At 49.3% G+C, this 69,770-nt stretch overlaps 3 protein-coding genes across 4 annotated transcripts; 1 reads left to right on the forward strand and 2 right to left on the reverse strand.

Annotated features, from left to right (window-relative positions):
• Window positions 1-2,614: 2,614 nt before the first annotated feature.
• FOXC2 (forkhead box C2) lies at window positions 2,615-5,010 on the reverse strand. The gene has a single exon (XM_059481435.1). It carries the CDS (start codon window positions 5,001-5,003, stop codon window positions 3,513-3,515), a length of 1,491 nt encoding a protein of 496 aa, XP_059337418.1. The 5' UTR covers window positions 5,004-5,010; the 3' UTR covers window positions 2,615-3,512.
• A 4,971-nt stretch (window positions 5,011-9,981) lies between these two features.
• On the forward strand, window positions 9,982-26,299 carry MTHFSD (methenyltetrahydrofolate synthetase domain containing). Its single transcript, XM_059481221.1, has 8 exons — window positions 9,982-10,110; window positions 11,422-11,535; window positions 12,713-12,826; window positions 15,285-15,375; window positions 16,131-16,243; window positions 16,454-16,579; window positions 25,034-25,174; window positions 25,274-26,299. Exons 1-8 carry the CDS (start codon window positions 9,982-9,984, stop codon window positions 25,550-25,552), a joined length of 1,107 nt encoding a protein of 368 aa, XP_059337204.1. The 3' UTR covers window positions 25,553-26,299.
• Window positions 26,300-33,653: 7,354 nt separating this feature from the next.
• On the reverse strand, window positions 33,654-44,418 carry FOXF1 (forkhead box F1). 2 transcript variants are annotated; one of them, XR_009419346.1, is made up of 3 exons: window positions 43,329-44,418; window positions 41,089-41,736; window positions 33,654-33,718 (listed from the first exon to the last, which is right to left on the reverse strand). XR_009419346.1 is itself a non-coding variant. In XM_059481528.1 (2 exons), the coding sequence occupies exons 1-2, from the start codon at window positions 44,386-44,388 to the stop codon at window positions 41,576-41,578; spliced, it is 1,221 nt and encodes a 406-aa protein (XP_059337511.1). In that variant the 5' UTR covers window positions 44,389-44,418; the 3' UTR covers window positions 40,272-41,575. The 2 variants fall into 2 exon arrangements, 1 of the variants encoding a protein (XP_059337511.1); XM_059481528.1 differs by lacking the exon at window positions 33,654-33,718 and having other exon boundaries at window positions 40,272-41,736.
• Between the last annotated feature and the right edge of the window lie 25,352 nt (window positions 44,419-69,770).

The following is a 69,770-nucleotide window of genomic DNA, read 5'->3' on the forward strand; positions in this document are numbered from 1 at the left end:
GGTTTGGGACAGGTTTGCAAACCCGGTGGTGGATGGCAATACAATAAAAAAAAATTAGGAGACGAATCCACCATCCTCATCCTGTTCCCTGAGCCCCACGCAGCATCAGCCAGTCCCGGGGCCGAACCTGCCCCCTGAGCTGCGGGAGAGGGGCTGTGGGGGGCTTGTGCTGCTCCTTCGGGGACCGCAAGACAAATCTGGTCATGGCTGCCTTCAAAAGGTACCCTGGGCCTTCCTCCTTCCTTCACTTCTTCATTCCATCCCCTCTGCTCCGGCCAGGCTGCAGTCACCTGTCGCGACAGATTCTGATCGCGGTACCGAGATCCCTATCGCAGCTTTTAAACAGTCAGCAAAGGATCCTCTCGCCTCTCCTGCGACACCAGCCTGCCCCAAAGGGCTGTCATGAGACAGCAACCCACCCTAAAAGTCTCTCCTGTGAAACCAGCCCACCCCAAAAAGCTCTCATGGGACACCAGCCCACCCTAAAAGTCTCTCCTGTGAAACCAGCCCGCCCCACTGCGGCACCAGCCCACCCCAAAGGGCTCTCCAGAAACACCAACCCGCCCCAAAGGGCTCTTCTGAGACATGAGCCCACCCCAAAAGGCTCTCATGAGACACAATCCCACCCCAAAGGGCTCTCCTGAGACATGAGCCCACCCCAAAGGGTTCTTCTGTGACACCAGCCCACCCCAAAAGGCTCTCATGAGACATAAGCCCACCCCAAAAAGCTCTCATGAGACACCAGCCCACCCCCAAAAGCTCTCCAGAAACACCAACCCAACCCAAAAGGCTCTCCTGTGAAACTTGCCCACCCCACTGCGACACCAGCCCACCCCCAAAGGCTCTCATGAGACACCAGCCCACCCCAAAAGGCTCCCCGTGGGGTGTTTGGGGTGACAGGGGACGGAGCCCAGGGACAGGAGGGGACACAGTGAGGGGACACAGCGAGGGGACACAGCGAGGGGACACAGCGAGGGGACACAGCGAGGGGACGATGCTCGCAGCCCCGCAGGAGCTCTCCAGAGGGGACAGGAGCGGGAGCGTCCTGCGGGGCGAGGTGGGGAAAGAAACACCAAAAAAAGGAGTTTGGGGGAAAAAGGACACGCCAGGAACTGTCCAGCAGCAGCACGGGGGTGTCCCCGATCCCGGAGCCACATCTCATCCCTGAGGAGAAGGGTCCCCAAATTCCCATCTTCCCAAGGAGCAATGCTGGGATTGTTCCACGCGGGTGGGAAAAGCCACAGCAGGCACCCGACCTCGGCCATCCCCCCCAGAGCCACCCCGGGACCCACGCAGGAAAAAAATCCCACGGGAAGGTGGTCTGGAGCAGGGAAGAATTCTTTCCCAATTCGTATTTCCCCCCTTTTTTTCTCCTATTTATTTTCTTTTCATCATTTTTCCCCCTTTATTCCCCTATTTTTTAATCCTTTACACTCTCTATTTTCTCTTATTAAGAGAGCACTTTGACTTTTATTTCATTAAAAATAATAAAAAATAAGAGAAATATAAAATTAGATAAAAAACTCCCTCCGACAGCCAGGAAAAACGGCAGGGAGGATTTTTTACAAGAATGTTCCTTAAAATACAGATCAGCTGAGGTTCAGACATTTTTTTCTCATTTAAATCGAGACTTTCGCTGCTTTTTGCCAGCTTTCAAGCGCAGGCGAAATTTAACCGGTCAAAACCAATTTAGATCATCGATTTTAACAGCCTGACGTGGGTATGACCCAAAAAATAAAGGATTTGAGGGGCACTGGGGGGTTGAGGGGGTGGGATGGGGCACGGTTGGGAAATTTTGCTGCATGGACGTGATTTTACAGCTGGGAAAGGAGCCTGGCTCCAGAAATCTGCGCTTGAAAAGTTCCAAAGATCTCCTAAACTCGGCTTTAGGCTTTGCCGGCATTCCCAGGCTCTCGGGATTGCTAAATCCGGCGCTTTGCCCTGGATTAAAAAGCTTGAACAGGTTCAAATAAAATTTGGGAAAAGCCAGAATATCTGACAGAGCCCGGCCTTGCGAACCTGAGCATCAATAAATGAAAATAAAAAGTTAAAATCAGCCAATTCTTCTGCCAAGAGAGGATTTCAAACCCGAAACGATTCCCGAGTGAACTTTGCACCTTTCTAAGACTCCGCGGCGAGGCCGGGTTGAAATGATCGCTCTCACTCCCAGGCACTCGGGATTCCTTTCAAGAAAACCAAATAAATAAATAAATGAAATGGATTTTTTTTTAGGGGTGGGTGGGTGTTTTCTGCCCTGGGAAGAGGCGGCTCCGGGCGTGCAAGGAGGGGGCGAGAGGAGCAGAAATTCCCCTCCCTGCGCCTCCTGTTTTCCTGTTTTCCCCATGGCAGGCCTGGGAAAAATCCCGAAATTTCACCCTGGCAGGGATTTGGGATTGAGCCCCGCTGTTTTTCCTTCCCCACCCTCCCCAGTTGTACAATTCCAGCTCTTCACGTGAATTCAACCTCGTCTCCAAGAAAGAAACCTCCAGGAAAATAATTTTTTTGTTTTAAAAACAATCGCTGCCACGTTTTCTGCGTGAAGGAAGGAAAAAATAAAAAGAACTGTTAAAAAATCCCCAGTTTATACACAGAGAAGCGGCAGACTTGGAGCAGAAAAAACCAGCATGGATTTATTTTAAGGTAAGTACAACAATTAGGACCACATAAGACAAACGAACTTTGAAGCAGGTTAAAGCAAATAAGTCCTTAGGAATTGTAAAGGTGAAATCTATTATACAAAACATCACACGTCGTAAATAATAATAAAAAAGTATCAGATACTTTGTCTATTTTTTTTTCCTTAAAAAACAAAATCCACCAGCAAAAAATAAATTATTTCCTCGTCTTGAGAAAAGAACAGCTCTAAAACGAAAGAAAAATCTATTGCATAATTGTACAGAGAAGAAGAAGAAGAAGAAATCACTTGTCATGAATTTGGAAGTTAGGAACCGTTGGGCGAGACAAAAATAATCCAGTGAACTCAACTTTAAATATTATATTAATGGCTCTGAAAATCAGCCTGATTAGAAATCCACATATTTTTTACAGCACAACAGAGAACTCAAAAAATACCCAGGACATATATTTATATATATATTTATAAACTTTTTTTTTTCCTTTTAAAACGTATAAATGGTCGTTGTGATATTGGTCCATAACTTATTTTTCTGAGACCCCCCTATACTTTAGCATATAAAATTTGCCACTTTTAGATAAACATATATATAATTTTTAAAAGTTTTTTTATTTTCTTTCTCTTTTTTTTTTTTTTTTTGTTTTTTTTTTCTTTTTTAAATGAGAGATCCCCCATTTGTTTCAAGTAAAATCTACTTGTCCGCAATTTAAGGAAGGCTTTTTGGGATCTTCAAACTCTGTGGCCGCAGAGTCCACGGGGAAGCTGCGTCAGATTTATTGTTATTGCCGTGGGTTTATTTCTCCCGATTTTTAAAAAATAATTATTATTAATAATTTTTTTTTTTAAATGGGTCTTAGCGGGGGTTACTGGCGGCTACTCAGTACTTAGTGCAGTCGTAGGAGTAGGGGGCGGCGTGGCGGTATAGGGAGGGCGCGGATCTGTAGGGGATCTGACAGGCGGAGTTGCTGCTCACCTGGTGCTCGCTCAGCGCCGCGCTCTCCATGCCCAGCCGGTGCGACGTGAACATTTCGCGCACGTTGGGAAAAGTCTGCTGCTGAGAGCCGAACGTGTGCCCGGGCAGGTGGCTCAGCTCAGCGCCGTGGTTCAGGTACCAAGAAGCCGCAGGTTGTCCCCCCGCCGCAGCCGCCGCCCCTCCGCTTCCTCCTCCTCCTCCTCCTCCTCCTCCTCCGTGGGGATGCGCGGTGCCCAGCGCTCCGTCCTGCCCCGCGGGCAGGCTCAGCGTGCCCAGCGGCGACGGAGGATGCTCGGCCATGCCGTCCTCCAGCGGGGCGCACATGTGCGCCGTCCTGTCGCCGCTGTAGAGGCTCATGGCCCGCATGCTGCAGTGGTAGCTCCCACTAGTGTCCAGCGCCTGGCCGCAAGCCGCGCCGTAGCCCGACGGCTGCCCCGCGGGGTACCCCAGCGCCAGCCCGCCGCCCGTGCGGCCCGAGGCGGCACTCACCGGGCTCAGCTCGGCCGCGGGGGAAGTCCGCAGGGTCATGATGCTCTCCACGCTGAAGCCCGGCAGCCCGTTGCCCGCGGGGTGATGCTCGGGCAGCGCCGCGTCCGGAGAGGCGGCGGCGGCGGGCGGCGAGGCGGCGCTGCGGGGGCTGTCCCGCACGGCCCCGCCGCTCGCCGGGCTCAGCGTCTCCACCTTGGTGATCACGGGCAGCTCGGGAGAAGCCGTCTCGCTCTTGATCACCACTTTCTTCTCGGAGGCCGGCGCCGAGGCGGAGGAAGAGGAAGAGGAGGAGGAGGCTTCCTTGGGGAGGTCGGCGCCGGGCAGCCCGGGGGGCTTGGGCTGCTCCTTCAGCAGCCGCTCCCGGGCCTCCTCCTTCTCCTTGGACACGTCCTTCTTCTTGAAGCGTCTCCGGCGGCGCAGGAAGCTGCCGTTCTCGAACATGTTGTAGGAGTCGGGGTCCAGGGTCCAGTAGCTGCCCTTGCCCGGTTTCTTGTCGTCGCGGGGCACCTTGACGAAGCACTCGTTGAGCGAGAGGTTGTGGCGGATGCTGTTCTGCCAGCCCTGCTTGTTCTCTCGGTAGAAAGGGAAGCGGTCCATGATGAACTGGTAAATCCCATTGAGCGTGATCTTCTTGTCGGGGGCGTTCTGGATGGCCATGGTGATGAGGGCGATGTAGCTGTAAGGTGGCTTCACCAGGTCCTTGGGGGCGGTGGGTTGGTGCGGGTGGTAGGGGCCGTAGGAGCGCCCCATGCCCGCCGCGTACTGCTCGGCGTGGCCCGAATAGACGCTCATGGGGTTGCCCATGCCGCCGTAGGTCCCGGCAGCCCGGTAGTAATTCTGCTCGCTTAAATACGGCACCACTCCCAAAGCGTTGGGGTCCGAGACGGAGTAGCGAGCCTGCATCATGGAGAGGGGCTGCCCGCGGCCGCCGAGGACAGGAGGAAGAGGAGGACGGTGGAAAGGCCTCACCCCCGTCCGGGACCCCTCCGCGGAGAAGGGAGAGAGGGAGAGAGCGGGAGAGAAAGAAAGAGAGAGTCTCGGAGCCGAGCTCAATCCCAGCGTGTCCTCTAGCAGCGGCACCGCAGCGGCATCCTCCGGGTCGCCGGGGGCAGGGTGGTCTCTGGCGGCCTCTCCCTCCCTCTGTGTGACAGTGATTCTGCTACACACGCCTACGGCCCGCTGGGGAGCTGGGCTGATGGTGGGGGGGGGCTGTTCTCGCAGGAAAAGGGAATTTAAAAAAAAAAAAAAAAAAAAAAGCACGAACAAAACAAAAGTATAAAAAAAATTAAAAATTTGGGGAAAAAACGTAGAAAGAAAAAGCCGAAAAAGCAGCCTCGCGGAAAGCCCAGTCGTTGTCACAGGAGCGGCCCGAAGCGGTGCGGAGCCCCCGGAGGGGTGCGGGAGCCGCCGCCGAGCTCCCTCCCGGCCGCGCTGCGCAGCTTCAAAACCGCCCCGCGCCGCGGCCGCGCTTTTACTGCCCGCCGGCCCCGCCCCCCTGCGCCGCCGCCAGCCAATGGCAGCGCGCGGCGCCGCGGCCGCAGCCAATGGGAGCGCGGGACGCGGCGGCGCTGCCGGGCCGGGCCCCGTCCGGCACCCCCGGTACCCTCGGCCCCAGCCCCGCTCCGGCACCTCCGGGCCCGCCGGTCCTGCCCCAAAAACAGCCCCGAGCCGGGCCGGGGATGTGCCCGCTGCCCGCTGCCCGCTTCCCGCTGCCCGCTGCCCGCTTCCCGCTGCCTGCCCCGTGCTAACGGCGGGGTTTGTCAGCGCTGAGTGCGGGCAGGTTGATGGCGGTGTCCCCGTGTCCTCCCCGCGTCCCGGTGCCCGGCCGTGCGTGCGGTCACGGTTTTAAATGTATTTCTATGGAATTCATGGGGAGAAGCCGCTGGGTGCTCGCACCGTAGCGGGGACATCGCGGCTCGGCCCCGGTGGTGCCGTCGTTGCGGGTTCAGAGCGCTGTGAATGTTGTGGGTTCAGCGGGCTCTGCCGCTTTGGGGGAGTTCGGGGATATTTTATTATTATAGGAAAAACCCAACAAACCCCACAAAAAGTAGCGAGCGCATTTAAGTGTCTGTATTTTATTTTCGTTCCGGGCATTGAGGTGGATTTTCTCGTGGCTGTGAAATCCGCCCCTGTGCCTTGTCCCTAATGAGTTCATTAGAGGCAATCAGAGCGGGACAATTAGGGACGCATGGTGACCAAGTGTAAACTCAAGTGTTGGGGGAAACTGCTGAGAATTCTTCTGTTCCACCCGGGAGAAGCGTGGATCCGCCGGGAGAAAGAACCGAGGTGGGAAACTAGCGATTTCCCCGCTCCGCAGGGAAAAAAAAATAAAAATCAGAATATAACTATAATAAAAAATAGCGCTGCAAAATCGATTTGAGTTGGAAAAGAACGAGATAAGGTCGGAATGATTTTGCTGTCACTTCTCTCGGGCTCCTTCCCGCCGCCTCCCCCGAGCCTGGCTGCTGCCGCTGTGATTCCCGAGCGGTGATTTTCGGGTTTCTTACACTGTAATTTTGCCTTGCCCTCCTTGCAATTTGTGCGGTTTCGTAAGGCTTTAAACAAAGATATTTTTTGCCCCCAAAGCCGGGCTGGGATTTTGGGCGGCTGCTGGCACCGAGGGTCCCTTTCCCGTTCGTGGGAACCCGGCGGGGCTCTTAATTACCGGAGATTTTCTTAATAAGAAAGGAAACGATTTTATGCGATAACTAAAGGGAGGGAAAAATTAAATTATGAGGCAGATCCTCTACAAGGAGGGATGGTTAAAAATGATCTGCGGTGGAAAAATTGATTGGGGAGGTTCTTCGGGTGTTTCAAAATTGTTATTTAGTTTTGACGGAAATAATTTTGAATGTTCGGGGACGGTTTCATCCACCGAGAAAATGTGCGGGGATATTTTGTTTGAGAAAACAAATAGTGGATTCAGCGAGATAAGCTGATACTTTTCATGCAAATGTATGACCATAAGAGAAAACTTTTTTTTTTTTTTTTCTGGAATAATTTGAGAACGACTTCACACTTTTATGTTCGGTTTTCAAATAAATCACATTTCTCGTAACAGCTCGGGCGGCGTCTCATTGTACACAAGCAAATTGCATTTCTTTAACGATATACGTTTATAAAATGTTGGAATTTTTAAAAAGAGAGCTTGAGCAAAGCCGCCCCTGTGGTGTCGCAGCGCTGTCCCTTCCCAGAAGCCTGGAGAAATATCCTTGATGGAATCTTACCTCCCCTCGGCTGAAAACTGTACCGAGCTGGATTTCTACAGAACCCCCAGAAGCAAAAGTTCTTTGCTTGCTGGAGCTGGACACCGAGCAGAGACCGAACCAGCGGGCTCGGAAAAACCCAAATTCGAATGGCTTGAATAAAACAAAACAAAATAAAATAAAAATTCGTATTATGAAAAATACGGGGCGGGGGGGGGGGGGCGGGGAGCGCGGGGAAAGGAGCCCCTTGGAGGAGGAGGAGAGCGGGAGGCGCTTGGAAATGCGGGGTTTTCCCTGCGGGGCTCCCTTCGCCCGCTTCTCCGGGACAGCCGCCGCTTTTCCTCTCGCAGCCTTTACCGGCAGCGGAGATTTCGGGGCGCTCTGGGGGCCGCTCCCGGTGTCGTTCCCGTGGCCGCTCTGGGTGAGCTCCGGAGCCGTTTCCAGGGTCGTTCCCGGGTCATTCCCGGTATCATTCCCGGGCCGTTCCCGGTGCCGCTCCGGGACAGTTCCCGGGCTGTTCCCAGCGCTATTCCCGTTGTCGCTCCCGGGGCCGCTCCCGGGCTCGCTCCGCTCTCACCTGCCCGCGGGGGCTCCGCGCGGCGTGTGGCGCCCCCCAGGGGACACCGCGGGGACTGCAGCGCTCCCCGGCACCGCCCGGACACGGCAAGGGACGGGGACAGGACAGACGGACAGGGACAGAGGGACAGAGATAGGGACAGGGAGACACCGAGCAGGAAAAGAGGAAAGAGGGAGAAGCGTGGGAGAGAGGATGGAGGTGGGAACAACGGAGAGAGAGGGTGAGTGGAGAAAATGAGTGGGTAAAGGAAAAGTGGGGAAGGAAGGAGCAGAGAAAAGAGAAGGAAGGAAATGGAAGGAAGGAAATGGAAGGAAGGAAATGGAAGGAAGGAAATGGAAGGAAGGAAGGAAGGAAGGAAGGAAGGAAGGAAGGAAGGAAGGAAGGAAGGAAGGAAGGAAGGAAGGAAGGAAGGAAGGAAGGAAGGAAGGAAGGAAGGAAGGAAGGAAGGAAGGAAGGAAGGAAGGAAGGAAGGAAGGAAGGAAGGAAGGAAGGAAGGAAGGAAGGAAGGAAGGAAGGAAGGAAGGAAGGAAGGAAGGAAGGAAGGAAGGAAGGAAGGAAGGAAGGAAGGAAGGAAGGAAGGAAGGAAGGAAGGAAGGAAGGAAGGAAGGAAGGAAGGAAGGAAGGAAGGAAGGAAGGAAGGAAGGAAGGAAGGAAGGAAGGAAGGAAGGAGATGCAAGAAAGAAGAGAGAAGGAAAGCAGGAAAGAGGAGGAGAAAAAAGAGGAAGAAAGAGGGAAGAAAGAGAAGGGAAGGGAAGGGAAGGGAAGGGAAGGGAAGGGAAGGGAAGGGAAGGGAAGGGAAGGGAAGGGAAGGGAAGGGAAGGGAAGGGAAGGGAAGGGAAGGGAAGGGAAGGGAAGGGAAGGGAAGGAAAGGAAAGGAAAGGAAAGGAAAGGAAAGGAAAGGAAAGGAAAGGAAAGGAAAGGAAAGGAAAGGAAAGGAAAGGAAAGGAAAGGAAAGGAAAGGAAAGGAAAGAGGAAAGGGGAAAGGAAAAAGCTCTGTCTGGCACCAGTCCAGCCAAGACCCATTGATGCACATGAATCGCTCAGAGCTGGAGGGAAAAATTCCTGAATTCAGCAGAGTCATGGTCTTTGTGGAGAGAAAACAACTCAGAAAAGGAGTTTGCATCTGCAGCCGTCAGAGAGGAGCGTCCCAATTTATTCTGATTTTTTGGGGTGGCACAGTTGCAGCTGGCTCTGACCGAGGATCCACAGCATCCCAGCCAAGTGGGGTATAATAATAAATATGATAATAAATAATATAATATCATATCTACAATACAATACAATACAACATAATATAAATAATAATAAATATACCAACTCTGAAGACATCTCCCCCCTTCTCCAGCACGCTTTAAAATAAACCTTCATGAATTTTATTCGCCATTTCATTGTTCCTATGACCCCTCCATCCCTCCTCAGGAATGTCGGGATTCTCAAACTCCTTTATTTGTGGTGGTTTTAGTAGAATGCTCTAATTCTATAAATAATAAATCGCACAAACAAATAATTTATTATCCAATTAAAGGCGAGCAAGAAATGAACTTGTGGGAAGGCGGCAGACTGGGGAACCCACGTAGAGGCTGGACATTGTTTTATTCACCACCGGCCAGTTCTAAATGGAAAATCAACTAATGTGAGGGATATTTTTACAAAAAAAGGGGTGGGATTTTACTCCCAGCCATAAAACGTGATGGAAGGCCCGTGATGTTTGTATAATCTCCCGTTAGTGCGCCAGCACAGCCTTTTTAATGTTTAATTCCGTAAATAAATCGGGCCCTCAGCGACCTTCCCTCACGGCGCTTCCCCAACTTTGTCTTCGAGGCGTTTTGAGCCCTCAGCGCCGCCGTAGCCGCCGCGCTCCTGCCGGGGGCGTGGCCAAGGTGGAGGCTCCGCCCCTCAGCGCTGATACTATGAGAGGCCTGGTTTCTCGGCAGTGACGTCACTATTTTGAGGGGCAGACGCGGTGGTGACGTCACGGTGATGAGTTAGTGAGGGGCGGGGCTTCGCTGACGTCACGGCGCGGCGGAGGGAGCGGGCATGCGGGCGGGGATGGCGGTGACGTCACGGCGGGCGGGTGCGGGATGGCGGTGACGTCACGGCGATGGCGGCGGCGCTGCCCCCAGCGGGCCGCTCCAAGGGGGACATCCGGGAGCAGGTGTGGGAGCACCTGGAGGCCTCGGGCCTGGCCGACTTCCCGCGGCCCGTGCGCGGCCGCATCCCCAACTTCAAGGTACGGCCGGCGCTGGGCCGCGTCCTCCTGCTGCTGCTTCCCTGCTTCGCTCTGCCGGGAGCGGCGCCCAGTGCCCCCAGTGCCCCCCAGTGCCCGTCCAGATCCCCCCCTTAGTGCCCCCTCAATGCCCTCCCAGATCCCCCCCAGTGCCCCCCAGTGCCCCCAGTGCTCTCCCCAGTTCCCCCCCAATGCCCCCCCCAGTGCCCGCAGTTGCCCCCCAGTGTCCCTTCAGTGTCCCCAGTGCCCCCCAATGCCCTCACTGAACCCCTAGTTCCCTCCCAGAGTCCCTCAGTGCGCCCCAGTGCTCTCCAGTGCCCCCCAGCTCCCCCACAGTGCCCCCCCAGTACCTCCAGTTCTCCCCTAGTTCCTCCCCAGTGCCCCTCAGTTCTCCCCCAGTGCCGCCCCCAGTGCCTCCAGTTCCTCCCCAGTGCCCCTCAGTGCCCTCCAATTCCCCCCCAGTGTCCCCAGTTCTCCCCAGTTCCTCCCCAGTGCCCTTCAGTGCCCCCCAGTTCTCCCCAGTTTCCCCCAGTTCCTCCCCAGTGCCCTCCAGTTTCCCCCTGGTTCTCCCCCAGTGCTCTCAGTTCCTCCCCAGTGCCCTTCAGTGCCACCCCAGTGCTTCCCAGTCCCCCCCCCCATGCTCCCCCAGTGCTTCCCAGTTCCCCCCAAATTCCCACAGTGCCCCCCAATTCCCCCCCCAGATCCTCCCAAGTTCCCCTCAGTTCCTCCCAGTTCCCCTCCAGTTTTCCCCCAGTTCCCCTCCAGTGCCCCCAGTTCCCCCTCAGTGCCCGCCCAGTGCCCTGGACAGCACCTAGCAGCCCTGGAAGGAAAGCAAACAAAGCCCCCTTGTCAATTCCCAAGCCACAGAGCGGTTTGGATATTAGGAAAAAAAATTTCACCGAAAAAATAATAAAGTTCTGGAATGCTCTTCCCAGGGAGGTGTTGAAATCACCATCTCTGGATGTGTTTAAAAGAAGACTGGGCATGGCACTGGGTGCTGTAGTCTGGTTGAGGTGTGAGGGCACGGGTTGGGCTCGATGATCTTTGAGGTCTCTTCCAACCTCGTTATTCTGTGATTGTGTGATTCTGGGATTCCATGATTCTGTGATTCTGTTTGAATTGGAAGGGAATTTAAAGCTCCCTCAGCAGCAACACCTTCACTATCCCCCTCCCAGCCCTGTCCAAGCTGGCACTGGACATTTCACAGAAAATTAGCCACCCCTCAATAAAAAATCTGCAGAAATCAGCCTGTCCAGAGGGCAAGAGGTTCTTCATTACCCATTTCTGCTGTGAGCTGATATTTTATGCAAACAGGGCTCCTCCCACGCTGCCACCAGGCTCCTGGGCTTGCAGCAGTTCCGAGCTGCCCGAGCAGTAAAAATAAACCCCGATGCTCCCCAGAGGAACGCCCGCTTCCTCACGCTGGAAGTAAGTGAGAGTGCTCAGAGTACGTGCAAATCCTCTGCTCTTGGCTCCTTCCCTGTGCCAGGGCTCCCTCCAGGCCTGCTGCTCTCTCAGGGAGCTGGAGGTGTTCAGCAGAGCACGGGAGGTGAAGGTGGATCCTGACAAACCTCTGGAAGGTGCCCGGCTGGCGGCTCTGCAGGTAAAGGCAGCCCTGAGGAGAGGCTGGGAGGGAACAGCACGGCTTGGGATGTGTCCCCTGAGTGAGCAAATTGTCCTTTGTGTTCTTAAAAAGCCCAGAAATTTCTCTCCTCAATTTGGTATAAAGCCACCTCATAGGGGTCTTCACTTCAAACCTCAGGATACCAAATTTGACAGAAGCCAAAAGGTCCTGCCTAAGCAATTCACTAAAAAAAGAAGAGAACAAAGGAAATAATCCCTTTTGTGGGGTGTTTTTACCAGAAGCAAGAGCCCCCTGTCTCTGTAAGAGCTTTGTTATTTTGCCTGTCATTAAAACTTTTCTGTTTCCAACACTGCCTCAGAGCCATGCTGCTGATTTTATGCCATTTGGGGTAGCTGGGCTCTCTCAGGTGTGCTGGGTTCTCTGAGAAGTCACAAGACCTGGCTGGAGGAGAAAATACAGCTCACCTCAGCAACATCTGGCACTGCATCTTCAAGGGGTTTATGTGCACCTCAAATCAAAAAGTGTCCTGGAATGGTTTGGGTTGGAAGGGGTTTGAAGGATAATTCAGTTCCAGCCTCCTGCCATGGCAGGGACACCTTCCACCATCCCAGGCTGCTCCAAGCTCTGTCCAGCCTGGCCTTGGGCATTCCAGAAGCAGCCACAGCTTCTCTGGGCACCTTCTCTCCCCACCCTCACAGGGAGAATTTCTCCCTAATATCCCACCTAACCCTGCCCTTTGTCACTTTGAAACTATTATCTCATAAAGCTATTTAGAGACATAGCTGTAAAGGAGGAATTGTCTTTAAAGGTTTCTCCTGAAATATCTTCAAATGTCTGTCTTACCTTTTATTTCTTCAATAAACCTTTTTGTGGAATTTTCCTGTATTGGAGGAAATTAATCTTACAAGCACTTCACCATCAACAACATAAAAAGTTAAATATTTGGCCCTGTAGTTTTTACTGTATGACAATAAAAACATTTCTTCAGTATAAAATGAACCTTCTCATGTGGTTCCTCAGGCAAGGAAGACTTTGCTGGTTCCCACACCACGTCTGAGGACTGGGCTGTTCAACAGGATTGTTCCCCCTCCAGGTGCAACCAAGGAGATGCTGAGGAGATGTGCCACATCCCAGGTGGGACTGAGGCATCAGGGAGGGCTGAATTAACCTTGGAGCAGCTGGAAGTTGGAAAAACTGAAATACCTTCCTGTTAGGATGTTATTCCTGGCTTTGTGTACATTGATAATGTTGAAATCAGGAGAAAATTCAGTCTTAGCATGACTGTATTGATATTTTTCAGTGGATTTTGGAAAATCATGACTTAAGGTGAGTAACATCTTTCTTCATGCTCCTCCATCCTGCAGTTTTGAGCTGCTGAGCCCTCTGGGGAATATTTTAGTGCTCTTAGGTGTTACCAGATAGGGAAGTTACCAACTTCAACTAAGGAGATGCTGAGTAGATGTGCCACATCTGTCTGGCAGATGTGCTACATCTGTCTCAGGTGGGACTGAGGCATCAGGGAGGGCTGAGTTAACCTTGGGACAGTGTGGGCTTAGGATGAACCAGCTGGAGGTTTCTAAAACTGAAATACCTTCATGTTAGGATGTTATTCCTGGCTTTGTGTACATTGATAATGTTGAAATCAGGAGAAAATTCAGTCTCAGCAAGGTTGAAAGGGTTTTAAATTGATATTTCTCAGTGTCTTTTGGAAAACCATGACTTGAGGTGAGTTAGATCTTTCTTCATGCTCCTCCATCCTGCAGTTTTGAGCTGCTGAGCTCTCTGGGGAATATTTTAGTGCTCTTAGGTGTTACCAGGTAGGAAAGTTACCAACTTCAACCAAGGAAGTGCTGAGGAGATGTGCCACATCTGTCTGGCAGATGTGCTACATCTGTCTCAGGTGGGACTGAGGCATCAGGGAGGGCTGAGTTAACCTTGGGACAGTGTGGGCTTAGCATGGACCAGCTGGAGGTTTCTAAAACTGAAATACCTTCCTGTAAGGATGTTATTCCTGGCTTTGTGTACATTGATAATGTTGAAATCAGGAGAAAATTCAGTCTTAGCAGGGTTGAAAGGGATTTGAATTGATATTTGTCAATTGATATTTCTCAGTGTCTTTTGGAAAATCATAACTTGAGGTGAGTTAGATCTTTCTTCATGCTCCTCCATCCTGCAGTTTTGGGCTGCTGAGCCCTCTGGGGAATATTTTAGTGCTCTTAGGTGTTACCAGGTAGGAAAATGGAGTTTTTTTACAGAACCCAAGACCCAGAGAGCCGTGAATTGAGACATTTGCATGCAGCCACGCGGGGATTTCGGCTTTGCAGCGGTCTCTTGCTGCCCTCTCGTGTTCCAACCTCTCCGCACAGCCTCGGGCTGTGGCCAGACAGCCCTGCAGCGTTTACATCTTTATTTGCCATGAAAAGCCAACATGAAGAGCTTACCACAGGGATTTGTTTCCTCCTTTATCTCCTGCTAAAGGCAATAAAGTTCTGCAGCAACCCCGTAAACAACCGAGGTTGTAAAGGCTGGTAATTAGTAGTGACTTTCTTTGTTGAGAGTTCTATTGCAGTCATTAACTAATTAAGCTGTTCAGGGCTGAAGAGCACTTTTGTAAGAGACTTTTCTCTTGGCCTGCTGTCTGATCTGGGCTCTTACCACCCTGTGTCTGGTTTTTCCCCCAGCCCACTAATGAAGAAATGCTGTTGGCAGTTTGTATTTACAAAGCACTGTGCAAACAATCCCGACCACACTGCTGGGAGGTGCCTGATGGGTGTTAGTGCTGATAGTCAGCCACAAATTACTGAATTCTTGGGCTTTCTGCACTGCACAGAAAATGTGTGGCTCTTTATTGGGATTTTAATATTGTTAATTTATAATTAGCAGCGAGTTGAGTTGGTGTGAGGAGCATTTGCAGTGTGCTGTACACAGTTATTGGGAGTGATTGAATCACAAGATGGATTTTAAATAATTCTAAACCTCTGATATTTAAAAACCCAAGTAGACATAATTTTTAATTTCTGCAATCTGGGCAGAATTTTCGTTAAGATGAGAACAGATTGAAGGGGAGTGGGTGGGGTTGAACAAGGAGAGAGGAGAGGAAAAAAAAAATTGTATCACTTTGTGTAACTCCAGATTTCTTTGTGCTGTAGCTGTCTGTGTCTCAATTAACTTTGTGATTTGTATTTCAGAATTAATTGAAGCATTTGTAGTGCTCTGGTATTCCTCAGGCTTTTAGTAGAGTAGGGAAGTGTAAATAGGAAGTGTCACTTGTCCTCATTTTTAGGAACAGAGTTCCAAAAAAAAAGTTTCAAAATATCAGCTTTTGATCCTAAATAAAAAACTTTGCCTCTAAAAGTGCCCACCTCCCTCAGCTCTCCTTGCAGTGTGCCAAAATTCCTGTCACTCTAGTAGGGAATCTATTCTAGGATTCCCTGGGGGATAACTTCCCAGACATGTACAGCTTGGCTAAACATGGAAGAGACACTTGGAAACGTGGGCAGTTACTGGGATTTATCAAAGTACCCTGGATTTCTGCCTCAGTCCTTGGAAGATCGTGTCCTCTGCAAACCTCAAATGTTGTTTTTTCCTGCAGGGTGTGAGAGACTTCAGCGTGCCTGTGGGGCTGGATAGCAAAGCACAAGTGGACTTGGTTGTTGTGGGGTCAGTGGCTGTCTCTGAAAAAGGTGAGGAGAAACTTGCAGCAGAAAGTCCCAAATCCCAGCCCAGTGGCAGAGCCAGATTTCTCCTTGCAGCTGAGCTGTGGCCTTGGCTTCTGCCCCTGTGTGTGCCCAATCCCTGCTGCCAGGGAAGCAGGGGTGCCTCGGGATGCAGGGGGCACACAGCCCTGGCCTCAGAGATGTTCTGGGGCTATTTCAGTGGTTTTTTTTCTTGAGGAAAGCAATTCTTTGTGTTCTGAAGGAATCCAAGCAGGCTCCCTGTCACAGATCTGCTCTGCTCACACAGGCTGTGTGAAAGGCCTTGTGTTAGACCTGCTGATTCAGGGCCTATTTGGGGATCAGATTTTGCATTTTCTAGTATTTTGGAAACCACCTGGTGCTGAAAATTTTCCACTGACTTTATCCCTTGCCTAAAATAACACAGTTTTTATATGTGACCCAGACTCCTCTTTACCCACATTAACCTGTGTGGGACATGAATAGAAGGTTCTAAATACAATTGCTAAATAAACTGCTGGGTTAATTACATTGAATTTGTTTATTCTGAATGGGAAGCTTCTGGGATCTTTTAGAAGTCATTAAAAACTGATTTTTTATTTCATTTCAGTGCTGATTTCAAGGAAAGCTGCACTCTGTGAGAGTTGCTGATCTGATTTTTTCCAGAGTTACAGCTTGCAGACTGCTGGGTTAATTACACCATTTTAACAACTTTCCACTGTGCTGTTTGGGGTTTTTATTTTTCACACTTTTCTGTGCTTTAGGCTGGAGAATTGGCAAAGGGGAAGGTTATGCAGACATGGAATATGCAATGATGGTGTCCATGGGGGCAGTGCAGGAGGACACACCTGTGGTCACCATTGTGCACGACTGCCAGGTGAGCTGAGATGTTCAGATGTCCCCTGTGCAGCTGGGAGGGAGCTCTGGGACACTTCTGCTCTGTGTGCAGAGGAGACATGGAATGAAGCTGGTTTGGCATCTTCCTTCCCATTGTCTTTGATGGATTTTCATGTGACAAGACATCAGGAATGGGGCACAGCTTTAGGGAGTTTGTTTTTAGCTACTTAACCAAATCTCTGCCTTGTAGGTGCTTGACATAGCAGAGGAGCTGCTGGGTGACCATGATTTAACTGTGGATTACATCCTCACTCCGACCAGGACCATCCAGACCCATTGCAAACGACCAAAACCTCAGGGAATAATGTGGCACAAGGCAAGTTCAGTTTAACAAAACCTCAGGGAATAATGTGGCACAAGGCAAGTTCAGTTTAACAAAACCTCAGGGAATAATGTGGCACAAGGCAAGTTCAGTTTAACAAAACCTCAGGGAATAATGTGGCACAAGGCAAGTTCAGTTTAATCCAGTTAAAACTTAAACCTTTGCTGCTGGTGGCACAAACCAAGTTCGATTTAATCCAGTTAAAACTTAAACCTTTGCTGCTGGTGGCACAAATCAATTTCAATCTTAATCAAGTTAAATCTTAAATATTTGCTGCTGGTGGCACAAACCAAGTTCAGTTTAATCCAGTTAAATCTTAAATCTTTGCTGCTGGTGGCACAAACCACATTCAATCTCAATCAAATCTTAAACCTTTGCTGTTGGTGGTTTACTGGTACCAATAACCTGCTGATAAACCCCCCATTTTTATATAGAAACAATTTTAAAAATTAGAAATATTTGGTAAAACAGCAGATGTATTTGTCAGGTGAAACAAAGCAGCAGCCTCTGTGGGCAGTGGGGTTTTAGGGGTAATGGTGAGGAGATATTTCCCTCCATCTGAGGTTGCTGTATCCATGGGTTATCAGGAGGCGCTGCCCCATCCTGAAGTGTCCCAGGGGTGGGACTGGTGGGTAAAGTCTGTGCTGCTCTGGTTGTGAAGGGGAAACACAACCTGCTGCTGGTACATTGCTGTTCCTGCAGTGGATTCACTTTCCAGGGATAAATCGGTGGCTGCAGCTCAATTTCAGGTGGAAGAAGAGAGACTTTAAACATGAATCTTTATTTATTGGTAATTCTGTTATGGATTGGCCTTTTCCCCCTGCCCAGAGTCAGAAACTTCCTCAGCTTCCCAAGTAGTTTCAGGAAAGCCTGGAGTGAATTGTTTTACTGGAGGTTCCTGCTGGGAAAGCTTTTTCTTTGTCATTGGATTTTCATTTCTGAAATCATCCAGTCAGGGAGCAGACCCAGTCCTGCATGAGTGAGTACAGCAGGAATGCTGAAATGAGGAATTGTGCACCCACATCTTACAGAAACTGAGCAATTTTAAGGGAATACTCCCAGGGAAGGAAATCAAAATTTGTTAAAATTTACCAACCAGCTGAAAGAGTTAAATTTCTTTAGGTAATGTATCTACAACAAACAAATTCTAGCCAGGACTATTTTTATTCCAGAAGTGGGAGAGCATTTTACCCTGCCTGTGGTTGAGGATTTGAGGTTATAAATAAATAAATAACAGCTCTGTCTGCCCTAGTGCATTTTTTCCATTGAATTATTTTTGAATTGTAATTTTTTTTTAGGATATTATTGAATGTAATTGTGTTGAAGGCCTACCCCTTGTGCTCCATCCATCTTGCCAACATATTTTTGATCAGTTTGTCTGCCTTGGTGTCAGACTTCTCAGTAAGTGGCCTTGCTGACACTTTTTTATTTCTTTTTTTGTGCCTTTAGCAGAAACTGAATTTTCTGCAGCTTTCACTGAGAATGGAGCATGGATTGACCCTTTATTTGAATATTTCAGTGTTGATTTAACACCTTTTGTTTGGAGCTGTATGGATTAAATAGGAATATTGGAGAAGACCAGGGATAATCATCACTTCTCAGTCTTTTTGGGATCAGAACAAAGTGTGGTGTCTGCATGAAGCAGAAATTACCATTGTCCCCAGGGAAATGAGTGACATTTATTTAGTGTGTGGTGTTCAGTTTTTGCACAGAGGGGTTTGGAGGTGGGAGGTCTGGTTAATCACAGGGTGTGAAAAAGGCAGCATTTGATAGGGGCTATTTCAGTGTTTGTCCTTTGGATTTTCCTGGCTACTTCTCCATCATTTTCTCTCCATCCTTTTCTCCTTCAAATCCTGGCTTTGCTGGTGCATTCCTGTTCCTCAGAGCAAAACGAAATGAACCAAGAGGCAGTGAGTAAATAAATCATCCACTTGTAAACACGGGCTTTTGTCAACACTGAGTAGCTTAACTTCATTGTGAGGACCTGTGAGGTGGAAAATCCATTGTTTAAAAAAAGCTGATCCTTGGGGAGCAGGGCTGGACAATGTTTAGGGGTTTGAAATCCAGGTGTTTGCAAATATGGGATTGCAGCTGAGGGTTGTTGTGGGGATGTGCTGTCAGTAATGCACACTCAGCTCCAGAGGGAAGGGAAGGGAAGGAGGAGCTCACCCAGCAAACAAATCCATGCTGAAGGAGCTGCTGCATTTTCCTGGAGTGCTTTTGTGTGTTCTGAGCTGTTTAAAGACTTCCAAGGAAGTGGAAGAGCCACAACGTCATCAACACCAAAGAATCATTATCAGGCACTCCAGAAACACTTCAACATCCCCAGTGCTGGGGGGTGTTTGTGGAACTTTTGTCTCTCTGAGGTCAGAGGTTTGGGACATCAATTTGAGTTACTGGAGGGCAGCAGGAGCTGCTGAGAGCTGAGCACTCTGGAGAACTTTATTTGGATGCCAGTGGAGAATTATTTGGCTTCATCTGTCATGAAAATCCAACCCATTGTTTCTGGGAACTCTAAATTCATGAAGCTACTTGCTTTCTCATTTAATATTTTCTATGGGTAACTGTGATCTTTATCTGGGACACTGGCTATTATATTTGTCCCAATTAGCAAGTTATTTGTGCTGTGCTTATTTTAAATTGAAACTGTGCGGACAAATTAAAATGTTTGAGTTCGTGAAAAGGGAAAGGAGAGTAGTTGGTGGAAAAATCACTAAATTTTAGCAAGTATTTCCTTCTGGCTTTGAAATAATTCTTTTGCTGAGGATTTTGTAGGAGTAGGAAAAGAATTTTCATGAAATGAGATGAAATGAAATGAAATGAAATGAAATGAAATGAAATGAAATGAAATGAAATGAAATGAAATGAAATGAAATGAACTGGGGGGGAATCCCAGTGGCAGAGAGGGAAACAACAAACAACAGCTTTGGGTGTGTGATAAAACATCTGGAAAGGAAAGCTCAAAAAATGCACCCATCCAAGCTGGCAAATTGCAGCCAGTGTAGGCAGGGCTTTGTTTTGGTGTGGATTTTGGGATGGTTGGGGCAGGGAATGTTTCCACACCTGCTCACACATCTCAGCACCTTTGCAAAGCTCAGCCTCGCTGCAGAGTCCCCAGAATGCCCTGATGGATTCCCAGTGTGGGCTGCACGAGTTTCTCCTGAGGGACACCAGCAGGCTGCCAGCTCCCAGCCATGTGCCCTTGGGTTGTGTGCACATATTTGGACATTTTGTGCAAATGAACGATAAAATGTTCAACTGTGCTGGCCTTGCTGTGCTGGCCTTGTCTGTGCCACACATCCCTGTTTGCTCAGAGCTCCTGGAAACGAGGACACAGCATGAAAAAGGGACACAGCACAAGAATTTGGGTCTGTGCTGGAGGTTTTGAGCAATCTGGGGCCAGAGGCCTCTGAGGATGAACCTTGCAAGCACTTTTGCCCACTTGGTGGATCTGCAGCCCTGGAGGTGTTGGGTGCTGTTTGCAGCCTGCCAGGGCAGCAGCATCACTCTCCATCTTAAAATCATGGGATGGGTTGGGTTGGAAGGGATTTGAAAGAGAATCTTATTCCAAGCCCCTGCACACCTTCCACTGTCCCTGAGTGCTCCCCAGCCTGGCCTTGGACACTTCCAAATGTCCCCAAGGGATGTGGCAGCCACAGCTTCTCTGGGCACCTGTGCCAGGGCCTCCCCACCTCACAGGGCACAATTCCTTCTCTATATCTAAACTAAATTTTGCTCTTTTCCATTCTGAGGCCATTCCCCTTGTGCTGTCACCGATGTCACCGTCCCTCTCCAGCTTTCTTGGAGCCCATTCAGATCCTGGAAGGTGCTGGGATGTCTCCAGGCTGAACAGCTGCAGTTGGGAGGGGGACTGAGGTGTCCCAGTCCTCCTACCAACTTCATGGCCTCCTCTGGACTCAATCCAACATTCCATGGTTTTCTGCTGCAGGGAACACCAGAGCTGAGCACAGGATTCCAGGTGGGGGCTCACAAGATCCAGGTGTTCCTGTGTCAGTGAGATGAGGAGCAGAATGAAATAGCAGGATAAGGACAGCCTCCCATCCCATCCCATCCCATCCCATCCCATCCCATCCCATCCCATCCCATCCCATCCCATCCCTCACTCCAGGGAGGTCTCAGTGCTCTTTGCCCTGCCCTGGCTGCCTCAGGGGTCAGCATTTCTCACTCTGACCCAGGACAAACACATCCTTCATTCTCCACAGCAGAATATTGGAAATGGCTCTGATCAGAGGTCTGGGATAGCAGAGGATGAGGAGAGCCCTGGTGTCCAGCAGGGATGCTGCAGGATCCATCTGCCACCACATTTTGGGGTCAAACCAGGTGTCATAGCCATGGATGCTGTGGGTTAAGTGCACTCAGCATCCAGGACTTTTTTTTCCCTCAGGTTTCTGTCAGAAAGGGGCCACATTTCCCTCCTCAGCTCCTTTCCCAGTAATTGTGTGTCAGAAGAATTTATCCAGCCTGCTGTCCTCTTTCCCCAAGGCTCTCCCAGCCATGGCAGGGATTATTAAATGATTAATTTGCTTTGGTGGGGTTATTTTTAATCAAAATCACTTCAGAGTTTATGGCACAGACCCATGAGCATTTCTTTGGCCAACCCCAGAGGGCCGAAGTGTGGAATTGGTCTGGGAATTGGTGGTCAGGGGATAATAGGGAATAGTTTATGGCACAGACCCATGAGCATTTCTTTGGCCAACCCCAGAGGGCTGAAGTGTGGAATTGCTCCGGGAGTTGGTGGTCAGGGGATGACAGGGAACTTCTTCAGCTTTGGTTTCACTAGCAAAGCTAAATCCCAACACTCAATCCAAGCTTTCAAAACATCAGTAAATGGTTTGGCCTTGGTTTTAAAGGGATGGGGGAAGCTTCCAATGCTGGGTTTGCCAATGTTCACAGAGATGGATCAACCAGACCTGGGCTGGAATGTCCCTAAATTCTGGCTTAGCCTAAAGCAGTAGGCAGGGACAGGAATAAGGATGAGCAAGGTTAGAGAGGACTGATCAGCCATCCCAGAAGTGTGCAGCTTGTTGAAAGAGAGGAGGAATATCTTTGGCCTCTCTCCACATGGAAATAAATCCTTGCAATCCTCCCCAGCTCACAGGACAAAAGGAACTTTTAGCATCATTGTAATTAGCAACACATTGTGCTATCACGAGGTTCTTTTGTTTGCTCTCTTGCAACAGAGCAGAACAAGCTTTTTCCTCTCCCCTGCCACCCACTGCCCCCTTTGCCCTTTTAGTTCTCACACTCAAAAACCCCAAAACCCCAATGGATTTATTTGTTGAATTGAAACCCCAAATGGAGTTTCTGCCTTTCAGTGGCATAAAAATGAGAGAAAACAAGGAAGGGTTTAGAAGGTTTGGTCCAGCTGAAGTGTTCTCCTAGAACCCAGAGAAAAAAGCCCTTAAGGTAAATCCCTGTGCCTCTTGTGACAGGAGGGTGTCAGCTGACAGTGGCAGAACTTGTCTAATGTTTTTTACAAATCTTTGCTAATACAAAAGAAAAAAGTCTTAAATCAGCTGCCTTTGTTGCTTTGGTGAAGGTCTGTTGCTGTTGTGCCTGCACAGGGCTGGATTTTGAGGCAATGACAGAATCACTTCATGGTGGGGTTTGATCAGAACTTTAAAGAAAAGAGTTCATAGCCCTTACAAAAATCCCAGAATCACTGAGGTTGGAAAACACCTCCAAAATCATCAAGTCCAACCTGTGACAGATCCCAGACCAGACTGCTGAGTTCCATGTCCTGTCTTTCCATAAACACCTCCAGGGATGAGGACTCCACCGTGGGCAGATATTCCAATGTCTGATCTCCCTTTCTGTGCAGAAGTTCCTCCTAAAACATAAACGCTGTTGTCACTGCATCTTCCTGAGGCTGCCAGGAGCCTGAAACAGCAGCTCCAAGAGCTGCAGCTGATGCCAAAATCTCTGTAGTGAGAGGAGGTGCCTGGTGGAAGTCCCTTGGAGATTGTGCTGTTCCCTGCATTATCTAAATCCTGCCCTTGGATTGTCCTGGGAATTCCAGGGTTGATCCTCTCAGTGCCCATCTCTGATTCCCCAATCTCCAAAGCCCTGAGGGTTTGCCCTTGGTGGCATTTCCCTTTCTAACCAAACACCCAAGCCATGCCTTGGCAACTGAGTTTAATTTCAGGATGAAAGGAGCAGTTCTTGGGCTGTGCTTTGGGGCCAGGAGTGATTGGGTTGCATGAGAGCAGAAAAATGTTTTTCCTGTTTGGTTTAATTAGCATAGAGCTTCCATTTCACATGGAAATTTGACAGAGGACAACAAACCTTCTTCATTGTTGGCCAGTACAAACAAAGTGAGATCCTTCAGCCCTTGGTTTGATGTTGTATCACTCAGGGAAGGGGGTTTGCTGTCAAACACAGCACTTGGAATTCTTGGCTGAGAAAAACAAATCAGCCCCAGAATCCACAGAGTAATAACTCTGTAAAATGTGGAAATGCTCTGCACCTTTGTGAGTGAGGAGGCTCCTGGAGCAAGTCCTTGCTGTTTGATGTTGAGTTAGCAGAGCTAGCCAGGCTTTATGGAAATCGTGGTTTTATTTAGTTCCAGCCTGAAATAAAACCTTGCTTGTTTGCTCTTCAGAAGATGAAGAGAATGCTGTTGAGTGACTTGCCTGTCACCTCATCCTGACACTGCCCCCACCCTGCCTTGGCTGTTCCTCGAGTCACTTCAGGGCTGGGTTTGTGTCCCCAGGGAGCTGAGCTTGATGCTGTGCAGACACAGGCTGGCTGTGCCTGGAACTGCAGGAGCAGCAATCCAGAGGCTCTGGGTGTTTAATTCCAATGGTGAGGTCTGAGCTGCAATCCAGAGGCTCTGGGTATTTAATTCCCATAGTGAGGTCTGAACTGGGAGCTCTGCAGGCATACTGGGATGTACTGGTGCTGCTCCAGCCCAGCCTGCTCACGGTGCCCTCTCACATCCTGGGTCTCTGCTAGCTCAGGCATTGCCTCCTCAGGCTCTGCTTTGCTCCCTACATTTCAGCATTGGAGCTGGTGTTGATGGATGTTGGGCTTGTCCAGCAGCCAAGCAGGAATTCCTCCTCTTTCCAAGCTCAGTGTGCAAGCCAAGAGCTCAACCACATGAGCTGGGGAACCACTGCATTTCCTGCCAGTGCCTGAGTGCAGCCTGGGGCATCTCATGCCTCACATGGATGGGGTTCAGCTGTTGAGAGGAAGAGCCCTTCCAGAAAAGCTCTTTGGGTCAGGCCTGGATGGATGGATGGATGGCAGCAATAACAAACTCACAGTGTGAGTGCAGTGTCCCAGCACTTCCCTGTGGGGTCTGAGGAGCTGTGGGTGCCGTGGGAGGTCGGGTGGCACAGAGGGGATGTGCCCCAAGCAGGGGATGTGCCTCCAGCTGGGCCCACATGCGCAGGAACCCTGCTCCAAGGCACGCTCCTGCTGCAGCTCCTCCATTGTGTGAGCCAGCCAGGGATTTCCTGTGCTGGGGCAAGAGAGCACCAGGAGCCCTGCAGGATGGAAGGGTCTGCTGGGTTGGGGTGGCTTCTGCCAGGGCTGGGGTTGTGTAGGATTCTGTCAGGCCAGGGTTTGTGTAGGATTCTGCCAGGATAGGGATTGTGTAGGGTTCTGTCAGGACAAGTACTGTGTAGGATTCTGCCAGGGCAGGGATTGTGTAGGGTTCTGTCAGGCCAGGGGATTGTCAGGACAAGGATTGTGTAGGATTCTGTTAGGGAGGGGGATTGTCAGGGCAGGGATTGTGTAGGATTCTGGCAGGACAGGGATTTTGTAGGATTCTGCCTGAGCAGGGATTACGTAGGATTCTGCCAGGACAGGGATTGTTATGGGAGGGATTCTGTAGGATTCTGCCAGGGCAGGGATTGTGTAGGATTCTGCCAGGCCAGGGATTGTGTAGGATTCTGACAGCACAAGGATTCTGCAGGATTCTGTCAGGCCAGGGAATGTGTAGGGTTCTGGCAGGACAAGGATTGTGTAGGGTACTGCCAGGACAAGGATTGTGTAGGGTTCTGGCAGGACAAGGATTGTGTAGGATTCTGCCAAGACAAGGATTGTGTAGGATTCTGCCAGGGCAGGAGCACAGGCTCTCAGTCAAAGCAAACACAGAGGGAGAACAAGGAGAATGCAGATCTGAAAGCACTGAGGTAAATAAATGTCACATTAGAATATTCCTGCCTTTGGTTGGGATTTGCCTGCTGGATCCACGTTGTGCTGCTCACTTCAGGAGTCACTGATGTTTATTTTTGTCCTGAGTGTGTATTTAGGGAGCCTTCCCAATCAGAGCAGCAATTAGGGACATTTGGAATGCTCTGGCTGTCTGCATGGCAGGAGGATAATAAGGTTCCTCTCTTTTTGTGGCACAAACAGCATAATCTTTTTCTGGAAGGCAAGAAATCCTTTTACAATAATTACATCCATCTTCCTCCTTTTTAGGTCAGCTCTGAGATGCTGGGAAAAATCCCCATCCTAAAGACTCTTCGCTGGAGGGAGAAGCAGGCTGGCAAGGATGTCACCCTCCAAGATGAACACCCAGCCCTGGCAAACACCAGCAGAGCAGCAATTCCAGACAGGAAGGTGATGGCTGCAAATCCCCAGCCATGGGGTGACCCTGTAAATCCCAAATCTGTAAATCCCAAATGTGTAAATCCCAAATCTGTAAATCCCAAATCTGAGGGGTCTGACACAACCACCACTGTGTACGTGGGGAACCTGCCTGGCAGCCTGAGGGTGAGCCAGCTGAAAAGTGCCCTGAGGGAGCTGCAGGTGCTTCCTGCTGCCCTCAAGTGGCAGGGGGCACAGCACAGAGCTTTCCTGGACTACAGGGACCAGGGGGCTGCACACAGAGCTCTGTCCTCCTTGCAGGGCCTGAGCCTTGGGGGCAATGCCCTGAGAGTGGAGCTGGCCAAGAGCCACAGGGACAAAGGGCAAGGAGAAATCAATACCCACAAATGAGTATGGAGGGGAAAAACCCACAAAAAAGGTGTTTTCATTGTTTTGTGAGAAACCAACCTGAAGTTTTAAGGTTTTTGTAACTGTCAGGTTTAACAAAACCAAATTTCTGCACAAACTTTCTTCACTTCCACACATGGACATGCAAAGGTTTGTCCCCACAAGTGGCAGAGGAGCCATTTCTCCATAAATAATTGCCCACAAAGTACCCACACTCTGGTTTTGGTGCTGTTTAGTGGTTTTGTTAAGCCTGGCTTAAAGCCCTGCCCCTTGATACCTGTGAGGTTAAAAGGCAGCAGCAGGAATTCTGTCCTGAGGATAACAATTCTGTTTACTGAAAAATGGGCTTTGCCTGTTAGAAGTTTTCAATTTATTTTTTATAAAAATGACCTGAGAGAGAGAGAGATTATGCTTTTTGTGCCTTGCAGAGTAGCTGTGGAGACACTGGCTTAGTTCTAGCTCTAGTGAGAGCTAGTAACACCAGGTGGGAAAGATGGGAACCGTTTCTCAGCTTTTGGCTAAATCAGCCCTTGATAAACCTTATATTTCTTATTTCAGAGGAAAACAAATACTAATTTCAAATCCCAATTTTCTTTGCTTTTCCCCAAAACTGCTTTTCTGGTGGATCAGATAATTATAAAATTATAATTTTAGAATTTAGCTATATAATTTTATAATTTAGCTGTATAATTCTATAATTCAGCTGCTTTTCCTGATTGTCTCTTCTCATGGGATGTGATTACTTTGCCTCTGTGAAATAACATTATGATTATGATTATGATTATTATTATTATTATTATTATTATTATTATTATTATTATTATTATTATTATTATTATTATTATTATTATTATTATTATTAAAATGGAAAGCAGGCCCACCATGGTCAGAGCTTGTTGGTGCTCAGTCTGGCATGGAATTCTTTGGGAATTTGCTGGAGATTGATGCTTTGTCACCATCCCTGATGCTCTTTCACATCCCAGTGAGGAAGATGAGGCATCACCACCCAACTTCTCCAGCTGAAAATGCTCCCAGGCACTGTCCTGGCCATGAACATTCCCTCCCAGTGAATGGCCAATAATGATTTATCTGCTATGGCTCTTATTACCTTTTTTTTTCCCTCTTGGGTTTCCTATTCCTGAAAAACAAGTTAAATTTTGGCCCAGCCATCCTTTCTAAACAGAAGCACTTTTGCCAGTGGTGCTGGGCACGTAGTCAAAGTAAGCATCTAAATGGATTTTTTTTTTTTAAGTAAGAGTTGGAAAGTTTTTTCTTTTAGCCAGGGAGTACTGTGAAGTGTATTTTAAGCAGATTATTATGCCTTGAGGGTCAGACATTTATTCAGTATTAAATATAAAGTTCTCATCATTTGTGGGCCTGTAGGGAAGGGCTGAAGGAAAGCTTTGGAGTACAGGAAGGACAAAGAGCACCACAGGAGGCAGCAGGATGGGCAGAGGGATGGAGCAGCTCTGCTGGGAGGAAAGGTAGAGAGAGTTGGGATTGTTCAGCCTGGAGGAAGGTTTTGGGGTGAGCTCATCACTTTCCAAATGGAAATGACTCCTTCTCCCAAAGGAGAGGGACAGTGGATAGGATGGACAGGACCCAGTGAAAGGCTTCAAACTGCCAGAGAGTGGATTTAGATGGGACTTTGGGAAGGAATTGTTCCCTGTGAGGGTGCTGAGGCCCTGGCACAGGTGCCCAGAGCAGCTGTGGCTGCCCCTGGATCCCTGGCAGGGCTGGACAGGGCTGGGGCACCCTGGCTTGGTGGAAGGTGTCCTTGTTCACAGTCCTTGTTTGTAGCACAGGAGCTGGAACAAGATGATCTTTGAAATCCCTTGCAACCCAAACCATTCTGTCATTCTGTGAACTTCTTGTAAGGTCAGCAAAGGATCTGGAACAAATCAGGAGTTCCATTCCATTCTTTGTGCAGCTCCAAATGATTTCCAGTATCACTGAGCCCAAACTCAGGCTGCACAACCCTCTGGGTCTCATTGCAGCCCTTGGCATTCAAGGCTGAGAGCCAGGGTTATGTTACTGCCCAAACACACTCCCTGCATCAGCAGCTTCCAAAGCAGAGGAAAGAAAAGCAAAAAAATAATTATCCATCCCTGCCTGCCCCTTCCAAATGATGGCAAATTGAGTAAAGAGATCATTTGCTGTTCCTTTTCACTCTGGGATATTTCTTGCTCTGCTGAAGATATCCAGGTGTCCTTAGCAGTTAAAATCCAGTGACTCTCCCAAAGAAAACTTCCAGCATCTCAAACTTGCCCTGTTGCATTTCAGGTGTGACCCTTTTCTGGTCCCATTTGTGGGGATCACATCCTCTACCTTCTTTCCTTTCTTCCCATCTTGAGTTTCAGTGCAGATCTGTTTGTGTGTTCTGTAAATGTGGTGACTTTGCTTGCTTTCCTGTCAGCCCAGCCTGCAGCCAGGGCCCAGCTTGGTTTGGACAAACATCTGGATGTTTTTCTGTTTGCAGTTGTGGCTCTGGGTGAACCCACAGGTGAGCAGTGTCCAAAACCTTGGCTCTTTCCAGCCTGTCATTTGTTTCTGTCATGTTTCAATGCCACTTTTCGCTGTATTTACCCAATATCCTTTCCCAGCTGAGAGTGAAACTCCAAACCATGCCATGAGGAGTTGCTGACTAGGGCTGTGCAACAGGTTGGAAATCAGGAGGAATTTCTTCATGGAAGGGGTGGTCAGGAGGTGGTGGAGCTGTCCAAGGAAGGGCTGGAGCTGGCACTCAGTGCTCTGGGCTGCTGACAAGGTGGGGATGGGTCACAGATTGGATTTGATTATCCTGGAGCTCTTTTCCAGCTTTTATGATTCTGTGAACTGTGGTTAGGAGAAAAAATAATTACTGTAAGCGTATTAGCATTTTGAATGGATTGGAAAAATGCTGCAGAATTTTGTATTTTTGATCAGGTTATTAATAAATATCAAGGTTTTTCAGGTGCTGCCATCTCAGTCAGTAAATCCCTGTCTGAAATCAGGATGGGGCTCTTGGTGCTGACCTTCTCCAGCTAAAAGACATTTCAGTGCCAGCTGCCAAACTGCTGTTGAATAAATGAAATTAATTAAACACAGGAATGGCCAAGGCACAGCCCTGCATGGCCTTCTGGTGTCTGCAGCTGTGTGATGTGGATTTTCTCTTGTGGGCTGACCCTAAAGGAAGCAGCAGATTGTGTAGAAAAAGTGAATGAGGCAGTGTGCCTGTGTCAGAGCTATTGTTCCAGGCTCTCTGCAGCCTCAGGAAGGCATCACTTAGAGCAGACAGGAGGGATTTCTGTAACTTCACAAAACTCTGAAGTGCAGGAGATTTTATTGAATCCTTGAGTTCTGATCTTATAAGTAATCTCGAGGAATTGAAGCCTGCTATGTTTTACTTTGGCCTAGATCAAGGCTATGCCAGATACCAACAATCAAACCATAAAATTCACAGCCTGAAATATTCTCTGAGGGCATGAACAGCCTTTAAAGAGCAGAATATTTCCTCAAGTCATAATTCCTCATTCTGTGCCTGCTGTAGTGTGATACTGAGATCCCAACAATCAAAACATAAAATCCATAGCCTGAAATATTCTCTGAGTGAATGAGCAGCCTTTAAATAGCAGAATATTTCCTCAAATCATAATTGCTCATTCTGTGCCTGCTGTAGCTGTGACCTGTGATACAAGATACCAACAATCAAACCATAAAATCCACAGCCTGAAATATTTTCTGAGTGAATAAACAGCCTTGAAAGAGCAGAATATTTCCTCAAATCATAATTCCTCATACTGTGCCTGCTGTAGCTGTGACCTGTGCACAAAGACACAAAATGTGCCTCATCTCAGGGGCGTCCTTACTCAGTTTTACTGCTTAAAACTCATCAGAAGATCTTCAGCAGGGGCAAGGCAGTGCCTGGATGCTGCAGAAAGGTCTGAAATGCTGCTGATGTGTAGATTTCATGTTCTGTCTAGGCTGTTTAGGCCTGGAAAGGCCCAGGGATGGCCTTGAAGAGCCCGGCGCTTCAAAGGACGAGGAGAGACTTCTGATCTCGTCTCGGTCTCAGTGTTTATTAATTGTTTATCTAAAAGATTTTCTTTCAGCCCGACAGAGGTCTGCACAGCAGCCAGCCATGAGCACACTGCGAGCCCCCGGGCGGTCACTTATCTTTATACCCGAAGTTACGTGTACAATATTTATCATTTTTCCCCAATACCTTCTACCCTTATTAACCGGTGCACTTCTAGTAATAACCAATCCCAAAGTGCCACCATCACCACAGAAGATGGAGGCCAAGAAGAAGAAGAAGAAGGACAGGACACGCCCCAATTCCTCCATCTTACTTCTTTAGACCCCCCTGTACAGAAATCCTAAACCCTGTGTTTTACACTCTAATTAACTTATCCCTTCACCATTCACCCAGTGAATTCCTCCCATCCTCATACAGGTGTCGTCTCCTGTGTCGGATCAAAGTGCAGCCACCAGACACTTCTGGCAACGTTCCAGGACTCCCGAGCCCCCCAAGGGTGTTCTTGGCCACTCTGCACCTCCATCCTGAGGTGCTGAGATCCCACACTGATGGATCTCTGCTCTGCTTTTAACGGGGAGTGCAGTGATCCCCAGCCCAGCCCTGGGTGCAGCAGCAGCAGCAGAGCTGTGTGATGAGCAGAAACGTTCAGCAGTACAATGGGAAATGCTTTCCTGAGCCAACTTTGTTCCCAATAATTCAGACTGAGGGCTCTCTGTTCTCTGCACAGCCCAATGGCCTGGCCTGTCATGTGGCCAGGCACATTCTTTCCAGCTCCTTTCATGGCACAGACATTTGGGATGCTGCTGTTGAGCTGCTGTTGCTTCTCTCCCTTCTTTCTGAGGTTCACTGGGGGAAGATGCTGGTCTGGAGTGAACCCCTGGGGCTGGGTTTGGGACCAGCAGTGACCACCAAGGTGTTCCATGAGCGATGTGACCTTCCCAGGACCATTCTCCCTTTCTCCCTACCCTCATTTGTGGGAGAAATGCAGAGAGAAACCAACATGGGGTGGATGGAGCCTCCGCCAGCTCCGTGAGGGAGAACAGGGTGACTTTGGAGAGGGATTTTGTTGGAGGCCATCAGTCCCAGCGTGGTGTGTGGCGCAGAGCAGCGAGGCTGGGCTGGAATCTGCTAACAATGAGGCTGAGGTGGCTCTGTGCCACCCCAAACTGCACAGGCGTGAGGGTTTTCCTTCAGCCGGCCGTGTCCATGCATTTCCTGGAACGGGGACAAGGCCACACAGCTTCAAGCCACCAAAGACAACAGTAAACAAGCTGCCTTGCTGGGCAGGCTCTGAGTTACAGCACTCACACACTGTTTGTTTCCAGGGAAAGAAAAGGGGAGAAGAAAATCTCTCACCATCAAGGCTTTTTCCTGGATCTCGCATCCAGGCCCAGCATCGCCCTGATCCCCTCCCAACAAGCAGCCTGGAAGGACAAAGGTTTTATTCCATTATCCCAATTTAAAAACTCAGGAAAAGGATGGTTAAACACTGTCTCCAAGTCATGTCTTTATTTTGTGTTAGGTTTTTTAAAATTTCATCATCTTCTACTGCTCCAAAGGGAGAAACAAACTGCTTTTAGGGGAATATTTCCATTGGAAAATCCAGGGCTGTGATAATTCTCCCTAGCGGTGAGGAGGGGGAGGAAAAGTGTGTGCAGGGATTTCTCTTGTTCTGGTTCCTCCAGAGGAACAGCACTTCAGGAGTGCTGTGGAAGGACAGAGGTTTTATCCCATTATCTCAATAAAAAACCACTCAGGAGAGGGATGGTTAAACACTGTCTCCAAATCATGTCTTTATTTTGTGTTTGCTTTTTTAAAATTTCATCATCTACTGCTCCAAAGGGAGAAACAAATGGCTTTTAGGGGAATATTTCCATTGAAAAATTGGAAATATTTTTCCCGGGGGTGAGGAGGGGGAGGAAAAGCGTGTGCAGGGATTTCTCTCGTTCCGGTTCCTCCCAAGGAACAGCCCCTCACAGCACTTCAGCCTCTGGAGGAAACATCTGTGGCCACGGCCACGTTCCTGAGGCAAACCCCCCTGCTTGGGAGGCTGCTGTGTACCAAAGGCTTTGATTTCCTGGTTGCCATCTCTTAAAGATTATCTGCCTCCCAGAAAAGGGCAGCGTTTCCCATGTTCCCATGTGTAATGTCCGTGATGGCTGCTGTAAACATCATGCAACGTTTCCCCGGCCCTCCTCTGACATAGGTAGCAAAATCTCTGCTTTTCATCTTTTCAAAGCCCTGCAGAAATGTTTAGGGTCGTGTATCCTGCCATTGTTCTGGGCTGGGCATCCCACTGAAGTGCCTGGGAGAAATGAGTTCAGGATATGGATCTATCTCTGCTCCATCTCTGCTGCAGCCCCAGGAACATCCACATTTTACAGAGGGGAGGGCGGAGATGGCTCCTGATAGACTGGAGGCAACTGCTCATTTGGAAAACAACAGCAGGACAGGCCAAAAACTCAGCCAAAGCTCTCAAAAAGCCTCAACCAAGCCTCTGTTGGGCTTTTCTTTGTGACATAAGTGATCCCAATGGAGATTTTGATACCTGGAACATCAGGGTGGCTCTAATCCCGCAGGTCCTCCTGCTCCAGAACTTTCCATCAAGGTACCCAGCACCGTGGTATGCCAAGGGATAGGCCACAGATCCTGCTCTGGGAGACAAGGCACCAAAGATTTTTTTTTTTCCCAGAATTTTGCCCCAAGAGCATCCACATTTTATAGATGGAAAGGCAGAGATGGTTCCTGATAGACTGGAGGCAACTGGTGATCCCCACCCTTTGGAAAACAACAGGGAGACAGGCCAAAAACTCAGCAAATGTTCTAAAAAGCCTTAACCAAGCCTCCCTTGGATTTTCTGTGTGACAGAATTGATGTTCCCAATGGGGATCTTGATACCTGGAACATCAGGGTGGCTCTAATCCCACAGGTCCTCCTGCTCCAGAACTTTCCATCAAGGTACCCAGCACTTGCCAGGCACAAACCACAGCTCCTGCTCTGGGAGACAAGGCACCAATGAGAACTTTTATACAGAATTTTCACAGAATTTTGCCCCAGGAACATCCACATTTTGCAGATGGCAAGGCAGAGATGGTTCCTCATAGACTGGTCGTTCCCACCCCCTTGGAAAACAACAGGAGCACAGGCCAAAAACTCAGCAGAAGTTCTAAAAAACCTCAACCAAGTGTCTGTTGGGCTCCTCTGTGTGACAGAATTGATGTTCCCAACATTTTGTCTCCCAGGGATTACCTGGAGCCTTTGATCCCCCTGGTTCTCCTGCTCCAGAACTTTCCAGCATATGCCAGGCACAAACCACAGCTCCTGCTCTGGGAGATAAGACACAAAACAAATTTTCCCCCAAATGTGCCACCTCTAGAGGTGTCTAAGTCACACAGATTGTTATCACCCCCCCCATCCCACACTTTGAGCCAAGCCAGGTTTACCTTTCCTTAAAGAATAAAGCAAACAACACAGGGCAGTGAAATGGGATCAAAAAAAGGCCGAGGAAAAAGAGAAACATCCATGTGCTGAAAGCTGCCCCACTCCTAAGCATTACCAAACCCCTGCTACCACTCCTTCAGATTTCAGGTGAATAATTGTTGAGACAAGAGCCATGCTTGTGTTTTTCAGAGGGATCTCAGAGTGTTTCCAGGCACCTGCACTGCTCAGGCTCTGCAGTGTGACATTTCCATCCCTCTGCAGGGATTTCTCCTCACCCCCACACAACTGCTGCAGCAAGTTCTGCTCCAAAGGAGCTCCTGGTACCCCCAAAGTCCCTGCAAAGCTTTCCAGGCCATGTCATCCTGCCTTCCCAGGTGTGGTTGTTTATTTTTGCAGTAATTAGGCTGAAGCTGAGCTGAGCCACAGAGCTGCACTTTCTGTGCCATTCCAGGGCGTTTTTTGAGCCTTGCTGCTTTAAATAAAGGAAGGTCTGTGCTCAGGCTCCTGTTCTCACTGCCAAGTGGCACTGCCAGTGTCCCCACATCCCTTCCCATGATTTAACCATGGTTTGACCTCTGGAGTTGCCATTTGCTCTCCGGTGCTTGTTCAGAGATCTCTGAGGTGACCTGGAGAAGTGTGTGAGGAGAGGAAATCCCTGTTGATGGCACAGTGACTCCTCAGTGAAACTTTCCAAAGGATCTGCAGCTCCCCTGAAAAAAATGAGTTCATTTTAAGACTGGAGTTGGAATATTCATCAGAAGTTGGATGAAGCGAAGCAACCTCTGATTCATGGAATGGTTTGGGTTGGAAGGGACCTCAAAGCTCATCAAGGCAGGGACACTTTCTACCATCCCAGGGTGCTCCAAGCCTCATCCAGCCTGGCCTTGGACACTTCCAGGGATCCAGGGGCAGCCACAGCTGCTCTGGGCACCCTGTGATAATGGAAATTTGGATATTGAGCCAGAAGCTCAGTAAGATTTATTCCTTCTGTTATGTTTTATTAATAATAAACCCACAGGATCATTTAGATCGGAAAACACCCCCTGGGATTATCCAGTCTAACCACTGATTTGAATATTCTGGTTTTAATTCCTCTGGATTCTGGCAGGGAAAGTTACTAAAGAAAACAGGGCAGCCCCTTGCCTCTCCTCACTCAGCCTGAGAATTTCCAGGAATAACATCAGCTTCCAGCTGCAGAGCTGCTCTGCGGACGCCTCCTGCTCCTCAGGGGCTCTTTTCATCCACCTGTTTGATCCCTGAGGGGGATTCCTTGTGCAAAGATTCCTTGGCAGGGATAAAGCTCCCAGGAGCATCCCAGCACTGCCTTTTCTTTTCCTGCAGAGCATCAGGCAGGAGTTATGCTTGGAAAGGGAGCAGATGTTCAGGTGTGGCCTCCCAAAAGCATTGCAGAAATTGAAGTCCCCTCCCAAAGTGACAAGAGCTATTCTTTGATCCCCTGAGGTGCACAGATCCCAAATGTTTTGGTTTTGAGGGAGAAATCAGGCACCAACTGATTCTTATGGATCTCAGCCTTTATACCTGCTAAGAACTTGGTGCCAGACTCATCCCTTGGTATCCCAAATAACCCATGGAAGGTTCCAGGTGTTGTTGGCACAGGTTAAATCTTCAAGTTTTTCTGTAAATCTGGATAATCCAGCCCATCTGCGAGCATCCTGTGTCAGATGCCTGCATCCATTGAACACTCCATGCTTTTCCATGCCAGCTATTCCCATCTGTCCCACCTGGGCACGGAAAAGGTTTGATCCCAAAGTGCTCCGTAAAGGAGTTTCACCTGTGTGAAGATGGGATAAAGGGATGTTCCCCCTCACAGGTCTGGATGCCAGAAGGGAAAAATGAAAATAAAATAAATATATTTAAAAAGATATTTTAAAAAAATTAACTAATAAGGAAAGAAACCCCGAGATTTTTAGCATCCACCAGGTGGGGAGAGGCTCCAAACCTGCCCCACCTGGACGGGCTTGGAGCCAAATTTTGGGGCAGCCGAGGGCCGGCGCTCCCGCTCGCTGCCGCCAGGTGGCGCTGCCGGCACGGGAACGGCACCGCCCCCCAAACCCCGGGATCGACGATCCCACCGGGATCATCCGAAATTATCACCGGGATCATCCGGATGTATCACCGGGATCATCCCGGATATATCACCGGGATCATCCAGATATATCACCGGGATCATCCCGGATATATCACCGGGATCATCCAAATTTATCACCGGGATCAGCCGGATGTATCACTGGGATCATCCCGATATCGCCAGGATCACCCCGGATATATCACCGGGATCATCCGGATGTATCACCGGGATCATCCCGGATATATCACTGGGATCATCCTGAATATATCACGGGGATCATCCCGGATATATCACCGGGATCATCCCGGATATATCACCGGGATCATCCGGAATATATCACCGGGATCATCCTGAATATATCACCGGGATCATCCCAGATATATCACCAGGATCATCCAGATATCACCAGGATCATCCCCGATATATCACCGGGATCATCCGGATATATCACCGGGATCATCCTGAATATATCACCAGGATCATCCAGATATATCACCGGGATCATCCGGATATCACCAGGATCATCCCAGATATATCACCGGGATCATACGGATGTATCGCCGGGATCATCCGGATATATCACTGGGATCATCCCAAATATATTACCGGGGTCATCCGGATGTATCACCGGGATCATCCGGATATCACCAGGATCATCTGGATATATCACTGGGATCATCCCGATATCGCCAGGATCATCTGAATTTATCACCGGGATCATCCGGATATATCATTGGGATCATCCGAATTTATCACTGGATATCACCAGGATCATCCGAATTTATCACCGGGATCATCCAAACCCACCAGGATCATCCGAATATATCACTGGGATCATCCAAACCCACCAGGATCGTCTGAATTTATCACCGGGATCATCCCAAACCCACCAGGATCATCCGGATATCACTGGCACCACCCGGATATCACCAGGATCATCCAATCCCACTGGGATCATCCCAACCCCACCAGGATCATCCAACCCCACCAGGATCATTCGGATATCACCAGGATCATCCAATCCCACTGAGATCATCCCAGTATCACCGTGATCATCCAGTCCCAGCAGGATCATCCAGATCCCACCAGGATCATGCAGATCTCCCTGGGATCATCAGCACCCCAGGATCATCCAAATCCCACCAGGGTCTTCCAACACCCCTGGGATCATCCAAATCCCACCAGGATCATCCAAACCCACCAGGATCCAGCGCCCCCGGCATCATTAAACAGCCTTGGTATCATCCAAACCCACTGGGATCTTCCAAACCCCCAAGGATCCCTCAAACCCACCTGGGATTGTCCAAAAGCCCCCAGGATCCCTCAGCTCCCAGGACCCCTCAGCCCCTCAGGATCCCTCCAATTCTCCCACAGGATGCTCCAGTCCTCTGGGATCATCCAGTGTCCCTAGGACCCTCCAGAACCCCCAGGATCCTCCAAACCCCTCGGTATTTCTGAAAGACCCCTCACCACCATCCCCACCCAAATGCTGCCTCCCAAAAAATGCAGCAGATCATCCCAATGGACCCTCCTAAAAATGTGTGCCTCCACACCCCCACATCCCCTCTTCCAGGCCTTCCTTGGGATCCCTGCACCATCCCTGTGCTCCCTCCAGCTCTGTCCCCACGTGGGGCTCACAAACACCCCTGGGGACACGAGCCCTCGAGCAGGTGACAGTGACAGACACAGCTCCAGCTCCATGGGGGCCTTGTGGGGATGGGGGGAAACCCTGGGAGAAACGGAGGGAAGCACCAGAATCTTCTGGATTTGCCAGAATTTGCCACCAGAATCCCTGCAAAAGGGACACCAATGTCCCCTGATCCAGAGGGAACAACCTGCCTGGAGACACCAAGCCCTGTTTGTCATCAGACTCCAAAATTTTATCCCTGTAGAAAATTCCTGGGCGATTTCATCCCTCTAGAAAATTCCTGGGTAATTCCATCCCTGTAAAAAATTCCTGGGCAATTCCAACCCTCTAGAAAATTCCTGGACAATTCCATCCCTCTAGAAAATTCCTGGGTAATTCCTTCCCTGTAGAAAATCCCTGGGCAATTCCAACCCTGTAGAAAGTTGTCGGGCCTGCATAGGACATCAGCAATGAGAAGCTGTTTCCTGAAGTAGAAATGCCAAAACCCCAAAAGAAAATGGGTTATTTCCCCTTAGGATTGGGGTGTGAGGGATGAGGAGCAGGGAGCTGGTGCTGAGCTGAGCCCCAGCAGCTGAGCTCAGCCAGATCTGAGCCTTTCCAGCAGCAAATCCCACATTTCTGAGCAAGCCCTGCCTCGCTGCGCTCCCAGGGCTCCAACAGCATTTCTGGGCAAGTTTATCCCTCCTCACCTCCTCTCAGAGCCCAGCCACTCCTGGAAATGCACAAACAGCTTGGGGTTTGTTAAAAAATACTGGGGTTTGCTGAAAATACTGGAAAAAATTCCATTGGGCTTTGCAGATGGAGAGTTGGGAGGTTTTGAAGGATTTGGAGGGGGTTTTACAGGAGCTGGGGAGGTTTGTCTTGGGGTTTGCATCCCCTGGGATTGAAAATATTGTGAAAAACCCCATTGGGCTTTTGGAGATGGAGAGTTAGGGGGGTTTTGCAGGACCTGGGGGGATTTTTAGGAGCTGAGGGGTTTTGCAGGAGTTGGGGAAGGTTTTGCAGGAACTGGGGGAGGATTTTGCAGATGGAGAGTTGGGGGATTTGCAGGAGCTGGGGGGTTTTGCAGATGGAGAATTGGGGGTTTTGCAGATGGAGAATCGGGTTTTGCAGATGGAGAAACGGGGGTTTTGCAGATGCAGAGTTGGGGTTTTGCAGATGGAGAGTTGGGGGATTTGCAGATGCAGAGTTGGGGTTTTGCAGATGGAGAATTGGGGGGTTTGCAGATGGAGAGTTGGGGGATTTGCAGATGCAGAGTTGGGGTTTTGCAGATGCAGAGTTGGGGGTTTTGCAGATGGAGAGTTGGGGGTTTTGCAGATGCAGAGTTGGGGTATTGCAGATGGAGAATTGGGGGTTTTGCAGATGGAGAGTTGGGGGATTTGCAGATGGAGAGTTGGGGGTTTGCAGATGGAGAATTGGGGGTTTTGCAGATGGAGAATTGGGGGTTTGCAGATGGAGAATTGGGGGGTTTGCAGATGGAGAGTTGGGGGTTTTGCAGATGCAGAGTTGGGGTATTGCAGATGGAGAATTGGGGGTTTGCAGATGGAGAATTGGGGGTTTTGCAGATGGAGAATTGGGGGTTTTGCAGATGCAGAGTTGGGGATTTGCAGATGGAGAATTGGGGGTTTGCAGATGCAGAGTTGGGGTTTTGCAGATGGAGAATTGGGGGTTTGCAGGAGCTGGGGGGTTTTGCAGATGGAGAATTGGGGGGTTTGCAGATGGAGAATTGGGGTTTTGCAGATGCAGAGTTGGGGTTTTGCAGATGGAGAGTTGGGGGTTTGCAGATGGAGAATTGGGGGTTTTGCAGATGGAGAATTGGGGTTTTGCAGATGCAGAGTTGGGGTTTTACAGGAGCTGGGGGGTTTTGGTCCCTCCTGGCTGCTGGAGGGCTCTGGGATGGAGAGCTCCTGTTTAGACTGAGCTCACTGGCTTGAGGAATATGTGGCGTCCCCGGAATGCAGCTGCTCTGTTTTTCCAGGTTTGGAAAGCCACGGGAGGGAGGGGAATGAATCACATCAGGCTTTGGTGGGGAGCAGATACAGAACCCCTGCGAGCTGGGCCCGAGCCTCACAAGGTGCTGCCTGCCCTGCCCAGCCAAACAGGACCCAAAATCAACCCCAAATCTACCCAAAATCAACCCAAAATCCATTCAAAATCCACCCAAAATCAACCCCAGATCAACCCAAAGGGATGAAAACAAACCTTCGAGTGACCATGGCATTTCAAAGAGCTGAGCCCCTAACCCTGGACCATTATTGAAGCCACACCTCGTGCAGATGTTTGCTTCAGGAGTAAAAAACCTTCTGGTTGCAGCTTGTACCTAAAAGGATGGAGACAACGTGCTCACCTCTGACAGGGATGTGGGAAAGATCCGCCCAGAAAAGCATAAAAACGAGGAAAACAAATAATGCTGCAGGCAGATTGCTGCTGGCTTAAAGAGAGCTAAAATAATATTTAAAAACCCCCAAAACATTAACAAAATTTAAAAAAAAACCACCCCAAAGCCCACAATGCTCCTCAAAAAAACCCCAGAAAACAACAATTAAAACCCCACTCTGAAAAGGCCTCCCCCAGCACTAATAAAGCTTTGCCTTAATTACAATAATATCATAAATTTCTCCCTTGTTATAGCGAACTTGGATTTAATTAAGCTGGGCTAATTAGTGTGCAGTGATTAAATTTCCCTCGCTAAAGGCAGAAATCCACAACCACGTAATCAGATTAATTCCCCTGCATCTCTTTTTTATGGGCGTTAATATTGAATATTAATAGAGACAGATTGGCCCACGAATTAAAGCAAAAAATTCTGGATACTGGAGGATCCTGAATTAGCCAAAATCCCTCAAAATTTCGCAGGAATATACAAATATTTAAATGCAGATTTATCACTGCCTCGGGCACAACAGAGATGGTGCAGTCGATCTGCTTAATTTTTATCTTGCTTGTTAATTCCTGATAATTTGTGTTAATTTGAGTAAATTTCCGTCGATTTTATGAATTTTTATTTATTTTTCACGAGGGAAAATAAATGATTTAACTGCCGGCTCAGAAAATTCCCGGGATGGAGGAGGAGGAAAAATGAACAGGAAAAATTCCCAGGATGGAGGAGGAGGAAAAATGAACAGGAAAAATTCCCGGGATGGAGGAGGAGGAGGAAAAAGGAGCCGCGGGTTTCATCCCGGCAGCCTCACGCCTGGAATTGGAGGGAGAGGCAAAGAGCTGTCAAACGGCGCCTTTAGCCTTGGAAAAAAAATGGAATAATCCTAATAATAAAAAGCTAAAAATAAAAAGCACCGCCGCTTTTCCTCCTTCTGCGTTTCAATAGCCTCAATTGAAATATTTCCCAGCAGGGAAATTGGCAAGAAGGACCCCGCCAAGGTGAAAAAACCCTAAAAAGTCGATTTTGAGTCTGTGCCGGGATAGGGAATTGTTGCCCGAGGGTTTGCAGGGCCGGACTGCTCATTAATTAAGCTTAATTACACCGCATGCTCGTTTATTTGCTGCTCATACAATCGTGAAGCCCATGTACAAATAACATACAGGTTTTATTTCGGGAATTTTTTTTTTTCTTTAGGGACAAAACGTACAGAAAAAAAAAAGGCGAAAAAAATCAAAAAAACAAACCCACATAATTACAATTTTATACAGTGCAGAAAGAATTAAAATAGGTGTCACCGAACTGTACAACGTCAGGGTGGAAAAAAAAAAAAATAGAGAGGGGAGGGAGGGGAATAATCCTTCATTATATATATATTTCTATAAAAACATATGGAGGATTGTCTTTACACAGAGACCACGGTCGCTTGCAAATTTACAAAGGTTAACTAAAAAAACCCAAATCTATATGGCAAATATTGCCAACAGAGATTCCCCGATTTAATACTGATCAACTGAGACTATTCGTGTCTCGATTATTAGCAACAACAACAAAAACAACAACAAAAAAAAAAGAATTGTAGAATAAATAACAGGATGAGCATGGCTGTCTCTTTCCAAAGTGCCTTGTTCTCTCTGCATAGGGTCTGATCCTGCAGTCTTTATGCAGGCAAAAAAACCCAAAATTCATAGTTCCGAAAAATCCCTCTGAGAGATTTTTTTGCCCGCTGGGTGTTGGCCGGCAAAAAAAAAAAAAAAAAAAAAAAAAAAAAAAAAATTAAAAAAAGGAAGGAAAATTTTTTTTAAAAGCATTTTTTTCCGGGCTCGAAGTGAGACGGCACCGAGGGGATTTGAGTTTGGGGTCTTTTCCAGCCCCCATCGCTCGCCGCCAACTCCCAAACTGAGTTTGCAATTTCATTTTTTTTTTTTTAAAGAAGCATCAAAACCTTCATTTAGCAAAGCCTCACCCCAAACTCGCAGCCGAGGCTTTCGGGATGGACGGTGGGGCTGCTTTTGCTTTCTCCTCCATCCCTCCCCGAGCAGAAGAAGGAGGCACAGACGGGCTCGATGCTCAGCTCGCTGCCGGAGCTCCGGTCCGTTCCTGCTGCCCAAAGCCAGGCTGGGACATGGGGACATAGGACATGGGACATCCCCTGGCACCCAGAGCGTCCTGGGGGATGCTCATTGCCTGGTCCGGTCCGTTCCTGCTGCCCAAACCCAGACTGGGACAGGGGACATGGGACATCCCCTGGCACCCGAAGCGTCCCGGGGGAGGCACCCAGAGCGTCCTGGGGGATGCTCAGGGCCCGGCTCCGGTCCATTCTTGCTGCCCAAAGCCTTGCTGGGACATGGGGACACAGGATATGGGACATCCCCTGGCACCCGGAGCGTCCTGGGGGATGCTCATGGCCCGGCTCCGGCCCCAGGAGCGGCGTTTGTCCGGCCCGGCTCGGCTCACATAACGCACGGCTTGATGTCCTGGTATGTCACTTGTTGGTGGTAATAGGAGCCGCTGCCCGCCGAATGCATGGAGGAGGAGGCCATGGCGTTGAAAGAGAAGACGAATTCCTTTCGGTCGCACATGCTCGGAGACTGCGAGTGATACCGCGGGATGCCTGCGGGACGGGGGAGAGATGGTCAGCAGCGCCAAGAGGTTCAGCAGGAGAGGGCGAACAACATCCCAGCAACGCGGGATGGGGTTAAAAAAAATCCCAACAACCCAACCCGCCAGCACACCCTGCTCCGAGCGCGGATTTGGGGCTGTTTTGGCACATTGGGATCCGCGGGTGCGGGCAGGTGCGGCAGAGAGAGCCCCGGGACGGCGATTCCCTGCCCGGCCCGAGGGCGCTGCGAGCAGAAGGGATTTGCTTTGGGTTTAGGGGTTTTTGGTTTTGTTTCAACACTTGGATTTATTTTCTTTCGCCCCAGCTGCTTTTCCCACCGCCTCGGCCCGTGCGGGAAATGCGCCGGGTGCGGAGCGGGGCAGCTCCGGGAGCGGCGGTGGGGCCGAGAGCCGCCGGGAGCGGGGCTGTTCCCGCCGCCCCTCCGCCTCCTCGGCATGGAAAAGCGCCCCGGGAATTGGGGGTGCCCTGGGCAGGGGGTGCCCTGCCCCGGAGCGCTCCCGCCGCTCCTTTGGGTGAAAATCTGAGCGATTCCGTGAAGGCCGCGCACGGGCCCGGTGGCTCCTCGGGGCGGATTCCCAGCTCCGTTTTCCAGAGGCCCTGGACGCGCTGAGCTCCGGGAACCGCCCCGGGACTGGAGGGTGCCCGTAGTGGGCACTGCCCGGGGCCCTGCCCAGGTTCTGCAGCTCCGGCCCGGCCCGGCTGGTGCATTTTCCCCGCTTCGCTTTGTGTTTTTGGCCCGTTTGTTCTCCGCTTTGCAGCCGTTCCTGTCAGGCACGTCCCGCTCCCCCGAAAGCCCGGGGTGATGGGCAGGGACCCCCAAATCTGCCCCATCACCCGCCCATGGCTCGGGGGCTCCCCCGTGCCACGAGAGCCCCGCAGGCACCGCAGCCCGAGCGGAATTTGGGCAGCAAAGCGAAACCCAGCGCTGGCCTCGTCCCTTCAGAGGCCTTTTCCCGGCCAAACACGATCTCGGCTCCAAGCCCCAGGGCAAATGCAGCCCCGACAGCTCCAGGCACGAGACCCAGCCGGGGTTTTGGGGAGCGGGAGGATTTGGGGGATCCAGGCCAGGAGATTCGGCTTGGGCGGCGGATGGAGGGAAGTGATGGGCCTGGAAAACACGGCCTTGAGATGTGTGAAAAACACAGCTGATGGCGGGGAAGGGGCCGGGGTGGCACGGGGTGGGATGGCAATGGGAAATTCCTCCCTTTTCCCTCCAAGTGCCCAGGGAGGTGGGAGAGCCCAAGGGGGCATTCCTGGCCTCTCCTTCCCGCAGCTCCCCGCTGCCTCAGCCCACCGGCCTTAGGCCTGGGGCGGCCCTGGACGTGAGGGAGCCGCCGGGAAAAGCGGAGCCCCGGGCCGGGAGAGCAGAGCCCCGGGCCCACAGCGGGGAGAACCCCGACGGGCTGCCCCCGGGAAAGGAGGCGAGGAGCGAGGGCAAGGCATCCTCCCCTCGGGACCATCATTAAAGCCGCCCACGAAGCGGGATCCCAGCTGGCAGCGGCACCGCCGGGATCCAAGCGGGGCCCGCAGCCCCGGCCGAGCCCCGTTTGCGCGGGTGCCCCTCACGCGTGGCCGCGCCTTACCTTGGAGGTCGGCGGTGTTGTGGCTGTTCTGGTGCAGGTAGGGCTGGTCCAGGGAATGCGTGGAGAGGCTGGAGGAGAGCGGGTTGGCCGTGGGGTTGCAGGGCGACAGGGGCTGCTGCTTGATGTAGGACGCGCCGGTGTTGAGGGCCGCCGAGGCGCTGGGCGCCCACGCCGAGGCCGAGCTGGAGTAAACCGAGTGCGGCTCCATCACGCCGCCGGCGGGGAGCAGCGGGGACGCGGGCACGGAGCTGTCGTGGTGCGGGTATTCCCCGGCCGAGGAGCCGGTGCAGCCGCCCATGTAGCTGTGCCCACCGTTGGCGGGCAGGTGGGGCACGGAGTGTCCCGCCAGGCCCATCCCCTCCACGTTGCTGGACAAATGCCCGTTCATCATCCCCAAGCCCCCTTCGAGGGAGAGGCTGTTGGGGGGGCAGGAGAGCCCGCCGGCCGAGCCCTGGAAGCCGTAGCTGTCGGGGAGGTGGTTGAAGCTGAGCCCGTTCATCATGCTGTACATGGGCTTCAGCGCCTGGCATTTCCTCCGGAACCCGCGGGGCCGGCGGCGGAACGAGCCCTCCTCGAACATGAACTCGCTGGCCGGGTCGATGGTCCAGTAGTGGCCCTTGCCCGGGCGTCCCAAGCCCTTGGGCAGCTTGATGAAGCACTCGTTGAGCGAGAGGTTGTGGCGCACCGAGTTTTTCCAGCCCTGGTAGGAGCCTCGGAAGAAAGGGAAGCGGCTCTGCAAGAACTGGTAGATCTCGCTGAGGGTCAGGCGTTTGGAGGGAGAGCTCTGGATAGCCATGACGATGAGGGCGATGTAGGAATAAGGCGGCTTCTCCGGCCGCCGGATCCCCGCGTTCGTCTTCTTCGCCTTGGGGCCGCCGCCGCCCGGGGCCCCGCCGCTGCCCGGGGCGCTGCCGGCCGCGCCGCCGGTCCCCGCGGAGGCGGCGTCCATGGCCGAGCTCTGCGGCTGCTTCTCAGCCACCGAGGACATGGGGCCGTAGCTGCTCTGCACCGGAGGAGGAGGGGGCTGAGAGGACAGAGCCTGCTGCGCTTCTGCAGTCATCTACGGCCAGGTCCGCGGCGGCCAGCCCCAGCCCCGGCCCTCCTCCTCCTCCTCCTGCTGCCGCCCCCCCAGCGCCCCCGCGAAAGGCCGCGCTGCTGGGGGCTCGCCACTCACCCACCGCCCTCCCTCCGGCGTCCTCCCGGCCCCCCGGCGGCTTCGCTTTCCACCGGGAGACTTCACCCCTCCGTGGATAAACAAATGGAAGCGACGACACCCCCCACCCCCCTTTGCCTCCTCCTCCTCCTCCCACTTTATCCCTAAATCCGAGCGCGGCTGCAGAAGGCGAGCGAGAGGCGGAGGGTCGGGGGGAAGGCGGGATGGGGGGGCGGGTGGAAGCGAGCTGAGCTCGGCTGCTGCTGCTGCTGCTGAGAGAGAGCCGAGCCGGGGCCGCCGCCCGCGCCTGCCCCGCTGCCCCTCGCCGGGCCGGGCTCCCGGGGCCGCCGCCGTCCCCTCCGGAGGCTTTAGCTGGGCTGGCGCTGCCGCTGCTGCGGGGAGCTGCTTCCCATCGTGGTGGCTGTCGAGTCTGCCCCCGGTCCCGCCGCTCGCCTTCTACTTTATCTCTCGCAGCGGCGTCTGCCGCTCCTTTGACAGACGTAAGCGCGGAGCGGAGATCCCCGCCCCGAGCCGCTCCCCCCCGCCCTCCCGGCCCCGTGCCGGCCCCCTCCGCCGCCGCTCCCCGCTGGTGGGCAGCTTTTAAAGAGCCCTTTCCACGCCGCCCTGCCCTGCCCCACCCGGGGGGGCTGCACGCCGCGCCCCTGCCCGCCGCGGAGAGAACCGCGCGTGTATCTCTGTGCGTGTGACTGTGTGTGATTTATGCCACGCGTGACCGTGAGGCTCCTCCATCCCCTCCCTGCCCCTTTTCCCAGCCCTGGAAAGCACAGCCCGGGCCCCGCGGGCCGGGGAAGGGCGTGCGGGCAGCGCGGAGGTTCCGCGCGTGGCGTGGGGCAGCGCGGCGCTGCCCGGCCCCGGCTCCGCGCTGCGCGCAGCTTCACCCACTTCAAACCCCCTCTTCGTGCGCTCTTTTTAAGCTCGGCGGGCCCGGGCAGGATGTTTATACTGCGCAATGTAAACACGGGCTCGGGGGTGCTTTAATAAAAAGAAATCGGCGAAAACTGCCGCTGCCTCGCGAAATGCCCTTTTCTGCCTCCGCCGCCGCGAACGGGGCCGCGAACGGGCTGCGGACCCCTCGCCCGCTCCGGAGCTGCTTTAGGGATGAGGGTGGGTTGGTTCGTTTTGGGTTATTTGGGGTTTTTTTCGGGGGGGTGTGTATAAATCCGTGCTGGAGTTTCGCGGCTCCGTGCCCGGAGTTTGTCGCTCAGCTCCGGCCGTGCCGCGGGCACACGCGGCGGGTGGGGGGCAGGAGAACAGAACACCAGAGGGGTACAGAGCCCCGTTTCTCCCTCCCCTGTCCCCCTAAAGCCATCTCTCTGAGCACCGTGCCGCCGGCAGAGCTGTCACTCGAGGTAAGTCCCTCGGAACCTTTGTCGCCTTGTCGCGGCCCGCGCGTGGAAAGCGGCGCGGAGCGGGGGTGGTGACATTGTGGGTGGGCACGGGGGAAGGAGCCTGAGCTCTCAGGGCTGCCGATGTGCCTGCTGCTGCCGTCTGATCCCTTCCGACATCGGGGAAAAGAAAAGAGAAAGGAAAATGGGGGGAAAAAGTCCATCCCGTCCCCCCGCACCCGCTGCAGGCCTCGCCGCAGGGCTGTGGGCGCATCCCTGAGCCAAGAGAAACAGGGGACACCCCCCTCCCCAATCCCTTCGTCTTCCAGCTTCGCTTTTCAAGGTTTTTATGATAATTTAATACCTTTTAAAGGAAAGATAGGCACCGATCGGGTTTCCAAACTCCCTCCGCGTTATTGGCGAGCAGTTGTGAGCAGCCTCCGGGGCGCCTGTCACATCTGTGGTACGACCAAGAGGGATCTCACATCAGGGTTTTCTTTTTTCTTTCTTTTTTACCTTTCTATCCTCCCCCCTCCTGTCTTTTCCCTCCTTTTGGGGGGGAAAAAAAATCATCATTCAGGCAGCACCGGCCCTCCCGTTCCCGGTGCAAACGGGCCCGGGACAGGCACGGGAGAGCCCCGGGCAAGCCCCGGGCCGGGGGCAGGTAGCCAGGGAGGGTGGGAGGAGGTTGGGACAGTTATTTCAGTTATTTCTGGAGTTTTTCCCCGGAACAGGAGGAGAAGGAGCAGCTCCTGCTGCCCTGGGAGGCGGCGGCCGCTGCTCCCTCTGCGCGGGGCTGCTCGGGAAGGGGGGAAAGCCCCCCAAAATCGCTTTTTTGGGAAGCAATCACCTTCCCCGGGGTTTAGGCTGGTGCAGAATATTCCCTCTGCTTCTCGCTGTATTTCTTTTTATTTTTGCTGTGGGAGCGCATCTCTGACCTCGAGCTTTGCTCCGCATCGAATGTTCCCCCCCGGCTCGCGAAAAGGGTGGATTTCTTTGTTTTGTATCACTCTGCGTCCGAATCTCCCCGATCTGCCCCCAAAACACCCGGGGATGGAGCTCTAAACACAGCACAAAGCCCCCGTGGAAAAATCTCGTTCAAATCGTTTGCCACCGGCAGCGTTTCCACGAGGAAATAAAATATCTCCGAGTTAAAAAAAACCCCAAAACTCTCCGTGGAAATCAAACTATTTCCCCTCAAAGAAAATCACTTCCTTCACGAGTGCCCTTTCTCCCTCTTGCAATATCTTTTAGGAGGGGAAGATTTGGTTTGCGATGCATTTATTACAGCTAGCAAAAGTTTAAAATGGGAATATCTCGCTCCGGGTCCTATAGGCCTCGTCGTGGGAATTGCAGAAATGTTTGGGGGTTTTAATCGGAGCGCACATGTTGGGGAAAGGAGAGTTTTGGGGAGGAAATGCCTGGTGTACGAGGAGGAGGAGGATGGTGTGGGGGAAAACGAGACTCGCTTTTGGTGTTGTCTGCTCGTGATTTGGGTGGCTTAATCGGGTCCTCCCCAGCCCCCGACGGGCAGAGATGAAAAGAAGGGAGGAAAAGAAGAAATGACAAAAATTAAATTATCATCTGGCGCAATTAGCCTCTGCCATCCCTCTCGGAGCCGCTTTCCCGACCCCTCCAACACCCCCGGCCCCGTTCCCTTCCCACCCGGCTCCTTCCCTCCCCCTGCCCCAAACTCGGGCCGTGTTTTGTGTAAAAATAGACAAATCCGAGCTTTCTTCCTTTTCCTGCGCCCAAGGTATTTTTCCTAGCTAATTGCTTAAGTGAAGTCAAGTCGGCTCGCAGGCCGGTGTAACCCGAGGATGGAACTGGATCTAGGTGGGATTGTTCCAGGGTGCTGCTCCGCCAGGGGCCGGGCTGTTCCTGCGAGCCCGGACCACCCAGGCCGAGGGGAGTGACCGCCCCGTGTCCCCCTCCCCGCTGTCCTGCTTTGCATTAACACCCCCGCGGGACGCCCCCGTTCCCCAGCACCAGCCTTTCCCCCTCGCCTGCTTTCGGGGTTTTTATTTTTTATTTTATTTTTTTTTTTCCAGTCGCCGCCATCCCCGTGGCCGCTGGCCCCCAAATCCGCGGCGAATTGATCCCTAAATGTTTATTTAAAGGCGAGGGGGTCGAGGATGGAGGGAGGAGAGCTGGGGGAAGGTGGAAGCACCGAGGGAGAGATGTTTTTAGGGACATGCACGCACACCCCAAATATTGTTTTGCGGGTCCAGCACACGGCACCGCTTTGGATCTTTCCCATCCCAGCCTTGGCCTCTCGCATTCCTGGAGGCAAAATCTTCTCCAGGAGAAGATTTTTGGGAGAGCAGAAGCCGAAATTGGGAGCGCAACGAAGCTGCCCAAGTGTGTGAGGCGGCTGCGGGGAGGTGCGGGCTGGCTGTCACCGCAAGTTCAGGCTTTGGTCAGAAAGGGAAAAAATTAAAAAAAAAAAAAAAAAAAACAGAAGAAAATCTTAATCTGCCCCTTTTTGTCTCCGTTTCCCCCCTCTGCCCGTCCCGAGTCTGCCCCCGCCCTTCAAGCCCAGATTTTCCATGACGTCCTTCAGTGAAATATTGCAGCACAGGAATTTACAGCCTTCTTCAGCTCGGGATTTTTTTGCTGTGCAGTTTTCTGGCAGGAGCCGCTCCCTGCAATACAAATCGGTTCCAGCGATAATAAGCTCGGAGCGCTACCACTCAGACACAATCGCTTCCCACAGAGATCTTCCAAATATCTCCGGGTATTTATATCCCCGCTCAGGGACGGATTGCTAGAGCGTTTTCCCGGGGAGATGCTTTTGGGCTGGCTGGGGTTCAGCCCCGGAGAATTTGGTACCGAGAGAAACAGCGGGGCTGAGACCCGGCAAGTGATGCTCCCACATCGCACAAATTCGCCCTTAAAGGCAGCTCGAATTGTAAATCCAAGTGTAAATCCAGGTGTAAATCCAGGTGTAAATCCGTTCCTGAGGCATTCAGGCTTTCCTGGACGAGGTTTCTTCCCTGGGGGCCCGAGGTTAGGGATGCTCCCAAAGCAAACAACCCTTGGGATGGGATTTCCCTTCTCCCAACAACTTGGCATAGCAATGGCATCCAAACAAAATTCATAACCACTTCCAGCTTTTCCAGCACCGAATCCCGTCAGGATAGAGATAAAATTGTGCTAGAGAAACCTTTCGATTCGCTGCTGAGCTTTTTGTCATCGGGAACCACCTCCAGCCCCCGGCGACTCCCGGTGCCAAAAGTCCGGCTGGGCCAAGCCGGGCCGGGGGTCTCCACAAAACGAGGAGGACGAGGGAATTCCAGGGCGTTCAGCCTCATTTCCAGCCTTATGGAAGCCCTTTGTTTTGGTTTGTTTTGGTTTGTTTTTTCCCCAAGTTTAAAGCAAAACGCTGTCGAAATCCCAGCAATGTGCCGGTGCTGGTGGAAAGGGGAATTTTAGCATCAGGCAGGCGAAGGTCACCAGCCCCATTTTGGGGTGTCCCACAAAATCCGTCTGCACCGAGAGGTGGGAGAAATTCAAACGGAATATCCCGATAAAGGAAGAACAGGTGATTTCTTCCACGGGTGCCAAAAGTCGCAGGGACCGTCAGTTCTGGGGATAAATAACGAGCAAGGTGGCGGCGTGGATCGCTCCTAAACATGCGGGGGGATGCGGACAACAAACACGGCGGGTTTGGGGAAAGATCCAGGGCACAGCACCCTGGGGGTGAGGACAGCGCGATCTCTAAGAGGAAAACCCCGAGGGGAAACTGGGGGGACCCACGGGTGCAGATCCAGGTGGGCTTATTGCAGGGAAAAGGGATTTTATCCAGCACAGAGCATCACCCGGGCCGGGGTGGCAGCACCGGGCACTGCCCTGGGCGGGTGTCGGGGTGCCCAGCAGGCAGCAGCCCTTGTCCTTTGCCAGCCCTTGTCCCTTGCCAGCCCTTGTCCCTTGCCAGCCCTTGTCCCTTGTCACCTGCCCAGCGGGCAGAGCCACCCGGGCAGGACAGGGACACGGAGGGATGCTGAGAACGGGGATGTCCCTGGAGGTATCGGGGCAGCAAAACCTCGGTGCGAGAAGGTCCCTGGGGCTGCAGAACCCTCCTGTTCGTGCCCACGGTGCAGGGACAGAGCACTGCAAAAGCAGCTTTGGCTGTAGGGAAGCTTGGGGTGTTCGTGTGGAGAAAGGGAAATCGCGCAGGAGCGCGGCTGGGCTGCACAACGGCCTGGTGGGCTGCGGGTTCTACACACACACAAACTCCGTGTCCCCCTTTTCCCAACCCAAAGCCGGGGTTCGGTCACTAACACCGCCAGGAATTCCCTCTGTAAAGAGAAATTCCCGCTGTTGTGCTCTCCCCGATTCTTTCTTTGCAAAAATCTGGGGATAGTTTGCCTTGGAAGCTTTCCCGACAAAAAAAAAAAAACTGTTTTCCATCGCCAGAATTCCCAAATAATGATGTTGTGCATCAGCGGGGTCTGCGTGCTGCAGGTTCGTGCACCCCTCTACTTTACAGCTGCCAGAGCAGAGAGTTAAAATACACCAAAAATTGGTTTATCATCTTTCCCACCTCCCGATAACAGAGCAGCTCCTCGTAAATCGGTCCCTTTTGCACAACCAGCACCTACTTAAATATTAAAAACGACCTGGAGGGGCTTTAAAAATATTCTGCCGGGAATAAAAAGCTCGGCCGGCATTCCCGGGAAAGATGAGCTGTAGAAACATAAAATGCCCGAGCCAAGGTGGGAAAACTTTCCCCAGCTCGGGTTGTTGTGCCCCGAAGTTTAACGATTTCTGCAGCAAAGGGATTGATTTTTATTTTGGGAGAATCACCCTGGGAAAGGGAAGGGAACGGGTGCGTTCATGTGTCCGTCTTCCCGATGTGAATATTTTGGGGCTTTTGGGGTGGATGTGCCAGAGGGACTGGGAGGAATTCCGAAGCCAGAGAGGAATTTGGAAGGATTTTGTAAAAACACCCAAAAAACCCGAAAGAACGATCCACTGAAAACAACAACAAAATACTCCTACCTAAAATAAAGGAAAACCGCACCAAAACTGGCCAAGAACTCACTAAAAATTCGAATAATGAACCCAGAAATGGTTTTGCTTTTCCCGCTCTCAGAACCGCTCGGGAAATTGCAAAACTCCCTGGGCGATTTGCGCAGCACCCTCAGCTCCTCTCTCCCAATCTCCCTCAAATTCAAGTTGTGAAAATTCACCAACTAATTTTGCATGAACCCTCCTTAAAATCGGGGAACGAGGGAGTTTCTGCAGCTCCTTTCTCCCGCAGATTTTGCGGGATAGCTGCGCGCAGAGATGCTGCCCGAGGGCTGGGGCTGCAGCATCAGAATTTTCCTTCCAGGATTATTCGTTTTTCCTCTGGAAACGATCGAATTTGATCACTTGGGGCTCAGAGCAGCGAGGGCTGGAGGAGTTTTCCCCCACTCGGAACCGCGGTTTCTCCCCGTATCCCGCGTGGGGACCCGGCTGAGCCCCAAAAGCGATGGAAAAGTGCCCGAGTGGGAGCGGGGCCGGCCAAACACAACCGAGCTGGGAAATCCGCGCTGGCACCGCAGGAAAGGGATTTTTCTGTCCTCGGGAAAAGGGTTTGGAGCTGAGCTGGAGCGCAGCCCTGGGTCTGGTTTGCCCCGCTGCCCCAGGAAAGGAAAACAGAAATGTTTCCAAATATTGCAATAAATGAATGTACGGAGAGATCGTGCTGGAGGGGAGAGAGGATGAAAGAGAAGGAGAGAAAACAGAGAACAGGAGGGAGGAAAGAAGGAGAAATGAAAGAGAGATGGGGGGGAGAGAAAGAGGGAAAGAAGGAAAGAAAGAAGGAAAAAAAAGAAAGAGAAGGAAGAAAGAAAAGAAAGAAAAGAAAGAAAAGAGAGAATAGAGAAGAAAGAAAGAAAGAAAGAAAGAAAGAAAGAAAGAAAGAAAGAAAGAAAGAAAGAAAGAAAGAAAGAAAGAAAGAAAGAAAGAAAAAGAAAGAAAGAGAAAAAGAAAGAAAGAAAAAGAAAGAAAGAGGAAAAATTATATAAAGAACGAGAACTAGAAGGAATGTGAGGGAGAAACTGAAAGAAATAAGAGAGGAAAGGAAATTAAGACAAATGAAGAGCAAGAGAGTGAGAAATAGAGAAAGGGTGAAAAAAAACCCGGAGGAATGGGGAAATGGAGAAGCAAAAAAGGAAACAAAGAATAAGAAAGAAATGAGGAGAAAGAGAAAAATAAAAGGGAAATGGGAAAAGCTGGAAGAGAGAAAAAGAGAGAAAGAGAGAGAGAGAGAGAGAGAGAGAGAAAGAAAGAAGGAAAGAAGAAGAAAGAAAGAAAGAAAGAAAGAAAGAAAGAAAGAAAGAAAGAAAGAAAGAAAGAAAGAAAGAAAGAAAATGAAATGAAGAAAAAAAGCAAAGGGGAGAAAGGAAGGAAAAATAAAAGACAGAAAATTTAAAGAGATCTATTAAAAGAACAAGAGAAAAGACAAAAGGAAAGAAGTGCGAAAAAGACAGAAAAGCGGCAGAACAAGAGAGAAACCCCAAAATCAAAAAACCCAAAGAAAGCAACACAGCGAATACGAAAAGGGGAATTATTTCTCTGCAAAACCAAGAATACTACACAGACAATTCAATTTTCCCCCTGTCAGACGGGGGTGAGAGGGAGGAAAGCGCAGCCCGGAGGGGCCCGGCCGCTCTCGGAGCGCGGGGAGCGGCTCTGGGCAGGGCGGAGATGGCGCTCCGCGATCCCTTCCCTCCCTGCTCTATCCCCGGGGCACAACACGAGAGAAAACAGAGGTTTAGCAGCGATTTCCCCGTGGGTTTTCCACGCGGGGCTGCGCTAAACCCGCGTTAACCCGCGGGGAGCGCGGCCCCGCGCTCGCTCCGTTGGTGGCCGCGTGTATTTGGGTTGGAGCCGTGTTTATGTTCATGAAAAAGGCTGAGATTACAAACAGACCACTGAATGCCCGCCGCGGTGCTGCCGGATTGGTGGAAGATGTGTACTTTTAACCTAATCGCTTTTAGGGGCAGCAAATCTGATTTTAAAAATGATGGGGAATTATTATTTTTAGCGGTAAGGAATTAGGGAGCTCCGGGGCTGCCCCTTTCCGTGTGGTTCCACAGTGGAGAAGGCGGGGATGGAGAAGGTTCGCAGGGGAAAAACGACAAAATTTAGCCATAAATCCGACAAAAACGAGTCCTGGAAAAGGGCAGAGAAAAGGGGGGTTCATCTCGCCCTCCCTGAATCCTCCATCCCACCGAATGGGTCCTAGTGGAAATGGAATTTTGTCCCCCAAAACCTCGGCTGCTGGGGACATTGTGCTCAGGGGTTTGTCCTTGCCGGGTGGAGATTGGAGGAACCTGAAATTCACTCCAAAACCCCCGTTAATTCACCCATTTAGGATGGGATAGATATGTTTGTATATATAAAATAACTCCGGTATATATATATAATAACTCCAGTACATATATAATCTCTCCAGTCCTTATAAATGCAATTAAGAAAAAACAAATTCATTAATTTACATTAAAAGTAAAATATAAGGAATTTTAAAATTAATTTTTGGGGGTGTTGGAGGAGCAATCATCATCCTGTAACTTTGTTTTCTGAGTCTGGTTTTGGGGTCAGTCTCTTTCTTGTTTTCTTCATAAAACCTCTCTCCAAAATCATTCTTGACCCCCCAGCTGCGTCTATCCCCATCTACATTTGAAAATTAGAACAGCTGATAGTTAAAAAATCAGATTTTTACAGATTTTTTTCCTCGTACCCGATAAACCCCCAGCACGGAGGGATCCACATCAGGTCCCAGGCAGAGGATTATTTTCCCCCAGGAGCCCTAGGAGCGAACGTGCGCTCAGCCTTTGGCATCTCCCTCCTTTCCAACACTTTCCTTTTGTGGGCAAAAGCTCTCGGCGGAGCGGCCCGAGCTGCAGAGCCCGGCAGACCTGCAGGATTTGGACATTCAGATATTTTACTACTGTTAGAATCCCTCGTTGACTGAAGAACAAAGAAAATCCATCCAGTTTCGCGTTGGAAAGGGATGCGAACAGAGTTCGGTGCGAGGGAGATTTTAGCAGGGAATGTGTTCGAAAAAAAACAAGGAGAAAAAGAAAAATCCCTTTAAAATCCCCCAAATTTTCCCCGTACAACGGCCGTGCTGCAGTAGGGATGCAGGTGAGAATTCCCCCGGGGTTTGGAGGCAGAGGAGCGCTCTAAAAACAGCTTTTTCTGCCTTAAAACATCTTTAGGGTGTCAAACCATCTCCCCGAGCCAGAGAAGTCTCGAGGTGCGGGGCTTAGAGCGACAACAGCGGGGTTTCTTTGTTTTCTCCTCGCACCTGGAATTAACCTTTGGTCCCTGATGCTTTTTTCCCCCTCTTTCCTCGGTGTTGTGTTTTGTTAGTTAGTTTGTTTGGGGTTTGTTTGGTTCGGTTTTGGGGGTTTTTTGGGGTATTTTTTAGGGGGTTTTTTTTGGGTTTTTTGGTTTTTCTTTTTTTGAGAGTGCGAGCATTGCATTCCCTCGGTGACATCCAACGATTCCGTCCGAGGCACGGAAAACCAAAACCCCAAACGCAGCGAGTTTGGGTCGAACATCACCCAACGCACCCCGGCGCTGTGCGAGCCAGGTAGGCCCTGCAGAGCCGCCGGGGCTGGGGGACACCGGGGCTGCCCCAGACGCGCTGCTGGGTCCCCGAGGGACACACCGAGCTGTCCCCTGCCCTGCCACACACCCAGGGACACCCGCGGGGCTGCAGCCCCCGGAGCGCCGCGGATGCCGCGCGGGGCGAGGCGGGGGCAGATGAAAGTGATGTCACATTAATGTCAGCTCGCAGCTCGAGCCCACACAGCCTTGATTGCTCTTATTAATCTTGCCAATTTGTCTGTCAGCACTCGGCTAATCCCTAAATAGCCTCCCAACAGGTGCTTTATGCTTCCGCCACATCGCGGCTCGCCCGCGGCCCCCGGCAGCGCCGCTCGCCCTCCCCGGTGACAGCGCCTCTGTCCCCGCTCTGTGTCCCCACCGGGGCTGCAGATGTTGTTTAGTCCGTCCAAAAACGGGTCCGAGTTTTGGGCTTCTCAGAAAGAAGTGATGAGCACGCTGGGGGGAAAGGGGAGATGCTGGAAGAGGGGGATTACCTGGGGGTGAGCAAACCCTCCGAGTGGTTTGTACCATATCAGGATTAGAAAACATATTTGTGTGCTGCTCTTGTTTGTGGTGGTTTTATGGACAGAGGAGAAGATTAAAACAAAAAGTCCAAGCTGAAGCTGCAGTTGAAAAGCCAATTTAAGCCTTAAGTTTTGTCATAAACTCGTGGAGTGGTTTGGGTTGGAAGGGATCTTAAAACTCATCTTGTTTCAGCTCCCTGCCGTGGGTTCCAACACCTTCCACCAGCCCAGGTTGCTGTTTATCCTGCACTTAAGCTGAGGGTTGATTATTTTCTTTACTACTCTATCAGAAAATCCACTGGCTTGTTGTGGTGTGTGTTCAGCCATGAAGTCCCAGCCATGTCAACTCTTTAGTAAAAGACTAAAATTATTGTGTTGTGAGCCTTAATCTTCCTAAAGTCGTTATTAACACAGCAGTCTTAAATCACAAAACACAGATTTTGTGTTTGGAACTCTTAATTGCTAAACTCAATTAACTGCTAAACCCTTTACACTGCTAAAGGAGAGTTCAGGTTGTTTTCCTCTCTCAGCATTAAGAGAAAAAAAAAAAAGAGATTTATTTCTGTTTGGCAACTCTGCTGCATGAAATGTTTTACACACAGGTTACAACCTGGTGATTCCTCACCTGGAGGAGGCTCTGCTCTGGAGGAAGAGCCACCAAACCTGGCTTCATGCAGCAGGTTCCTATTTTACATCCAAAGCTGGCTGGGGCTGTTCCCAACCCAGCAGGAAGGAAGAGCTTTCAGGAACATCTTCAACCTTTCCTCCAAGAGATGAAGTGCTCTGAGTCCACTAAAAGAGCTCTGAGTTGCTCAATGTTAACCCTTGGGTGCTCCAGATCAGATCCTAAAAGCTCCTAAAACCACCATTCCCCACTGAAAGCTCTTTCACTCCATCCTGGCCTGGATTTATTATCACGAGACAGATTTTTGTTTTTCCTTTTCTTTCTCCCCGAGACATTTATTTCATCCATCCATCACAGCGAGCTGGAACCGACCTGGGATCCCAGGATATTCTGAGCTGTTGCAGCGTGTCAGGAAATGGGCAGCAGCCCCTGTGATGCAGATATTTGGACGAGGGAGAGGTAGGAAGGATTGTCCAAATGTTTACTGAAGGCTGTTGATAGCCCCAGGATTTATAACTGGTGGATAAGGCCCCCACACTGCTCCTGCAGCAGGTGCATCCAGTTCCCACATGACACGTGGGATGCAGGACAGAGCCAGCTCGAGGATCCAGCTCCCTTTTCCCAGCTGCTTCACTGGTTTGGAGCCCATGGAGCAGCAAGACAGGAGCTCAGGATCCACTCCAATGATTCCTGCCCCTGAGAGCGATTCCAACCGCTGGAAAAAACAAAACACAACCAGTTGGAATTTCTTAAGTGAAACCAATGCTCAGGACTGTTCAGGCCCATCGAAATGTTCCCTGTCACTCGCCTTCAGTGTTGTAGAGGAGGAAATTCATGGCATTGTTGTGCTTGTTGTTCTTGGCATTTCAGTTCCTCGCTTCCAGCACCAGGACTGGAGCTCTTCTGTCTCCCAGCGAGCCCTGACTGCTGCTGGGGGCACAGCAGAAGTGTTGGCAGAGCACTCTGAGCCATTCCTGGAGCTCAAACAGCTCCAGCTTTTCAGAGCCCACTGGAAATGTCCCATAGCTGCTGCCAGGTGGCCTCTTGCAGACAAAAGAGGGGAGTACATCCAACAAAAACCAGGCTGATGGACTGGAAATGGGAGTGTAGTCAAGGGAAGGCTCCGCTGCCTCAACAGCCCCTCCTGTGACCTCCTCAGGAGGTCTCTGCATGATCCAGAGGGACCTCAGAGGGTCCAGCCCAGATTTCTGCTCAGGGCAGGTCCATCAGCAGCTCTGGGCAGGGTCAGCCATGGCTTTGTTCAGCTAAAACCTCCAAGGACAGGGTCCAACAAGCAGGACTATGGACAGCCCAGCAGCAGAAGAGCTTTCAATGCCCTCATGCCCATCCAAGCAGGGTGGGAGGCTCTGCTATCAGAGCAGAAGCTGTTGTGGCTGTGATTCCCTCCACTGTGTGATTGAGGAGCAATATCCCATGAAATGGAGAGATCAGCACGGGGCTGAGTCACTCAGCTCTGGTTGTCTCCTTCCCCTGCACCATTTTGCAAGTTCTGGTGATGCTGGGAACATGAACTCAAGGATTTAACGTGCTGCAGACACCCAGACAGCTTTTCTTAGCAGCAAACAGCAACTGCATCAGCTGCAGAAAAACCTTTAATTCTATTAAAGAACTCTATTAGATATATAAAGAATTATTCTATTCTATTCTATTCTATTCTATTCTATTCTATTCTATTCTATTCTATTCTATTCTATTCTATTCTATTCCACTCTATTCTATTCTATTCTATTCTATTCTATTCTATTCTATTCTACTATTATTTTGCAAGTTCTGGTGATGCTGGGAACATAAACTCAAGGATTTAATGTGCTGCAGACACCCAGAAAGCTTTTCTTAGCGGCAAGCAGCAACTGCATCAGCTGCAGAGAAACCTTTAATTCTATTAGAATTTAATAGAATTAAATAATTAATTCTAATATAATTTAATTTTATTAGAATTTATATATCTAATTCTGTTAGATATATAAAGAATTCTAATTAAGAATTCTAGTATTCTATTCTATTGCTATTTTACAAGTTCTGGTGATGCTGGGAACGTGAACTCAAGGATTTAATGTGCTGCACACATCCAGACAGCTTTTCTTAGCAGCAAGCAGCAACTGCAGAAAAACCTTTAATTCTATTAAAGAATTCTATTAGATATGTAAGAATTCTATTAAAGAATTCTATTATTCTATTCTATTGCTATTTTTCAAGTTCTGGTGTTGCTGGGAACACAAACTCAAGGATTTAACGTGCTGCAGACACCCAGACAGCTTTTCTTAGCAGCAAGCAGCAACTGCAGAAAAACCTTTAATTCTATTAAAGAATTCTATTAGATATGTAAGAATTCTATTAAAGAATTCTATTATTCTATTCTATTGCTATTTTTCAAGTTCTGGTGTTGCTGGGAACACAAACTCAAGGATTTAACGTGCTGCAGACACCCAGACAGCTTTTCTTAGCAGCAAGCAGCAACTGCAGAAAAACCTTTAATTCTATTAAAGAATTCTATTAGATATGTAAGAATTCTATTAAAGAATTCTATTATTCTATTCTATTGCTATTTTTCAAGTTCTGGTGTTGCTGGGAACACAAACTCAAGGATTTAACGTGCTGCAGACACCCAGACAGCTTTTCTTAGCAGCAAGCAGCAACTGCAGAAAAACCTTTAATTCTATTAAAGAATTCTATTAGATATGTAAGAATTCTATTAAAGAATTCTATTATTCTATTCTATTGCTATTTTTCAAGTTCTGGTGTTGCTGGGAACACAAACTCAAGGATTTAACGTGCTGCAGACACCCAGACAGCTTTTCTTAGCAGCAAACAGCAACTGCATCAGCTGCAGAAAAACCTTTAATTCATCACAGCCCTGCAGTTTCCCAACTGCTCTGGTGGGGAGCACAATGGCCTCATTGTTTTTCCAAGGGGAGATTCCTTCATTTCAGGCTCTTGCATAAACTGTGTGTTTTCTATTTGTCACCTGACTCATTCCAGTGGCCTCCCTGAGATGGGACTGAGATCAGTGGCAGGGATGAAAGGAGCCCTCTCAGGCTGTCAAGAGTCACCTCTTCTGCTTTGCTTCACAAACTGGGAGGAGAACCTGGTGTTCTTCTGAGGGGGAGAAAGTTGTGTAATAAAATAGATGGGAAAGAAAGGAGTAAAGCTCAAATTCCAAAGTCATCTGCTGTGCTCCATGAAATGTTTCCGTGCATTGAAAGAATTCAATCCTGTGTTTGATGTCAGATTCTCGAGGTGACCTTAGATGGGGAGTCCTCACTCAGGCTCCTCTTGCCTTGAACACATTTTGCAAATGTTCCCAGTGTTGGCAACTCTTGGTAACATCCAAAAAATGCTGGAAATGCTTTCCAGGCAAGAATCTGGAGCCACCCAGATGGGATAGAAGGAGAAGAACCAGCCCCAGTGGTGAAGGGCTGGTTGGTAGCTGGGATCAGCCCTGCAGGTGTAGGAAGATCTGAAGGTTTCATGGTGGCCACGCATTGATACCTTCAGGTTTCCTCAGCTGTGAGCCTTGGGGTTGTGTTTGGGCTCCAGAGGGGCTGGAAGAGCCTTTCCTGCAGGTTTCCCTCCTTGGAGAATGGCCAGAGGGATTGCACATGGGGGGAACTGGCATTCCCAGTGTGTGCAGCATGGTGGGAATGTCAGAGATAGGTGAGGATAAAGGCAGGGTGTGTTGGTGGGGACACACACACAATCCTTCCACCAAATTGATCAGTGAAATCCCCCTGGAGGAAGAATTTAACCTTTCCACACTGCTGGACCTCTGGGTTGGGATTAATTCTCTCTTTTCCAGCCAGGTGAGGGAGATTGATACTTTTATTTAGCTCCGACCCCACCAAGCCCTGAAATCCAAGCATCTCTATGGGTTTTCTCACCTGGAAATGCTGCTGCTCTCTGCCTCACTTTACTACTGAAATCCAACCAGGAGAAGGCTGCAAACCCAGGGGGATTTGGGCCAGGGTTAAACAAAGCAGGAATAAAAGAGCTCAGCACATCCTGTGCATTTGGGCTTGGAGTAAGTGAGCCTTGGCTTGTGGTCCAGCCCAGCCTGGTGCTTTTAGCTGTACAAAATTGCTTTTTTCCCCAAAGCAAACCATTGCTGACAGATTAAAAGGGGTTTATCCTGCAGAATTTCCCCTGCCTCATCTGCCAGGGAACACACAGGGCTCTTGGAGTAAATCACAGTGTGGGGCTGCCTTATCTCAACCAGAGCCCCTGAGCAGGAATGTCCAGCCCTGGGCCACCCAGCCCTAATCCCAGGAATCAGGGTCTGCTCCAGGCCCCTGCTCTGACCCTCCAGAGCCATATTTTAGCAAGGTCAGGAGGTTGGGTGGTAAAAGGGGAAGAGCAGGGAGAGATTCAAGGCTGGCCCTGCACGGAGATTTCATGGAAATGTTTACACTGGCTTGGAGGGGAGACTTGAGCCTGTTTCCCTCTCCAGATTTGCTGGAAATCTGCACCAGGTTATGGACACAGCTCCAGCTTCCAAGTGTCCTGCAGGAGGGTGGCTGCACACCCTTTTCAGTGGTTGTTTTAATGGATCCAGGTGGATTGAGGGAGGGTTGGATGTGCAGCCAGCCCTGTTGGGCTTCATCTCATCCCTGGTTCTTTCCTAGGACAACGAGGCTTTTAGCTCATGGGGAAGGATAAATAAGCAGGAAAATCAGATGGGAGAAGGGGAGAGCTCTGTCAGATGGAAGTGAATGGGTGGAGAAACAGCTCTGTGCATTTCCTTCATTCATCACAGAATATTTTGTGTTGAGTTGAGGTGGTTCAGCTCCTGCCAGCCTGTCAGCAGAAAGGATAGCAGTGGGCAGAGAAGGTCCACTCCATGGAGGAACCATTCCCTCCTGTGTGGGAATGTTCTTTGGGATCAGGTCAAAAAATTATTTCCTGTGAATTTTCTCTGTGAAATCTCTGTTGCATTTGGCTGGAAGGGCCAATTTAGGGGCTTCATCCAAGAAATGGCTGTGCAAAGGGTCATTGAGTGTGGGCTGAGTGTCCATCAGGAACAGGGAAAGGGTGTGTACGACACCATTCCCAGGACAGATTTCAGTCAAGAGAATGAAAAGGAGTAAAAGGGAATGCTGGGAGCAAAATTCTGATTTTCTCAAGTTGCTAAACTGAAATCACGTTACTCTTTCTTTTTGTGTATAAATCCTTCTTGAATGTAGGGGGAAACATCATTTCCTTCTCTCTAAGGGCTGGTATCAACAAAGGGTGTGATCCACTGTCCAGTGGAGTAGCAACTGAGGGTTGAATATTGAGGGTTGCACTCATTAAAATGAGCTACTCCAACTCCTCCTGAGCCTTTTGAGGGGCTCATTTTCAGGAGTGAAGCTCAGGAAGTCATTCTTGCTCAGCTGCCCCTCCCTCCCATCCTGTCCCTGTCCCATTTGAGCCACGCACAGCAGCATCCCTGAATTCCATTCCCATTTCAGCCCTTACTTTGCTCCATGGCGGAGCACAGGAATCTCCTGTCGCTGCCATATTTTCTGGAAAAATCCCTTTTGCCCAGGATTCGTCTCCTGGGAAGCTGAGAAGCCTCAGAGAAAAGGAGAACAATAATTATCTGATTTGCTTCTCCTGTGTTTTGCTGCTTTGGAATGTGTTTGGACATTATTTATCCAACAGGTGATTGTTTCATTGGTTTATTGTGAATTGTTTTGACTCATTGGCCAATCAGGGCCAAGTTGTGTTGGGACTTTGGAAAGAGTCACAAGTTTTATTATCTTTTTAGCCTTCTGTCTGTATCCTTTCTGTATTCTTTAGTATAGTATTCTTTACATATATGGTATATATAACATATATACTATATATAGTGTATATATATATTATATACTATATTAGAGTATATCATATATATGCTATATAGTATCTATATAAAGAATATATATATTCTTTATATGCATTGTATATATATACTCATACATATATATAAGTATATATACACATATACATACTATATAATATAATATAATATAATATAATATAATATAATATAATATAATATAATATAATATAATATATATTATATTATATTATATTATATTATATTATATTATATTATATTATATTATATTATATTATATTATATTATATTATATTATATTATATTATATTATATGACTTACTTATATTATACTTGCTTATATGTAAGTATAATATATATGTTCTTAGAAGGCTAATTTAAGAAATTATTAATTTATTATTAATAAAATGCTTATAATAATATATTTATTATTATTAATAAATTATTAAATAATAATTTTAAATAATAATAAATTATAATTTAGCCTTCTAAGAACATGGAATCAGATTCATCATTCCTTCCTGCCATGGGGCACCCCCAAATACAATGGTCTCCCTCCTTCCTCCCTCCTTCCCTCCCTGCCTCCCTCCCTGTCTGCCTCCTTCCCTCCCTCCCGTGCAGCTGCTGAGCTCTGCGAGGGAAAGGCTCCCAGATGTGCTGGGGAGGGAGCAGGCAGAGCCCTGAATTCCACTCCTTGCCGTGTGGACTCTTTGTATATTTTGTTTGAAGGAGGAAATATGTGGAGTCCTTGGAGGAAGGCTGGGGACCAGGCACGGCCCTGGCAGCTCCGGCACCGCGGGGCTACGAGGTCCTGCAAGCCCCCTGCCCTTGGCCCGCAGCATGGGCCAGCTGAAACCCATCAGCATCACCCAGCAGGTCCCCAAAGCCTCTCCTGGAGATGGCTCAAGGTGATCAGACCCTTTGAGAAAACGTGGCTTGGCTCAAAAGCTGGTAACACCTAAACACCCACGGCTGGAATTTTTGGTATTTTTGGCTCACGGGTGATGTGCTGTAGCAGATCAATAAATATTCACACGCTCCAGAGTGTTTTGTGGGGTTTGTTTCAGTGCATTTAGCTGTGGCACTTGGTAGCTACTTGATTATTGCGTGAGACAATACGTTTATGAAGTGTTGGCCTTCATTTAGTTAAACACTTCATTGATGTCTAAGACCAAAACGGCATGAAACTAATTGTTCCCGTGGAAACAGGAACCCAGAGAATGATTTTCTATCACAGCTTGGCAGCAGAAAAAGAAGAAACCTCTGTAATTGTTCCCATTAACCCAGCGCAGGGGATTCATGCTCAATCTCTACTGAGCTCTGCTCCGCTTCTGCTGTGAATTAGGGGACAAAAAGTCAGCAGAGAACCACATTAAAAAGGCCCGAAACAAGCTGTGCTTTATGGAGCATTTGTAGTTCTGCCACCAAAACCATTTTTCTCTTCTGCTTTGCAGGTTTCTGGCCAGCAGCACTGAGCACTGTCACTGAGGCCAACTTTTGGAAATGCTGGGTTTTAACTGTGTGCCTGCAGGAGGGACAGGGACATCCCTGGCTGTGCTGTGGGCTGGAGACAGGACAGCCCTCAACCCCTTCAACCCCTCAACCCCAAGGGTGAGTGCTTAGAAAATGCAGGCAAAACCAAATCTGCAGTGAAAAATTGGGGAGAGTGAGAGAGGAGCCATACAGAGCAGTCTGTGTGTGCAGGAAATATCCTGAACCTCCTGCCTGAGGTTTTCCCTTTCCCCCATGGGATGTGCTGGTGGCTGGGGCATCTCAAGGGCTTTGTTGCTGTAGAAAATCCCTGATATCTCTGTACCAGAGGAGCTCACATCTCCCAGATCTCCAAATTCCCCATCAAACTGAGAAATCCCCACCCCAGTGAGTTGCTGCAGCCCCTACCAAGCCCCTACCATGGACCATCCCTTGCAGGACAGTTTTGGGAAGCCCAATGGCTCTGCAATTCCTGTCTGGGCACCCTGTGAAGGAGGGGGGAGCCTCCCACACCCTCTCCCTGCCCTGATGGAATAATTTCCACCATTTTCCCACTTTTAGGCTTTGCCCCTAAACCCAGCCCCACAAAACCAGCAGGAAAATGGAACCAAAAAACCCAAAACCCATCCTGGCCATCAGGCCAAGCCCACAGCTCCCCTGGAGGGACCAGCAGACACAGACCTGCTCCATCCCAGCACAGAGCAGGTTTCTCCTGCACTAATTACTGCTAATTGAGCCACTTGACTGTGGGGGAGCCCTGCCCTGGCCAGGCTGATAGAGTATCAGGGAGATAAGGAGCACTCAGCACAGGTAACGGGGAAGTGTTGGCAGAGCTGTGGTGGCACCTTCTGGAGGGGTTATCTCCCCTCCCCAGAGCACAGGACACCCAATTCCAAAGGGAAACACTCTGACCCTGAGGATCTGTGCAGAGCCTAATAGTGATCTTCAAGAGAGGCTGAAAAGCTTTTCTAGGAGGTGCCCTGTGGGATTTTGGTGACTCAGGAGCTCAGCAAATCAAGCTGGCATTCATTTCTGAGTAACTCTTTTAAATTTCCTTAACATGCATTTTATTCCTTTGGCTGGCTTTTGCTGTTGTTAATTTAACACCGTGCAAATGAAACTTTAAACATTTTCCCCCCTTTTTTCTTCCCTACAGAGAAATAAATTTTTTTCTTTTAACAAATCCTGTCTCTCTCAGAACTTTTGTTATTTTTCACCACCTCCACTGGCCTACACAGAGTAATTCAGCTCCTACACCATCCTGAACACCAGGTAGGAGTTACTCACACCTACTTACCAAAGTGGAAACTTAGGCGGGGTGACACTATTGTTCTGTTTTTTCTTTTCAATTACTCACAATTGTAAATAGGAAATCAAAATTACTGGATATTTTTGTGGCCAACTCTGAGAAAAATCCTGTGTGTGGGTGCAGTCCCTGGCTGTGGGTGCTGCCACACCTCACACCTGGGAGGTGAAGCTCACAGGGTCACAATCCCTGCCCACAGCAGTGCCAGTGTTTTGTCTCAGGGATGCAAAACCCAAGAAAACATCATCACTTCACTCCTGGAGGAGCCAGCAGAGCGTGTCCATGGCTATCAAATCAATGAGAGGGCACCCACACACCTGAGAAGCTGCTGGGTCCTCTAACCCAAAATTAAGGATGTTTTCCATGTCAAGTATCCCCATTTTCTTCCTTGAGGTGCCTCAATCATCTGCTTCTCCTCTTACCCCTGTGCACTTCCAGTTTGGTTTAATTTCCCAAAGTTTCCCAGCTTGTTACACAAAGCTCATAACAAAGTCTGTGGCCAGCTCTCTCTTTGATAATTCCTTCCCCCCATTTGTTTATCTCAAGTCCTGAGCTTTGTTCCAGGCCCAAAACCAAAAGCCTTTCTACCCCGTTCTCCTCTTGACTTGTTGCAGATGTAACGAAATAAATCTTTAGAAAGAACAAACCTTCACTTCCTCTCTCCCGTCTGATTCAGCCACAAACCCCAGGAAAGAAAAATAAATCACAACCTGAGCTCGCCTGGTCTCCCAGGATTCCAGTCTGGTCCTGCAAGCCACCTTCCCAACTGGATGTGTCCATTCTTAGAGAAATCAGTGAGCACAGCCACCAAAAAGGATCTGATAACCATGAAATCCTTATTTTGAGCATGGCCAAAGTAAAAAAAAACAACTTGTGATCAGCCCAGATTAAGGTTGATGTGGTGGTTGATGAGCATGACCAAGCTGGTGGTGCCTTCCTAGAGCTTGTCCTTGGCACTGAAGGGTGATGTGATGTGTCCCTGCTTTGTCTCTCAGCCCCTTGTGTGGTTCTGCCCCTCTTTTCTCCCCTGCCACCCCCACCCCAAGGAATTTTAAATCACAATCAGAAAAATCATCTGTTTGGGCTTCCCAACCGGCCACAGCAGAGGTGGAATACTGTAATGTTGTGATGGCCTCAACGAGGGGAGAGAATGATGTATTTGATTCTATGGATATTAGAACGCTAATTAATGACTCTACTATATTCTATACATTTAAAACTGAATCTGCCAAGCACTTAACCCTGCACACACTGTTCTGAAGCCCATGACTGTCACCCAACATTCCTGACACACTCTTGGCCCTGACAGTCCAAGGAAACAAACCACCATGATTTTGGGTAAATAATCTCCATATTGCATTCTACTTTTGCACAAACACAGGCACAGCAAATGATAAGAATTGTTTTTCCTTTCTCTGAGGTACAGAGAATGTGAATCTCAGAAATATTCTTGGGAAGAATTGTGCCTTGTTTTTCTCTGTGCAATGTGGCTGCAGTGGAAATTCCCTCCCAACAGAGTTTGTCCTTCTGCTGAGAGCTGTTTCTGTGTAAAACCTCTGTTAATCTCCCATCAACATCAAGAGGTGCTCAGATTGTCTCCAAACGCACCCCAGCCATGAGGTCTGACCAAATCCCTGTTTCCAGCTGGGGATTCCATGGAAGTTCTGCTGCCCTGACCCTGCTCTGGGATCAAACACTGTCACTGCAGGACACAAAATAACATGATGTGGACACACTGCTCTTTTCAAGGTAAAAAGGACTTTTTAATTTCTGACTCCAGCATTTGTAGATTTCCAAAAGTGACAGTGGATTGGAAGGTGACAGTGCCACCTCTCCAATGACACTGGACAAACCAACAGTCCATCAGATTTCTCTTCTTCCATAAAATAATGCAAAAAATAAGTTATTTTCATAAAGTGTGTGGAAAAGTTCATTACAAGAATGTAAACCTCAGAAGGCTTAGAAAAACTTAAAAAATCAGGGTGACATCACACATCAGCCCAAGGGCCTTTCCAGAGCCCACCTCCCTTGGCAGCAGCCTGGACTAGGAGTGGACAGCAAGACACAGGGATGCCAAGTGGAGAATAATAATTTCTTAAAACATAGGACTGCCTGTGTTTGCCTAACCAGGTCTTCTTTTGGTTCTAAGTCAAAGCCAGGCTCAGCTTTAAGCTGGGAGATACTAGAAGTGTATAAAAGGGACTATTTGATTTCCCAGGTATGTTCTGCCTAGTGGGTGCTTGGGGGAAGATGTACAGAACCACCACAGCTGTCAGAAGATTTTTGGGTTGTGTCCCTAGCCCTGACTTTCACTGATGAACCGAGGCTTTTCTCTTTGTGTGTGTTTTGTTTTAAATTTAAACAAGAGCCCTTTGCACACTCGACACAATCCATCCACTTAGCACTGAAGAAAGTGTAATTAGACACTTGGAGAACTGGAAGAAATTAACTCCGACCACAGCCCGTCACTCAGACTATTACTTAATAATATTTCCCAAATGTGCAAAGCACTTAGTTCTGCAATAACAGGAAAGGAGTGTAACTTCTCACCCTGAGCAGGGCTCTGCCGTGTGAAGCACACAGGAAAACCTCACCAGCACCAGGAGATGTTCTGCCACCTCCCATCATCACCCGAGAGCCACCAGGAGATGGGAAGGATGCCATTCATGGTCCCCAGTCCATGGCACTGAAGGGCTGGAAGGGAGTCAAGGGCAGTGCCCAGTCCAAGGTGCTCAGGTGTGGTGTTTGTGAGAGATGAGAATCTGACTCCAAGTTCTCAGAGGGCTGATTTATTATTTTATGTTATATGTAATATGATCTATTATATCATGTTATATTAATATAATATGTTATAATATGTATATTAATATGTTATATTAATAAAATATGTTATATTTAATTATATTAATTATAACGTATAATTAAGTATTAAAGTAATTATAAATTATTTAAAACATATAAAACATTATTATACATTTTAATATATTTAAAATATGTATTATATATTATAATATAATTACATGATATATATTCTATATAAAATATTAATATAATTATTTATAAATATATAGTTATATATAATTATTTTTATATAATTAATTCTATTATATTATAATTTATTATTTATTATTAAAATAATTAATATATCAGAGGCCTGATATATTATATTATATTATATTATATTATATTATATTATATTATATTATATTATATTATATTATATTATATATAGCATATAGTATGTGGTATATAGTATGTGGTATATAGTATATAGTGTATAGTATATAGTATATAGTATATAGCATATAGTATATAGTATATAGTATATGGTATATAGTATATAATATATAGTATATAGTATATAGTATATAGTATATCATATATCATATCATACTATACTAAAACTATACTAAAGAAAGAGAAAGGATACATCAAAAGGCTTAACAAGAATGAATAATAAAAACCCGTGACTGACTCAGAGGGTCCAACACAGCTGGCCATGATTAGCCATTAATTAAAAACAACTCACACAGAACCAATCAAACATTCACCTGTTGGTAAACAACGCCCAAGCCACATTCCAAAGCAGCACAACACAGGAGCAGCAATCAGATAATTGTTATTTTCATTCCTCTCAGCTTCCCAGGAGAAAATCCTGGGCGAGGAGGATTTTTCAGAAAACATCCTGGTGAATTCGGGCTGCGTGCGAGGAGATCTCCCCCAGCTTCCAACACGCCACGGAAACCGCGGAGAAATTGCTGCTTTCCTTCTCCTGCACGCCCCGGCCTCACCCCTCGCTGCAGAACCCTGGCCAGAAAGGGATGATTGTGATCCCTGCCCGTTTCTTTGCTCACTAAAAGGGCCCATTCATCCTGGCTAATTTTGAGGGGTATCAGTGGCAGGAGCTGGAGCTGAGCGCCTCCAGCCCCGCTCGCTGGCCAGCCCAAGCAGGGAAAGAGATCTCCTTCCCTCGGAGCTCTGGAGGGGAGCATTTCTCTGCTTTTAAACACAAGTATCTTTGCTGGCCATGGCAAGTTTTAAAAAAGTCCCGACGAAGCAGGGCTGGGTCATTTTCCCAGCAAAAACAAGAGGCTGTTCAAAAAGTGGGGAGAAAAACTTGTTCTCATATATTTCTGCTTCAGGAGCCAACACAGCCACCTTCACCTGCTTTAATTACCCCTCACATATCAATGAGGCCGTGTCCAGAGCAATGAACCCCTTGCCTTGTTGCAAAATATGTAAAAATTTTGATTTCTTAATAAAAGCATCCGTGATGCCTTAAATGCTGAAGTCATTGTGAATTCCAGCTCCCAGGATTTCCCCATGTGTGTGGGAAGAGCTGCAATGTAATTGCTTTCAGCAGAATATCACTGCAGTCTATAATTAAAATATATGAGATTGTCAGTTTCAAAATATTTAAGTGATTTCATCTGTACTTAGGTCAATGTGTCTCTCTGAGCAGCTCATTTAAAATGATATTTCTATTTTCAGTGCATAAAAAGGGTCCTGGGTGAAAGAAAAGGATAATTTTGTGGTCTTCTTTGTCTGAGGATGTACCTGGGGAAGGTTGGAGACACAGAGCTCAGAATTCAACAGAGTATTCCAGTTCTGGGGAAATCTGTGGTGAAAGCTGAAGTGACATTGCAGAGATGGAGGGGGAGGTGTCACAAAATAAAATTAAAAATGAAAATGAAAACGAAAACGAAAACGAAAACGAAAATGAAAATGAAAATGAAAATTAAAATTAAAATTAAAATTAAAATTATTATAATAATCCTGTAATTCACAGTGTCCCTGCAGGAATGAGAGAGTCCCATCCTTGTCTGCAAAGCTGAGTGAGGGATCTTCACTCAGAGGATGAAAATAAAGAATACAAGAAGTCAAAGATGATAATGTTGAAGCTGTAATGAGACACAAATGCTATTCTGATGGTTTTCTCTGAATGGAATACACCAAGCCCAAGTGGTTTAATTGAAGATCTCCCAGGCTTTGCAATCAGCACGGCCACAGATGAAGGGAAATCTATTTTTATGTGGCAGAACATGAGTGGTTTCCTCAGTAAAATAAAAAGAAAGATGAAAAAAAAGGTTTTAAAGATTTTTTTTCTAATAAGGACACGACATGAAGGATCCACATTGTCAGTGTGAGAGAGTGATTGAGATTAGATCAGATAAAACACAGAATTTGGGGTTGTTTTATGACTTCGTGGCCTTATACTTGTCTGCTTAACACTGAGCACATCTCCAAAGAGCCCTTTGGAAAATGCTTTTGGGGAGGAGAAAAGGGAGAAACTCCTGGGCTATTAAAGACGCACACAGGTGGAAATAAACATTCACCTATTCACATTCTGAGCTTTTCCAGAACAACCCCAAAGATCAGGATGCAGCTTTGAAGCTGCTGAGATCTTTAAATTGAAGTGAGATGGGTCACTGTTGGATTTTACTTCTTTTTGATTTAGAGATGGGGTAACTGAGGCGTTTTAAAAAATTTTATATTATTTTTAGTCTCATGAGAAGGATGAGACAATACAGATATGATAGTTCACACTACT

This window comes from Ammospiza nelsoni, chromosome 13, assembly GCF_027579445.1.
Source record: "Ammospiza nelsoni isolate bAmmNel1 chromosome 13, bAmmNel1.pri, whole genome shotgun sequence".
Taxonomy (NCBI): Eukaryota; Metazoa; Chordata; class Aves; order Passeriformes; family Passerellidae; genus Ammospiza; species Ammospiza nelsoni.

Bases quoted from the DNA above. Each gene is read 5' to 3' on its own strand.
- FOXF1 (XM_059481528.1), bottom strand. From the start codon at position 44,388: ATGACTGCAGAAGCGCAGCAGGCTCTGTCCTCTCAGCCCCCTCCTCCT. The intron at 41,737-43,328 runs GTAAGGCGCGGC...CCCGTCCCGCAG, and splicing joins CAACACCGCCGACCTCCAAG to GCATCCCGCGGTATCACTCG.
- FOXC2 (XM_059481435.1), bottom strand. From the start codon at position 5,003: ATGATGCAGGCTCGCTACTCCGTCTCGGACCCCAACGCTTTGGGAGTG.
- MTHFSD (XM_059481221.1), top strand. From the start codon at position 9,982: ATGGCGGCGGCGCTGCCCCCAGCGGGCCGCTCCAAGGGGGACATCCGG. The intron at 16,244-16,453 runs GTGAGCTGAGAT...TCTGCCTTGTAG, and splicing joins CCATTGTGCACGACTGCCAG to GTGCTTGACATAGCAGAGGA. The intron at 16,580-25,033 runs GCAAGTTCAGTT...CCTCCTTTTTAG, and splicing joins AGGGAATAATGTGGCACAAG to GTCAGCTCTGAGATGCTGGG.